We start from the raw sequence: 57,055 nt of genomic DNA on the forward strand, positions 1-57,055 counted from the left end.
CAAAACAACTAACTTTTACGATTAATCACTTGACTGGAGTAACTTGAGTTCGGAACTAAAACATTAAAAGTAGGCTATAGCTTGACGCATATCCTTACCTTGGACAAGCGTATCCAAAAGGCCTATCCAGTCGTGCGTGAAGATACCTTTAGGCAGATAAAAGCGCAGGACGGCTTGAAACACGCTCGTATTGTGAATCTGTCACACTGATATAAAAGCACATTTTCATTTATAATTTACACTGTAGAATGACCTGCAAGCCAATCGGAATCGAGTTTTAAACAATACCGTAGGCTCCATGGAATGTCACAAACATATTAGGCCACTTGCGTCACAGATTACAGTCACTGAACATGGGTTTAGTACCTATATTGGCTATATGTACAGTATATGCACATCGTATTGAATTGAGATTACATTTACTGTAATTATGTAGCCTAATCCTATGAGGATCATATGTCAAATGTCAGAATCATGGCCAGGGGCGGAAATCCCGGGGGGGACGGGGGGGACACGACCCCCCCATCCTGGGAAAAATATGATTTGTCCCCCCCAATATATCACTGAAACATAACTATGTAATTTAAATAATATTAATAATACGCAATGAAAGCAATTGTGCTGATTATAGACACTTAATAGCACGTTTTTAAGTTTCAAAAGATTGCAACCCCCCCACCCTTTGCCTCACAATGGTTTGATCCACTGCCAGTTCCTTAGCTTGCTAGGTAACAGAGAGGTTGTATCTACTGTCTGAAAGGCACTCAATGCACGTAACTGACGTGAGGTTAATCCAGTCAATCGCGCACACACACTAGCTGAATATGCAGAGCTAGCGCGCAAATATTAACTATTAAGCTAGCTAGTACCTATTCCATTTATGTGGCGTCGTCAAAGATGGAATCAGCATGCAGATGATGTAAGTTAGTGCTTCAAAGTCCCTGTGATAAGGTTAGCGATAAACTGAAATCCAAACTGAACAGAACTACACTCTCTTCTACCATTGTCTTAAATATATTTAATGGTCTCGTTGCAAAAGCTAAATTGTCGCAAGTGAACTTTTATTTATTTATTTTATTTCACCTTTATTTAACCCGGGTAGCAAAGATTATAGCAAACACCACTGAAACTGAATTGGTGCTCGCTTGCTTTGCAAATTCAGCTATTGTTGGAAGCCAGCCAATATGAAACAAACTATTAAAATTACAAAAGGTTGCAGCATATGTTGTGTAAATGGTGAACTCATACAGCTGTCAACTCTTGTCATTTTAATCCGTTTCACATTTGCTAGCTACCTTTTAGATCGAAGCACAAATAGAATGATAGAAGATGATAGAAGCCCATCTCCTACTGTAAATAACCTACACACTGTGTGTGTAGGAAGCCAGGTAGAAAAATGGCAGAAAAATAAAAGACGGACATCAGAGTATTTTTCAATACACCAAAACGCATAGTAAGAACCCTAGTAGCCTAATATCTCAAAGACTAGTTGATAAAATGTTCATAAGAAAGAAATGAAATTCTAATGGAAATGTTTGACAATGATGTCATTAGGCAGAGCAGGCAACAGATGGCACACAGACAGCAGAGTTGGGGACAGATATGCAGGGACAGACTGGCAGAGACAGGGAGTCTCAGGTAAGTTTGTTGAGTCTTTGTTTGGCAACATTATGAAAGGTTCTCAATTCTTTTGACTTGTAAAATAGGAACATAATTGGAAAATGCCATGGATACCCCCACTCTCAACTTAAACTGGTGACTGAACTAAGATTTGTTAAAGGCAATGGTATTGCTGTTGTGATTAGTTGTATAGTTTTGGGTACCGGTAGTTAGGAGTACGGCAAACACCTTATTTCTTTGGTTCCTCAATATACATTTACCATATTACAATGTAGGCTATGTTTTACAGCACTACTTTTGGTGTCCCCCTCAGGAATTGCTCTTGAGAAAATGTCATGTAATTGTCCCCTCCAAAGTTGATATCATGGCACATGAAAACATAATGAAATTGAGTGCAGATTATAAAATTCACTGTGACACAATATCCATGTAATTTCAATTACATTACGTTGAACCAACGTGGAATAAACATTGAATTGATGTATGTGCCCATTGGGAAGTGATCAATTTGAAATGATTGAATACATACAGTATTACAAAGAAAGAGATACAAAAATTGCTTCGAAAATCTCGAAAAAGTCCAATTTCCCTGGGCCACCCAAAAGTAAAATGTGTGTACGCATTACTGTAAATCGTTTTGGATGAAAGCGTCTGCTTTCAAATCTCTGACTCTCACACATATTTACAATCTCGCGATGTTTATTTCTGGCGCTTTCACGTTTGCAGGATTTTGTTAAGTAAATGATGCGCAGGAGAGCTCCATGAAATTAGCGACATTAACGGGTCCAAATCGAGCAAAAAGCTTCAAATTAAAAGTCCATCGTTTACTTGAACACATCACAAATTGTGGTATATTTCCCTGTTTCAAGATGCGTTCTGTTTCGTTTCTCTGATCTCTGAAAAGTAATTCAGGTTTTCAATATTCTTTATTAAATAATATCTGGAATAATAGTTTAATTTCCATTCTACTAGATGGCACTATCCCCTATGCTACTCCCTGTCAAGGGTCTGAGGATTCTGAAACAAAATAGTTTAGGCTCTTGAAACTCATCAGTGCGTTGGTAGATGTGCTGTACATTGTTATAAACACTTATTACACTGCTATCGATTTTTATTATCAATGCCAATCACTGTTATAAACACATATTACATTATAAATGATGATCCTGTGTAGAGCATGCTGATCCCACCACCAGGGTTGTGGGTTCGATTCCCGGGGCAACCCATACGTAAAATGTATGTGCAAATGACTGTAAGTCGCTTTGGATGAAAGCATCTGCTAAATGGCATATATTATGATTACATTGTTTAAACAACAGGCCTACAATGTGAAAGTCTATTGCTTTTTCAAATGAATATTTGTGTTGGAACTTTACATCAGTTGGAAAGGCAGCACATGTATCTGTTTAATTACTACCTGATTCAAAAGTTGTGGACAGAAATGTGGGTATACTATACATTTACATTTTAGTAATTTAGCAGACGCTCTTATCCAGAGCGACTTACAGTAGTGAATGCATACATTTCATTTCATTTCATGCATTTTTTAAATTTGTTATTATTATTATTATTATTTTATTTTTTTGTACTGGCCCCCGTGGGAATCGAACCCACAACCCTGGTGTTGCACACACCATGCTGGCGTTGCAAACACCATGCTCTACCAACCGAGCCATACAAGTTAAAATAAAATAATGACAAGCACATCTTATTCTTTTTGAATTCAGGTTTTATTAAGTCAGGGTAGCTTGGTTATCATGGCTACGTGTAACAGCATTGAGATCCCCTCTGGGACCAGAACTGAATTGAGTATTACTAAACCAATATACCCTCAACTATACAGACACACAGCAATGTAGTGCTGCTGACCTGAGTTCAGGACCCACTAGGGGAGTCACCCTACAGACCCACTAAGGGGCGGCATGTAGCCTCAAGGTTAGATCATTGGGCCAGTTACCGAAAGGTTGCTGGCTCAAATACCGGAGCCAACAAAGTGGGAAAATAAGGCACTTGTGGGTGTCTCAGAGGGAGATGGGATATGCAACAAAAAAAACATATCCATTGCACAATTGTGTGTAAGTTAAAATGCTCCATCATTCTTGTCAATGCAGGTTCGTAGTGTTGTAATACTGTTGTAATACTGTAGCTACTATTTGACTGGAGTTGGGTCTTGATAGGAGAGACTGAGTAAGAAGTAGTAAAGCCCCTGCCAACCAGGATCTCTCAACCCTCCTGTTCTAAGTCCTCTGTGAACTTCCTGACCTTGAACAAGACCTCCATGTTGACTGTGGGTTGTGTGGTGGATAGTGAGCGCAGCATGTCAGACTGGAGGGCAGAGGGACACACACAGAAGACAAACAAAATCATGAGCATGGTTCAGCAATCACACAAATGTGAGAGTCAGTTTGCAATGCCTGGATGTGTATGTTGAAACAGCATGTTCCAGTATGTTTGTGAGCAGTGAATGTGAGTATGTCTGTGCTGTGAATGTGTGTTTCTCATCATGCATATGATGGGCTCCAGCAGCTTGTCGCTAGGCACATCCATCCAGGTCAATTCTATGGCAGCCGGGTCACCTAGCGAGCACGGGGTCAGAAGGTCATCCACCATCAATTGACTGGTGGCACAGGATGGCCCTCGCACCTAGAATACCATCACAAACAACAAAATATCTTAAAATCTCCTAAATTGTTGAGAAAGAGATACACCTTTAGTGTGCTGTACATTCAACTTCAATAGTTACCATATAGTATTAGCAGAATTTTAAAAAATAAATCACAAATGACTGAAATTACAGTATAGACAGAGAGATAGCCCTATGTGTTCATCTTATTATATTTCTACAATGCCAAAACAGTGTGTATTATTTGCAACGAAACTGTCCCTGTTTGCAAATAATGAACTCTGAGACGTCAATAGGGATTCTGAGCATGGTACTTTCAAGTTAGGCCTACCTTTCCACCCCAGACCGAGTAGGCCTACTGATGCAGAAAAATGTAAGCTTCAACTGCTGGCTAATCTTCTTCCGTGGCTTAACCCACCCAGAGGTCACAAGTGTTTCCCTAAAAGCTGTCTGGGTTTAAATGTATTTCATTGTACAGAACGTGAATAGCTTAATCAATTGATAGTGACAGAATTAGATTATTTCCAAAGCAAATTAAACAACGATATCCCCATACGCATCAGAGTCACGTCTTTCCCGGGTAGCCCTATTTTACAGCTTGTTTCTAGCATTAAGTATCGCGGACCAAAGTGCTGTTATAAATAACTGCATATAATCACATCCGTTTAATTTTCTTCAAAATCTTAAACTAACAGTGTACTTTTTGCCCTTTTCTTTAAGAAAAGGTAGGCCTATGGCATACCCTCTCATACAAACTAACTTCAAGTCTTAATAGACACAGAGGTGGGCTATTTAAAGAGTGCATGGCAGGTGGAGGAATTGACTAACATATGTATGGATATAGCAGCCTATAGCCTCATTTCATTTGTCAAACAGGTAGGCTTACCTCTTATTTCTTAAATAGGAATAAATAGGCTCCAACACATATCCCTAATTAAAATGGAGATGTTTAAAATGAATAATGCTTACTCAAATTTGCATACTTTCAGCACCATGAGCTGTCCATTTCCGATTGATTGTGCCGTGGCTGCTGCTTCAAATTTCAGCACCACAATGTAAGTTACTCGAATCTGACTTCTTGTGAGGTCAATAACTCTGATAAACCTTTTTTGATATACTCAGAGGACTGTTATTAGCATGTTTTAACCACTCCTTCATTATTACTGAAACAGGATTCAAAGTGGTAAATATAACGATACAGTCCATAAACAAATTGGAGGCCCCTTACACTTCAGTGTTGTGATGCAAAAATGCTAGCAAAATGTATAGCGCATAGAATTAAAAAGGTATTGTCGGACATTATTGATTCTAATGAGACAGGTTTTTTACATGGAGAATATATTGGAGATAATATAAAGCAAGTACTGCAAACAATATAACACTATGACCAATCTGGGAAACCAGGCCTGCTATTCATAGCTGACTTTGAAAAGGCTTTTGATAAAGTACGACTGGAGTTTATATATTAATGCCTGGAACATTTCAATTTTGTACAATCTCTTATAAAATGGGTTAAAATCATGTATAGTAACCCTAGGTGTAAAATAGTTGTATGGATGTATGCTGAGAGTCGGGAAGCAAGTTTAGGGAGTGAATACATTTAATAAATAAATGAACAAAACAAGAAACACAAACAGCGCACCGACATGAGACAGCAACAATGACTAATGGGGAAGATACCAAAGGGTGTAACATATAAAGGGCAGGTAATCAAGGAGGTGATGGAGTCCAGGTGAGTCTCATTATGCGCGTAATGCTGGTGACAGGTGTGCGCCATAACGAGCAGCCTGGTGACCTAGAGGCCAGAGAGGGAGCACACGTGACAACAGTAAATAATGGCTACTTTTCAGAAAGCTTTAAACTGTCAAGAGGAGTAAAACAAGGTTGTCCACTATCGGCATATCTATTTATTACGGCCATCGAACTGTTAGCTATTAAAATCAGATCCAACAATAATAGCAAGGGATTAGAAATCCATGGCTTAAAAACAAAGGTGTCATTGTACGCTGATGATTCATGTTTTCTTTTAAATCCACAACTTGGATCCCTCCACAGCCTCATAGAGGTTCTAGATATTTTTTCTTAGCTCTCTGGATTACAACCAAATTATGATAATTGTACCATATTACTTATTGGATCACAAAAAATACAACTTTTACATTACCTTGTAGTTTACCAATAAAATGGTCTGACCGGGATGTGGACATACTCTGTATACATATCCCAAAAGAAACAAATGATCTCAAATACCTGGATGTCAAGCGACGACAGCTGTGTGCGCCCAGGTCAGCAGCCAATCCCTTATCCCTGTGGGAATGTAGATGCGCTCAGGAGGACAGGTAGTGGATGTGGGATCCCTCTCCAGAGCCTGGCGGATGTCCACATCTACGTCCCAGACCACAGGGGCTATGACTCGAGAGGGATTGTGGGTGCATTCTGGACAGGACCCTCTCCCAAATCGTAGAGACGAGACAGGGCACCAGCTATGGTATTCTTTGAACCTGGGCAAGTCAAATCTTGTAAAGAACATGGCTGTCACGTCCTGACCAGTTTAGGTATTATTTGTATTGTAGTTTGGTCAGGACGTGGCAGAGGGTATTTGTTTTATGTGGTTCGGAGGTTATGTGTATTGTAGAGGGGTGTTTTATTTATGTATTACGGGGTTTTGGTGTATGTTCTGGGTTTTGTGTTCTAGGTTGTATTTTCTACATTCTGTCTAGTTTAGTTTTTCTATGTTTAGGTTTGGGTGTGGACTCTAAATTGGAGGCAGGTGTTTCTATTGTGACGACCCTCCCACTCTGTCTGCCGTATTCTCTCTCTTTGTTCTTGTTTCCTTATTAGGATGCCGGTGGGCGGAGTTGGAAGGGTCGTCAGCTAGATGGGAAACACCTGGGCTCGGGTGTGTCCCAGGATAAAGGCACCTCTTCCACATTCATTGGGTAGACGCTCTCCACACAGACACCTTGTTGTTTTTGGTTGTGGTATCTAATAAATATATATTTTTGATACTCCTTGTCTCCATGTTGTCTCCCTTTTGTTGCGAACTCTGAGCCAGTTCGTAACACTATTTTCCTCTGATTGAGAGTCCTATATATAGGTATGTGTTTGGGGTTGTTAATTGTGGGTAGTTGTATTTCACACTGCTAGTTGTCGTAGCCTGTGAAACTGTTGTCTGTCGTTCTCTTTGTTTATTGTTTTTTCCGTGTTCACATTCACTTAATAAATAATAATGATGAACATGCAACCCGCTGCGCCTTGGTCCTCTCTCTCCTACGACAGCCGTGACAATGGCCCACCTTGCTTGGAGCGGATTCAGCCTCCTTGCTGTCCGTTTGTACTCCAGGTTTCAATGGTCGGTGAGGATGACGAATGGGTCCTTGGCGCCCTCCTGCCAGTGTTTCCACTCCTCTAATGCCAACTTCACCGCCGGGAGCTCTCGATCACGACGTCGTAATTTCTCTCTGCAGGGGATAGTTTCTTAGGGTAATGCACACATGGATACAATTTCTGTGGATTACCTTTTCGTTGAGACAGAACTGCCCCCACACCCACCTCTGACGAGTCCCCCTCCACCACAAAGGTTATCATGGAATCTGGGTGTTTGAGCAATGGGGCAGAGGGGAAACGTCCCTTTAGTAGGCAGAAGGCCTCGTCAGCTGCTGGACTCAACTCCAACCTTTGGGGACCCCCCTTGAGGAGAGAGGTGAGAGGAGTGGCGATGGAGCGGAAGTTCCTGATGAAACGGCGGTAGAAGTTGGAAAACCCCAAAAACCATTGTAACCCCTTTATGGTGGTTGGGACGCATCTAACTTCTTGACGTCCATCTTCACTCCTTGCGGGCTGATTTGCTAGCCAAGGAAGGAGACAGACTCCTGATGAAACTGACACTTCTCAGCCTTGACAAACAAGTGGTTTGCCAGGAGGCGTTCCAGGACTACCGGACGTAAGCGATGTGATCCTCCAAGGCAGCCGAGTAGACCAGGATGTCATCGATATACACGACCATATACATTTTCATCCTCGACCATGAGATGGTGGGGTTGTGGCGTTAAAGCCAAGGGTGGCGTCGGATGAATGGCACCACAATAGCCCTCAGGATCTCGTCACAGAATCGCTGTTCATTCAAATTGCCATCGATGAAGTGCAATTGTGTTTGTTGCGTAAAGCTTATGCCTGCCAATAGCATAACCCCACCGCTACCATGGAGCACTCTGTTCACAACATTGACATCAGGAAACTGCTTGCCCACACGATGCCATACACATGGTCTGCGGTTGTGAGGCCGTTTGGACATATTGCCAAATTCTCTAAAACTACGTTGGAGGCAGCTTATGGTAGAGAATTAAGAAACTATTCAACAGCCAGTGAAATAGCAGGGCGGCAAATTCAAAACAACAAAAATCTCATAATTCAAATTTTTCAAACATACAACTATTATATCCCATTTTAAAGATACACTTCTCGTTAATCCAACCACATTGTCCGATTTCAAAAAGGCTTTACAGTGAAAGCATAACATTAGATTATGTTAGGACAGCGCCTAAACAAGAAAAACCACACAGCCATTTTCCAAGCAAGGAGAGGCGTCACAAAAACAGAAATACAGCTAAAATGAATCACTAACCTTTGATGATCTTCATCAGATGACACTCCCAGGACTCAATGTTACACAATACATGTAAGTTTTGTTCGATAAAGTTCATATTTATATCCATAAACCCCATTTTACATTGGCGCGTGATGTTCAGAAAATGTTTTGCCTCCAAAACTCCCGGTGAATGAGCACATCAATTTACAAAAATACTCATCATAAACGTTGATAAAATTTACAACAGTTATTGAAAGAATTATAGATACACTTCTCCTTAATGCAACCGCTGTGTCAGATTTCAAAATAGCTTTACGGAGACAGCACATTGTTCAATATTCTGAGTACAGAGCTCAGCCATCAAAGCAAGCTATACAGTTACCCGCCAAGTTCTGGAGTCAACAAAACTCAGAAATAGTATTATAAATCTTCACTTACCTTTGCTGATCTTCGTCGGAATGCACTCCCAGGACTCCCACTTCCACAAGAAATGTTAATTTTGTTCGATAAACTCCATATTTATGTCCAAATACCTCCTTTTGTTCGCGCGTTCAGATCACTATCCAAAGGCAAAATGCGCGAGCGCAAAACCAGAGACGAAAAGTAAAAATGTTCCATTACCGTTCGTAGAAACATGTGCGTGGCCGTGCAGTAAACAACTCACTGGTCCCAGGCTTGAGACAGCTGTTATTCTCTCCCCAGTAACAGTAGAAGTATGAAACAAGGTTCTAAAGACTTTTGACATCTAGTGGAAGCCTTAGGAAGTGCAACATGACCCCACAGACACTGTAGTTTGGCTAGGCAATTACTTGAAAAACTACAAACCACTTCCGGGTTGGATTTTTCTCAGGTTTTTGCCTGCCATATGAGTTCTGTTATACTCATAGACATCATTCAAACAGTTTTAGAAACTTCATGCATATCCTACCTTCTGGGCCCGAGTAGCAGGCAGTTTAATTTGGGCACGTTATTCATCTGAATTTCCGAATACTGCCCCCTGTCACCAAGAAGTTAATTATCGGGAAACAGCTCTGGTTAACATAACTGCAGTCAGCATGCCGGTTGCACGCTCACTCAAAAGACATCTGTGGCATTGTGTTGTGTGACAAAACTGCACATTTTAGAGTGGCCTTTTATTGTCCCCAGCACAAGGTGCACCTGTGTAATGATCATGCTGTTTCAAATCAAATCAAATTTTATTTGTCAAATGCGCCGAATACAACAGGTGTAGACCTTACAATGTAATGCTTACTTACAAGCCCTTAACCAACAATGCTTTAAGAAGTTTTAAGAAAAAGTAAGTGTTTAGTAAAAAATTGATAAGTAAATTTTTTTAAATAAAAGTAACAAATAATTAAACAGCAGCAGTAAAATAACAATAGCGAGGCTATATACTGGGGGTACCGGTACAGAGTCAATGTGCGGGGGCACTGGTTTGTCGAGGTAATATGTACATGTAGGTAGAGAGAGATAATAAACAGAGTAGCAGCAGCATAAAAGAGGGGTTTGAGTAGCCCTTTCATTAGCTGTTCAGGAGTCTTATGGCTTGGGGTAGAAGCTGTTAAGAAGCCTTTTGGACCTAGACTTGGCGCTCCGGTACCTCTTGCCATGAGTCTATGACTAGGGTGGCTGGAGTCTGACAATTTTTAGGGCCTTGCTCTGACACCGCCTGCTATAGAGGTCCTGGATGGCAGGAAGCTTGGCCCCAGTGATGTTCTGGGTCGTATGCACTACCCTCTGTAGTGCCTTGCGGTCAAAGGCTGGGTAGTATCCATACCAGACAGTGATGCAACCAGTCAGGATGCTCTCAATGGTGCAGCTGTAGAACCTTTTGAGGATCTGAGGACCCATGCCAAATCTTTTTAGTCTCCTCAGAGGGAATAGGCTTTGTTGTGCCCTCTTCACGACTGTTTAATCAGCTTCTTGACATGCCACACCTGTCAGGTGGATGGATTATCTTGGCAAAGGAGAAATGCTCACTAACAAGGATGTAAACAAATTTGTGCACAAACTTTGAGAGAAATAAGCTTTTTGTGTGTATGGAACATTTCATGGATATTTTATTTCAGCTCATGAAACATGGGACCAACACTTTACATGTTGCATTTATTTTTTTGTTCAGTGTAGCATAGAATTGAATAACAATATACTCTATTCTCTCTTATCGTAATTATCCTACCTACCTCCAACAAAGACATATATTCCTCCAGCAGCTTAGAATAGAATAAATACAATCTATTCTATCATCATTATCTCCCCTACCTATCTCCAACAAAGAGGTTGATTCCTCCAGCAGCTTTGATCTTGTAGGAGGAATCACACTCGTCTGTGAGGTTGGCAGTGCTATTATTCAGAATATGGGTGTCCTCCGATTTGATGTCAATGTGGTTGAAGAAGTTATTCCAGATGAAGAAATGGTAGCTCTCTGCGTGATTCCTAGGAATACCTGCATAGCTTGTCGAGAATGTTAGCGGTGACAGTCAATTTCTGCAGGGGAAGAATATATTTTATGTGGTCAATCTCTATGGTAGGACACTGGATGTTATTAGTAAATGGCCTGAGGCTTCTAAAATACTTCCCTTGTATGTTTACAACTTGTATAGTTTAAATGGTACAGTAGAAATTAGATGTGGAGACTAATGGAATTAACTATTTTGCTATCAAGTGACAGTAGATTTCTGCAGAGAAAAGTATGTTATACGGTCAATCTCTATGGCATGACACTGAATGTTTTTAGGAGAGGGTCTGATGATTCTAAAACAGCCCCTTTTATGCTGTCAACTTCAAGAATTTTAACAGTACAGTAGAAAACAGCTGTATGGGGCTGCAATGAGGAGCTGTATTAAAAATGACAATTTCTGTCAGTGGTGATAGTAGATTTTGGCCCTAAAAAGTATTTAATGCAGTCAATCTCAATGGTATGATCTTATTAGTAGAGCTTCTGATAATTGTGATTTAAATCCTGTTCTGTTACGGGTTAAAAACCACTAATACTTCCAGCAACAGTGTTAGTATTGTGTTGTTGTTGCTGTTTTGTACAGGGGACTATAACAAAACAACTCATTATCATTATAGTATGCAAAATCAAACAGCAAATCGATCTTTTTAAATTGATTTCTATAATATCTTGTTTATATTTTCAATTGATGTTAATGTATGTTTAGTAATTTAAAAGTAATTTGGTGGTTTTAAATCATAAAAACGTCCTGTTAACATCCAAGTAACATTGATCAGGGACTTTAATTTTGAAAAAAAAATCACGCGTGATCACGTGACCTCAATGTCGCAAGTTTCACAATGCTGCGCAGTAGCTAGCTTTTCATGGAAATGGCGCCCGCGTTGAACTCTAGCTAGAAGACAGTTCTGTAGCTAGCTAGTCTAGTTCAGAAGACTTGTTAAAGACACGGTCCTTCATACTATAATATTTGTGGGTTATCGACATTTGTCTTCAAAAACAAAAGGGATTCGGAAGAAATTCGTCTTATTATGACAGGGCCGAAGAGTCGCAACCGAGAAGACATTACCGCATTTTCGTACGTCGACAACATCAGACAGGTAACGTTAACGTCTTGCTAGTTACGGTTGTTGTACAGTTACCGGTAGGTAGCCAACTAGAACAGGTTTTGCATTCTAAGTACCCTGCCAGTTGGAATAATGGGCGGATTAGCTGTCAAGCACAAGTGAGCAGTACATTTAGCTAAATCGGCTTGTACCCAACGTTAGCTAGCTATTTCAGTTAGGTAGCAAACGTTAGATGGTTAGTTGGGCGGCTAATGTTAGCATAATGCTACCTCATGCGAGGTTTTGATTCACCCGCCTCACAATCATAACGTCAACGTAACACATATAGAAAGTGTCATCAGTGACCAAGTTAGTGTGGTGTACAATTTAGTTAGATAATAACCCCCCCCCCCAGATTTTCCACCAAACAAACAATTTACCTGAACAACACTGTTTTAGTTTAGATGTGCTGCAACTAACGTGCTTTGGTAGTCTCGCGTTGCCATACCTCCAAAATATGTCGTTGTCACGCCTCCGTTTGGGAACGCCTCGATCATACCGATTATTGCATTTCAGTACACCAGAAGTACATTAATTTCCAATGTAACGCTGCTTTAGCCTTGAAGTATTGTGTTTCATGCCTCGACCACACCGATAGTGTTCTTGCGCTAAATGTGACGCAGCATCATCTGGATAAATTTACCCAAATTGGAAACCGTGAAAAGATGGCAACATTTGCAAAACTGAAGGTGCGAACGACCGCATTTAACCATGGCAAGGTGACTGGGAATATGGTTGAATACAAACAGTGTAGTTCAACGGCACAAACAAGACGTATCAAATCAAATTTCACATACACATGGTTAGCAGATGTTAATGTGAGTGTAGCGAAATGCGTGTGCTTCTAGTTCCGACCATGCAGTAATATCTAACAAGTAGTCTAACAATTTCACAACTACCTTTTACACAAGTGTAAAGGAATTAATAAGAATATGTACATATAAATATATGGATGAGCGATGGCCGAACGGCATAGGCAAAATGCAGTAGATGGTATAGAGTACAGTATATACATATGGGATGAGTAATGTAGGGTATGTAAACATTATATAAAAAGCAGTTGCCTTAAAGGCGGTGATACAGCCCGACAGGATGCTCTCAATTGTGCATCTGTAAAAGTTTGAGTGTTTAGGTGACAAGTCACATTTCTTCAGCCTCCTGAGGTTGAAGAGGCGCTGTTGCTCCTTCTTCACCACGCTGTCTGTGTGGGTGGACCATTTCAGTTTGTCCGTGATGTGTACGCCGAGGAACTTAAAACTTTCCACCTTCTCCACTACTGTCCCGTTGATATGGATATGGGGGTGCTCCCTCTACTGTTTCCTGAAGTCCACGATCATCTCCTTTGTTGACGTTGAGTGTGAGGTTATTTTCCTGACACCACACTCCGAGGGCCCTCACCTCCTCCCAGTAGGCCGTCTCGTCGTTGTTGGTAATCAAGCCTACCACTGTAGTGTCGTCTGCAAACTTGATGATTGAGTTGGTGGCGTGCATGGCCACGCAGTCATGGGTGAACAGGGAGTACAGGAGAGGGCTGAGAACGCACCCTTGTGGGGCTCCAGTGTTGAGGATCAGCGGGGTGGAGATGTTGTTTCCTACCCTTACCACCTGGGGGCATCGCGTCAAAGTCCAGGACCCAGTTGCACAGGACGGAGTCGAGACCCAGGGTCTCGAGCTTAATGACGAGTTTGGAGGGTACTATGGTGTTAAATGCTGAGCTGTAGTCGATGAACAGCATTCTTACATAGGTATTCCTCTTGTCCAGATGGGTTAGGGCAGTGCGATTGCGTCGTCTGTGGACCTATTGGGGCGGTAAGCAAATTGGAGTGCTCTAGCGTGTCAGGTAGGGTGGAGGTGATATGATCCTTGGCTAGTCTCTCAAAGCACTTCATGATGATGGAAGTGAGTGCTCAGTTACCTTAGCTTTCTTGGAAACAAGAACAATGGTGGCCCTCTTGAAGCGTTTGGGAACTGCAGACTGTGATAGGGATTGATTGAATATGGCCGTAAACACACCAGCCAGCTGGTCTGCGCATACTCTGAGGACGCGGCTGGGGATGCCGTATGTGCCGGCAGCCTTGCGAGGGTTAACACGTTTAAATGTTTTACTCACGTTGGCTGCGGTGAAGGAGAGCCCGCAGGTTTTGGTAGCGGGCCGTGTTGGTGGCACTGTATTGTCCTCAAAGCGAGCAAAGTGGCAGGGTCTACAGACAATCACGGATTACAAAGGGGAAAACCAGCCATGTCACAAACAGTCTTGCTCCAGGACAAGTTAAACACCTTTGCACGCTTTGAGGATAGCACCGTGCCACCGATGCGGCCCGCTTCCAAGGACTGTTGGCTCTTGTTCTCCGTGACCGACGTGAGTAAGACGTTTAAACGTGTTAACCCTCGCAAGGCTGCCGGCATCCCTAGCCGCGTGCTCAGCGCATGCGCAAAACCAGCTGGCTGGTGTGTTTACGGACATATTCAATCTCTCCATCTCCCAGTGTGCTTTCCCCACTTGCTTCAAGATGTCCACCATTGTTCTTGTACCCAAGAAAGCCAAGGTATCTGAACAAAATGGCTATCGCCACGTAGCACTCACTTCTGTCATCATGAAATGCTTTGAGAGGCTAGTTAACCTCTCTGGTATCATTGGGACGCTAGCGTCCCACCTCGACAACAGCCAGTGAAATTGCAGGGCGCCAAATTCAAACAGAAATCCCATAATAAATATTCCTCAAACATACAAGTATTATACACCATTTTAAAGATAAACTTCTTGTTAATCCAACCACAGTGTCCGATTTTAAAAAAGGCTTTACGGCTAAAGCACACCATGCGATTATGTTAGGACAGCGCCTAGCCACAAGAAACCATACAGACATTTTCCAGCCAAGGAGAGGACTCAGAAATGGCGATTAAATGATTCACTAACCTTTGATCTTCATCTGGTGGCACTCCCAGGACTCCATGTTACACAATAAATGTTCGATAATGTCCCTCTTTATGTCCAAAAACCTCAGTTTTGTTGGTGCGTTTAGTTCAGTAATCCAAAGGCACAAAGCGTGCTCTCAACATCCAGACAAAAAGTTTAAAAAGTACAATAAAAGTTCGTAGAAACATGTCAAACAATGTTTAAAATCAACCCTCAGGTTGTTTTTGTTATAAATAATCAATATTTCAACCGGACCAAAGCTTCGTCAATAGAAAAGGAGAAACAAGAAAGGTGCGCTCCCGATCATGCGCTTGACTCATGTCTGGAAATTTCCACTGTCCACTCATTGAAAGTGCTGTATCTCCCTAATTTTTCAGAGTAAAAGCCTGAAACAATGCCTAAAGACTGGCCACATGTAGAAGAAGCCATAGAGATCGTGAACTGGGTCTTAAGTCTTTGTATGGTGGATAGGCTTTCAATGGAAAAACAGCCTTTCAAAATAATAGTACTTTCTAGATGGATTTTCCTCAGGTTTTCGCCTGCCATATCAGTTCTGTTATACTCACAGACATTATTTTAACAGTTTTGGAAACTTTAGTTTTCTATCCAAATCTACCAATTATATGCATATCCTAGCTTCTGGGCCTGAGTAGCAGGCAGTTTAATTTGGGCACGCTTTTCATCCAAAATTCCAAATGCTGCCCCCTACCCTAGTTAAATTAAGGATCATGTCACCTCTGCCTTACCTGCCACCCTAGACCCACTTCAATTTGCATACTGCCCCAATATATCCACAGACGATGCAATCGCCATCACACTGCCCTATCCCTGGACAAGAGGAATACCTACGTAAGAATGCTGTTCATCGACTATAGCTCAGCCTTCAACACCATAGTACCCTCCAAGCTCATCATTAAGCTCGGGGCCCTGAGTCTGAACCCCGCCCTGTGCAACTGGGTCCTGGACTTTCTGACGGGCCACCCCCAGGTGGTGAAGGTGGGAAACAATGCCTCCACTTCGCTGATCCTTAACACTGGGGCCCCACAAGGGTGTGTTCTCAGCCTCCTCTACTCCCTGTTCACCCATGACTGCGTGGCAATGCACGCCTCCAACTCAATCATCAAGTTTGCAGATGACACAACAGTTGTAGGCCTGACTACCAACAATGACGAGACAGCCTACAGGAAGGAGGTGAGGGCTCTGGCGGAGTGGTGCCAGGAAAATAACCTCTCCCTCAACATCAACAAAACAAAGAAGCTAATTGTGGACTTCAGGAAACAGCAGAGAGAGGACGCCCTATCAATATAGACTGGACCGCAGTGGAGAAGGTGAAAAGCTTCACGTTCTTCGGCGTACACATCACTGACGATCTGAAATGGTCCACCCACACAGACAGTGTGGTGAAGAATGCACAACAGCGTCTCTTCAACCTCAGGAGGCTGAAGAAATTTGGCTTGGTCCCTAAAACCCTCACAAACCTTTACAGATGCACAATTGAGAGCATCCTGTCGGCTGTATCACCGCCTGGTACGGCAATTGCACTTCCCGAAATTGCAGGGCTCTCCAGAGGGTGGTGTGGTCTGTCCAACGCGTCACCGGGGGCACACTGTCTGCCCTCCAGGACACCTACAGCACCCGATATCACAGGAAGACCAACAAAATAAATGTATTACAACTAAGAAGTTGTGGTATATCGTTTAATTACATTTTGTGACTTGAGTCTTTTAACCAAAATATCACATGACCGTGCATGTCAGAGCAAAAACCAAGCCACGAGGTCGAATGAATTGTCCGTAGAGCTCCGAGACAGGATTGTGTTGAGGCACAGATCTGGGGAAGGGTACCAAAACATTTCTGCACCATTGGAGGTCCCCAAAAGCACAGTGGCCTCCATAATTCTTAAATGGAAGAAGTTTGGAACCACCAAGACTAGGGATGCATGATATATCGGTGAAGATATCGGAATCGGACGATATTAGCTGAACATGCCGACATCGGCCCGATGTCTAGTTTAACGCCGATGTGCAAAACCGATGTCAAAGCTGATGTGCATACCTATGTAATGATGCCACGTTAAATTAAGCGCTACACGTGCAACACAGCATTCCTAACCTAGCGCACAATGTCTGCTGAGTGGATCGAGCAGTCAAGTCGAGCAGTCGTTTGAAAGAGTAAGAAAATATCAGCGAGACAACGCAAAGGCGAAATCCTTTAACGCCAAGATAATGGAATTCATTGCCCTTGACAATCAACCGTTCTCTGTCGGGGGTGATGTTGGTCGAGCACCGGTACGCACTAATGTTACCAAGTGCGCTATTTTTCAGATATTGCCCTACCGGAGTTGCACAGTAATAGCGTCACTGCTATTAGCTTCATGACTGACATTTGGACCAGCGATATCAGCCACATGAGCATGCGGAGTCTGACAGCACAGTGGGTCGTTGAGGATTTCGTACTGAGGAAAGTCGTATTTCATGCTCATGAATGTGCTGGTTGTCACACCGCTGCTGCCAATTCAATGGCATTTGAGAACATGTTTGAAACTTGGAAACATGAACACACTAGCTAGCTCCATTTGAACAACTAACTCGAGAAATAAGCTCATCAACTGCGCCTGCAGCAGACGTGATACCCTCTGTCATGGCATTGAAACTCCTGCTCAACAAAAGTGGCGACACAGGCTGTGAACAAGCGATTTGGTGGTATTCTCTTTTACTGTGTCGCCACCATGCTCGATGAAATGTACAAGGACCGCAACTTCGATGCAGACAAGAAACCGGGTTTACGTGAAATGTTACATACACAGCTGGACAAGATGGAAACGGACACAGTGACAGTGCGCACCGAGGAAGACGGCTGAAAATTCACTGCTTGACATTCATGATGAAATCCTGGTTGAGAATGAAACGACCGAACAAATGAACAACGAAACAGCACAGCAAGTAAGTGAAGGGAATAGGTTTTAATTGTTTTACTGGTAATAGGGACATGCGTAAATGCCAACAATGTTTTGGTGTGTTTAACCTTTATTTAACTGGGCAAGTCGGTTAAGAACAAATTCTTATTTACAATGTCGACCTACCCCAGATGATGCTGGGCCAATTGTGCGCCGCTCTATGGGACTCCCAATCACGGCCGGATGTGATACAGCCTGGATGCGAACCAGGGACTGTAGTGATGCCTCTTGCACTGAGATGCAGTGCCTTAGACCGCTGCGTCCATGTGTGTTAACAATTTAACTGTACTAGAATGCTTAATTAAGGCTGCTAAAATTTTCAGGCCTTTATGGTAGAGTAGCCAGACTGAAGCCACTCATAAGTAAAAGGCACAGGACAGCCCGCTTGGAGTTTGCCAAAAGGCACCTAAAGGACTCTCAGACCATGAGAAACAAGATTATCTGGTCTGAGGAAGCCAACATTGAGATCTTTGGCCTGAATGCCAAGTGTCACGCTGGAGGAAACTTGGCACCATCCCCATGGTGAAGCGTGGTGGCAGCATCATGCTGTGGGGATGTTTTTCATTGGCAGGAATTGGGAGTTTGGTCAGAATTGAGGAAATGATGAACAGAGCAAAGTATGGAGATCCTTGATGAAAACCTGCTCCAGAGCACTCATGACCTCATACTGGGGTGAAGGTTCACCTTCCAACAGGACAACAACCCTAAGCCCACAGCCAAGACAACATAGGAGTGGCTTTAGGACAAGTCTCCGAATGTCCTTGAGTGGCCAAGCCACAGCCTGGACTTGAACTCAATCTAACATCTCTGGCGAGACCTGAAAATAGCTGGCCATCCAACCTGACAGCGCTTAAGAGGATCTGCAGAGAAGAATGGGCGAAACTCCCCAAATACAGGTGTGCCATGCTTCATACCCAAGAACACTCGGGCTGTAATCCCTGCCAAGGGTGCTTCAACAAAGTACTGAGTAGAGGTCGACCGATTAATCGGAATGGCCGATTACTTAGGGCTGATTTCAAGTTTTCATAACAATCGGAAATCGGTATTTTGACATCAATTTGTATCTTTTTTTTATATATATATTTTTTTACACCTTTTAACTAGGCAAGTCAGTTAACCTCTTGGGTAGGGGGCAGTATTTTGACGTCCGGATGAAGGTGCCCAGAGTAAACAGCCTGCTACTCAGGCCCAGAAGCTAAGATATGCATATTATTAGTAGATTTGGATAGAACACACTGAAGTTTCTAAAACTGTTTGAATGATGTCTGTGAGTATAACAGAACTCATATGGCAGGCAAAAACCAGAGGGAAAAAATCCAACCAGGAAGTGGGAAATCTGAGGTTTGTAGTTTTTCAAGTCTTGGCCTATCCAAGCAACTCAATACTGCCACCCAGCCATAAGAAGTTAACTGCCTTGTTCAGGGGCAGAACTACAGATTTTTACCTTGTCAGCTCGGGGATTCGTTTTTGCAACCTTCTGGTTACTAGTCCAACGCTCCAACCACCTGCCTTACATTGCACTCCACGAGGAGCCTGCGTAGCAGACTGACTGACTACCTGTTACGCGAGGGCAGCAAGAAGCCAAGGTAAGTTGCTAGCTAGCATTAAACTTATCTTACAAACAATCAATCTTAACATAATCACTAGTTAAATCACTACTTAACTACACATGGTTGATATTACTAGTTTTCGAGCGTGTCCTGCGTTGCATATAATCAATGCGGTGCCTGTTAATTTCTCATCGAATCACAGCCTACTTCACCAAATGGGTGATGATTTAGCACTGTCGTTGCACCTAACCATAAACATCAATGCCTTTCTTTAAAATCAATACACAGGTATATATTTTTAAACCTGCATATTTAGTTAATATTGCCTGCTACCATGAATTTCTTATAATTAGGGAAATTGTGTCACTTCTCTTGCGTTCCGTGCAAGCAGTCAGGGTATATGCAGCAGTTTGGGCCGCCTGGCTCGTTGCCAACTATGTGAAGTCCATTTATTCCTAACAATGACCATAATTAATTTGCCAGAATTGTACATAATTATGGCGTTAAATTGAAGGTTGTACAATGTAACAGCAATATTTAGACTTAGGGATGCCACCCGTTAGATAAAATACGGAACGGTTCCGTATTTCACTGAAATAATAAACGTTTTGTTTTCGAAATGATAGTTTCCGGATTCGACCATATTAATGACCAAAGGCTTGTTTTTCTGTGTGTTATTAAGTCTATGATTTGATATTTGAGCAGTCTGACTGAGCGATGGTAGGCAGCAGCAGGCTCGTAAGCATTCATTCAAACAGCTCTTTCGTGCGTTTGCCAGCAGCTCTTTGCTGTGCTTCAAGCATTGAGCTGTTTATGACTTCAAGCCTATCAACTCCCGAGATTAGGCTGGTTAGTTATGTGGGGTGCGCGCTAATAGCGTTTCAATCGGTGATGTCACTCGCTCTGAGACTTGGAGTAGTTGTTCCCCTTGCTCTGCAAGGGCCGCGGCTTTTGTGGAGCGATTGGTAACGATGCTTCGAGGGTAGCTGTTGTCGACGTGTTCCTGGTTCAAGCCCAGGTAGGGGTGAGGAGAGGGATGGAAGCTATACTGTTACACTGGCAATACTAAAGTGCCTATAAGAACATCAAATAGTCCTATAATTCCTATAATAACTACAACCTAAAACTTCTTACCTGGGAATATTGAAGAATCATGTTAAAAGGAACCACCAGCTTTCATATGTTCTCATGTTCTGAGCAAGGAACTTAAACGTTAGCTTTCTTACATGGCACATATTGCACTTTTACTTTCTTCTCCAACACTTTGTTTTTGCATTATTTAAACATGTTTCATTATTTATTTGAGGATAAATTGATTTTATTGATGTATTATATTAAGTTAAAATAAGTGTTCATTCAGTATTGTTGTAATTGTCATTTAAAATAAATACATTTTAAAAAATTGGGTCCTCCAATAATCGGTATCGGCGTTCAAATCATAATCGGTCGACCTCTAGTACTGAGTAAAGGGTCTGAATACTTATGTAAGTGTTTTATATATGTATTTTTATATTTATTTATAAATCTGATAAAAAATCTACACACCAAAAGTCAAGGGGTCTGAATACCTTCTGAATGCACTGTGTAAGTATTGTATTTGCTACTCCTAACAATTAACCAGTCAACTAATTGTGGTCAGCTCTAAATCTAACTCAATATGACCTTATTAATTCATCCACTTACGTAGATACCTAGCACGTTAAAGTAACGCAGAATTCTTAGTTTTTTTACGCAGGAAAAAAAGATACAACGCATAACATATCTTGGTGCGTTTTGTAAGCGCAGATCTAAAATGCTTCTTATTGTAATTTCTGCTCAGCATTAGGGTTGCAAAGGGTCGGAAACTTCCCGGTAAATTTCCGGAAATTTTCCATGTGAAGTTTAAGCCCGGATATTTTGGAAATGTTGCTTAAATTCATCAAAAAAGTTAAGCTTATAACAGTGAACCTTTTTTCTGTGGGATACACAAGGCAATTATAGGTCTTGTGGAATATTTTGGTTAAACTATCCCCAATTCAATGGAATTGCAACCCTCTGCATGCACAGTGCATTCTTCCATCACATGTACAGCTGATTCTCAAGATCTTGCACACTAATGAGATGCTATTGAGCCCACACTACTACACTGTCTGAGCCAAGGACTACATGCTTTCTGGTAAGTTTTGATTACAATACTGGGTGGGGTGAATATGTTTTATATGACCAACATGATTTTTTTGTTAACTAGTAAGTGGTAGCCAACAGCAAAGTGTTTAAATAATTATTTACTTGTTAACAATTTATGCTAGTTAGTTTTTGGAACCATGTGGGTTTTAGCTTGCTTGAGCCTGTTAACTGAGTGTTAATTCACCTGTTTCCATACATGTTTCATTTGAACACTTATCTTACAAAGGAGTTGTTTAATCTAACTGCTTAACTATTTGTCTCTACATGGAATTGTATAACTTTTTAAAACTTTTTCCCCCCCCCTCATCTTTACAGGAAAATGCCACGGGCACTATCTGATGTGTGAAGACATTTCACTGCAGCTAATGTAGAAGGAAAAGCTCTGTACATTTGCAAATACTGTGCCAAATCATATGTGAAGAATCCAACTTAGATGCAGAATCATCTGGCCAAGTGCATAAAGTTCCCTCAGCACTCACAACAAGCAACCTCTGACAAAAGTCCCTCTACTTCTAATTCGAGGTGAAAATGATGAATCGAACACCTTATCGATAGCAACAGCTCATGGTCCTCCTGGAATCAAAGTTTTTTTGACTCAATGGAGGAACATAGAGAAATGCTGATGAATGTCTTGCTCGAGCTGTGTATGCAGCTGGTTCACCTCTGATGCTCACAGGCAATGTCTATTGGAAGAGATTTCTGAATGTTCTTCGCCCAGCATACACCCCTCCAACCAGACATACTTTATCTACTCATTTGCTGGATGCAGAGTTCAACAGAGTTCAAGTGAAGGTTAAGCAAATCATAGAGAAAGCAGACTGTATTGCAATCATCTCTGATGGGTGTTCGAATGTTTGTGGGCAAGGAATAATTAACTACATCATCTCCACCCCTCAACCAGTATTCTACAAGAGCACAGACACAAGGGACAACAGACACACCGGTCTCTACATTGCAGATGAGCTGAAGGCGGTCATTGATGACCATGGACCACAGAAGGTATTTGCATTGGTGACAGACAATGCTGTGAACATGAAGGCTGCTTGGTCTAAAGTAGAGAAGTCCTGCCCTCACATCACGCCCATTGGCTGTGCTGCTCATGCATTCAATCTGCTCCTCGATGACATCATGGCACTGAAAACAATGGATACACTCTACAAGAGAGCCAAGGAAACGGTTAGGTATGTGACGGGTCATCAAGTTATAGCATCAATCTACCTCACCAAGCAAAGTGAGAAGAATAAGACCACCACATTGAAGCTTCCCAGCAACACCCATTGGGGTGGTGTTGTCATCTTGTTTGAGTCTCCTGGAGGGGAAGGAGTCTCTCCAAGAAATGGCCATATCAGAGTCTGCTGTTATGGACAGCCCCATCAAGAGGATCCTCCTGGATGATGTATTTTGGGAGACTGTGGTAAGCAGCCTGAAACTCCTGAAACCTATAGCAGTAGCCATTGCACGGATTGAGGGAGACAATGCCATCCTGTCTGATATTCAGACTTCTGCCCTGCCCACTTCACTGTTGCTCCAAGCAGAGGAAACTGCAGTTCTGAAATACATCAAACAGCCTGAAGCCCATACACACCGCAGCGTACATGTTGGATCCCAAGTACGCTGGCAAGAGCATCCTGTCTGGTGCAGAGATCAACAAGGCCTATGGTGTCATCACTACCGTGTCTCGCCACCTTGGCCTGGATGAGGGGTTATTGGCAGTCTGGCGAAGTACACTTCCAAGCAAGGGCTTTGGGATGGAGATGCAATATGGCAGTCTTGCCAACATATCTCATCAGCCACCTGGTGGAAGGGACTTAGTGGGTCTGAGGCTCCTTCCCTGTTGCCTCCATCATCCTTCAAATCCCACCAACATCAGCTGCCTTAGAGCGCAACTGGTCCTTGTTTAGGAACACGCACACCAAAGCACGCAACAGGCTGACCAATACAAGGGTTGAAAAATTGGTGGCCATCCGGGAAAATTTGAGGCTTTTTGAGCCTATGAGCCATCCTCAGCAAGGTTGGAAAGGGACCGTGAAGATGAGGCCTCAGAGTCTGATGTTCAAGAGGTGGACATTGAGGAGGTCCAGGGAGAAGACATGGAAGCCTGAGAGGAAGACAACCAAAGCTTTAGTCTAGAAACTATCATTTTACACATGTATGTTCAAAACGTTTTTGGGAGACGCTAAGGATCACCCAGTATTCCCTTTCCACTGAATATTCCCCAAAATGTGCAACCCTTCTCAGCATCAAACACATTTTGTGCTTTAGTTGCTCTTCTCCACTCAGGATGCCCGTTCGTGAATTGTCATCTATCAAAAGACAGCGCTCTGACTGCTGTGTAGCTACTATTCTCCAGTACTTTGTGTAGCCATACCTACTTTTCTCCGGTAAAATACCAGATGAACTTGAAGCTATACATCAGGAAATGCCGCTGGTTACATTCGTTCTATAATAAACATTAGAAATATGATGGCCGTGCATTGTTTTCTGCATCAAGACTGCTTTTTCATTTTAAGCTCATTTGTGGTTGCCAGCCAAACAGTGTTGCCATCTGATGAAAATTTAAGCTGTTTTCTGCCAAATGTGTTGCGCTACTGTATTTTCTGTCAAGGATCGCTATAGTTGTACGTCCCTGATCACTCTATTAAAGCAACAAAAACACTTGACTTTCAATGTAAAACGCTTCCCCTGTCAATACACAGCTGGACTCACCTGCTCCCTCTTTCTCCTGTTGTGGTATTTACAAACAAACACGTGACTGGCTCGACTGTTCTGGGGAACTACGTAAGCTCCATAATGTTAAATAATGTGACAGGTGAAATGAAGAACGCAATCTGCTTCATCTCCTAACATTGCACAAGTTGACTAAAGGTATTTACTTAAAGCAGCTACAAATATAAATATGTAGGTATTGTAAAACCATCCTGTGGCTATTTCCAAATACCCCTGTATACGGTATACCGCCGAAGCCTAGTGCTATTTGCAATGGTGCCTTGACCTTTGCATGACACATGGCATGTTATGAAATTCCGAGGCTAGTCAAGTAATTCTTTGGTGAAAAGTTTCGACACTGTTTTGCTCTAGGCCAGACTCATACTTGAATAGATTTTGGTCAAACTTTGCACTACAGTGGCACAGAAAGCTGTGCTTGCTCTCTGACAATTGTTGAATAGTTACCCTTGAATGTACATCTATCTATACAATGCTCTCTACCATAGGTCCCCAAGATAACATTTTCTATCATGGGGAATGAAGTGGGTAAACGGTTATCCATGGTGAAAAGTTAACACAGAGCAACATGCCATGTAGGAGCGTTTGAATCAGCCTCAAAGCTCAAACTTGTACATGATACTGGATGGCGATGGGCTACTAGATTCACATCTGTCAACATGTTACTCAGCACCAAGACAAGGACATGTGCACAGACACCAGTGCTGGCTGCAGCTGTTACTCCAGCAGGCCCAGAGCCCGAACCATTGACAACTGGGAACCATAACTCTGCTGAAAGACCTCTCTTGTCCCCCCTCCATCGAGTCCCCTCCAATAGCCCCAAAGATAAAACCTGGTGTAGGCTTACAGAGAATCAGTTTTCACTCTCTCATTGTCTGATTTGAGTTTAGTTGCTAAACCTTGGAGCGTGGTGCTACTGTAGAAAGCAACGAGAACCCTGTCGGTTTTGACGCCCGTATGTGCCACATCCACAAAGTTTGGACGAAACAAAGTGCTCTCTAAAGAATTGCAGAAGTAATGCAATGTTTCATGATTTGTTTGTTTGTACGTAACACTGTCATGTTTTGTGTGCAGTGAGTGAACATGCGTGACCTGGCAGCCCAGGTCACCAGCAGCCTGCTGTGTTTCCCGAGGGTGACTGTAGACGCTCTGGGGGAGGATGAGATCACCCTGGACTCTGTGCTGCGTGGGAAGTTCACCGTCGGTAAGTCGACGTGTGTCTGCACGGCGGACATCGTTCACCATCTGACCATGCTGGAGAGGATGGAAGTATGGCATAGTCACGAATTAGGCCTGTACCGTCGGCACCCTTAATTCCCAAACTTCACAACAACCAAAAAGAAGTTTGGGTTTCCTGTCTACGCTTTAGCCATCTCCTTTTGCATTCCTGCATTCTTCAGTCTTCATATCATACAAATGAAACCAAGCATGCAGTATCATGTTATAAATGGAGGGGTTCTACAATAAACTGTCAACCAGTAGGCCCTGCCTGTCTGCTTCCTCCCAACCTCACTGACGTGCCCCCCTCTCCCTGGGCGCAGGTCGCAGCGGGCTGGCCTGGCTGGCATGTGGGCCCCAGCTGGAGGTGGTCCATGCGGTGACGGGCGAGCGTCTGTCCGCCTACTGCTTTAGTGGCGAGGGGGAGCACCCCCCAGGTGTGCTGGTGGCCAGGGACTTCTCCTGGCTGAAGAGGACGGGGCTGCTGGTGTGCCTGGAGGAGGCCCAGGGTAGCATGCTGTGTCTCTACGACCTGGGCATCTCCCGAGTGGTCAAGGCCGTGGTCGTACCGGGCAGGGTGAGTGCTCTTATCTTCCTGCCGCTCTCTTTCATTTTCTCTCTCACCCTCCACTAATTTCACTTTCATCAACCGGTTTATTTGATTGATTGTGACGTCGACTGACTAACTGCTAATGTGTTGATTGGCAGATCACGGCCATCGAGCCCCTGGTGAGTTATGGCGGGGCCAGTGCCAGCACACAGCACCTCCACCAAAGCCTGCGCTGGTTCTTTGGCGTGGCAGCTGTGGTCACGGACCTGGGACACGTCCTCCTGGTGGACCTGTGTCTGGATGACCTGTCCTGCAGCCAGAGCGAGCTAGAGGCCTCAGGTCAGCCTTTGCGTGTTTAAGTGTGTGTGTGCTTCACTTTACATAGCCTAAACAGCAGTCCCTCCTGAAGATTGTGTGAGAGTGTTCAATGTGTCTTCATTGTTTTCCATCTCTGACCTCCATCCTCTCCAGACCTGGAGGTAGTGACTAAGTCCCCGGCTGAGATCCCCCGGCTGCGCGAGCAGGAGACGCGCCAGGGGAGACACCTCTGTCTGCAGCTGAGCAGCCCCACGGGCACAGGGGCCACGGCCCTGCAGTACATCCCCCGCACCAATCAGCTGGCCGTGGGCTTCTCCGATGGATACCTGCAACTCTGGAACATGAAGACGCTCAAGAAGGAGTGAGTTGACGACCCAGTGACGACGCGATGGGAAAGCCACAGACGTAGCTGTGTGGGTTGGTCTGATGGCCTCTGCTGTGTTCTCCCCCAGGTATCACTCCCAGCTGGAGGGCGGAAGGGTGCCAGTGTACGCCTTCACCTTCCAGGAGCCAGAGAACGACCCCCGTAACTGCTGCTACCTGTGGGCTGTCCAGTCTGCCCAGGACCAGTAAGTTCTCCTTCCCTCTCCACCTGCCGGTCTGCCTGCCTGCCTGCCTGCCTGGGCCGCAAAGCTTGAGGCCTCTTGGAAGGGGTCGTAGTGTCTACTGCACACACCAGATCTGCGTGCAATGTGTATTTCAAAAAACGTTTGAGGTGTGCTTGTTTTCACTTGCCCGGCACAATGGAACTGGTGGAACAGTTATTACTAGCCTGTTCAACCTTTTTCGTATCGTCTGAGATCCCCAAAGATTGGAAAGCTGCCGCGGTCATCCCCCTCTTCAAAGGGGGAGACACTCTAGACCCAAACTGTTACAGACCTATATCCATCCTGCCCTGCCTTTCTAAAGTCTTCGAAAGCCAAGTTAACAAACAGATCACCGACCATTTCAAATCCCACCGTACCTTCTCCGCTATGCAATCTGGTTTCCGAGCTGGTTCCCTCAGCCACGCTCAAGGTCCTAAACGATATCATAACCGCCATCGACAAAAGACAATACAGTGCAGCCCTATTCATCAACCTGGCCAAGGCTTTCGACTCTGTCAATCACCACATTCTTATTGGCAGACTCAACAGCCTTGGTTTCTCAAATGACTGCCTCGCCTAGTTCACCAACTACTTCTCAGAGTTCAGTGTGTCAAATCGGAGGGCCTGTTGTCTGGACCTCTGGCAGTCTCTATGGGGGTGCCACAGGGTTCAATTCTCAGGCCGACTCTTTTCTCTGTATACATCAATGATGTCGCTCTTGCTGCTGGTGATTCTCTGATCCACCTCTACGCAGACGACACCATTCTGTATACTTCTGGCACTTCTTTGGACACCTTGTTAACTAACCTCCAGACGAGCTTCAATGCCATACAATTCTCCTTCCGTGGCCTCCAACTGCTCTTAAATGCAAATAAAACTAAATGCATGCTCTTCAACCGATCGCTGCCCGCCCGTCCAGCATCACTACTCTGGACATTTCTGACTTAGAATATGTGGACAACTACAAATACCTAGGTGTCTGGTTAGACTGTAAACTCTCCTTCCAGACTCACATTAAGCATCTCCAATCCTAAATTAAATCTAGAATCGGCTTCCTATTTCGCAACAAAGCATCCTTCACTTATGCTGCCAAACGTACGTTTTACGAGGGTACTATCCTACCGATCCTTGACTTCGGCGATGTAATTTACAAAATAGCCTCCAACATTCTACTCAGCAAATTGAATGCAGTATAACAGTGCCATCCGTTTTGTCACCAAAGCCCCATATACTACCCACCACTGTGACCTGTATGCTCTCGTTGGCTGGCCCTCGCTTCATATTTGTCACCAAACCCACTGGCTCCAGGTCATCTATAAGGCGGGGCTTTACCTAGCAAAGACTTCTCAGCTCACTGGTCACCATAGCAGCACCCACTTATAGCACGTGCTCCAGCAGGTATATTTCACTGGTCACCCCCAAAGCCAATTCCTCCTTTGGCCGCCTTTCCTTCCAGTTCTCTGCTGCCAATGACTGGAACGAATTGCAAAAATCACTTAAGCTGGAGACTTATCTCCCTCACTAACTTTAACCATCAGCTGTCAGAGCAGCTTACCGATCATTGCACCTGTAGACAGCCCATCTGTAAATAGCCCATCCAACTACCTCATCCCCATGTTATTTGTTTTTGCTCCTTTGCACCCCAGCATCTCGACTTGCACATTCATCTTCTGCACATCTATCCCTCCAGTGTTAATTGCTAATTTGTAATTACTTCGCCACTACGGCCTATTTATTGCCTTACCTCCCTAATCTTACCTCATTTGCGCACACTGTAAATAGATTTTTTCCTATTGTGTTATTGACTGTACATTTGTTTATCCCATGTGTAACTCTGTGTGTCGCACTGCTTTGCTTTATCTTGGCCAGGTCACAGTTGTAAATGAGAACTTGTTCTCAACTGGCCTACCTGGTTAAATAAAGGTGAACTAAAAAGAAAAGTGGGTTCCCAGCCCCTTCCCCTAAGCTCCATACCCCTTTGGTGTTCACATGTCTGAGAGGACTAGATCAGTTGAAGCAGTATGGTGGAAGCTCCACATTTCACAGCTTGTATGCAAATGTAGCCTCGGTCCGGTAAGTGCAGTCGTGGTCGGCGGTCACATCACACTGTTCAAATCAGGATTTGCCTTTATTTTTGCATGAATACCCATGCAGTATTAACCACCTCTTGCAAATACATGACTTGGTGTATTTGCTGCCTTTTAATACACCCTCTCTCTCTCAATTTGCTTTATTGGCATTACAGAAAATGTACACTACCGTTCAAAAGGTTGGGGTCACTTAGAAATGTCCTTGTTTATGAAATAAAATTTAAAAAATGGTCCATTTTAAAATAACATCAAATTGATCAGAAATACATTGTTAATGTTGTAAGTGACTATTTCAGCTGGGAACGGCTGATATTTTAATGGAATATCTACATAGGCGTACAGAGGACCATTATCTGAGGCCCACTATGTAGATATTCCAGAAAACAATCTGCTGTTTCCAGCAACAATCATATTTTACAACATTAACAATGTCTACACTGTATTTCTGATCAATGTTGTTATTTTAATGCACCAAAAAATGTGGTTCTCTTTCAAAAACAAGGACATTTCCAAGTGACCTCAAACTTTTGAACAGTAGTGTACATATTGCCAAAGCGTACTAATTTACAATATTAACATCATTATAATATTAATAATCATCAATATTGCCAACGGGACAATAGTAACGGCAATAATCAAGGGTCAAAATAACAATGGCATAGAGGACAGATTGTTTGGTCTGTCAGACACTGTCCCTTATTTTATGGCAGGCAGCAATGTAGTGCGCTGCCAACCCACAGCACTCTACATCCTCCCCCAACAGGACGGGTCGTCTATTCTCAACCGAGGTCTTTGAAACCGTGAATAAGAGTTTCAGATTTGGGGAAATTACAGTAATTGTTTTATTAATATTTTCATTTTGTTTCTCTCTAGTGAGGGGGACGGGGTCAGCCTCCACCTGCTCCAGCTGGCCTTCAGTGAGAGGAAGTGTCTGGCCTCAGGGAAGATATTCTATGAGGTAACTGTAATATCAACCGTCTTCTAGGTTTTTACTTAGCTGCGTTCTTAGGCTGAGTTTATTCAAGCAGCCCAAGTGTTATTTTGCCCAATTACAGGGAAACGATCAGAATTGGGCTGCCTGTGTAAACACAGCCTTATTGTCTTCATCTATTCTGTGTAATTAGTAAATGGCCCATCTGTTCTGGTCTCTTTCGAGCCCCCAATGGTTACTGAATTGTTCACCTCAAGGATCTTATTCTTTCTAAATGAAATAAGGAGCTATTCCCGCGTCCAGCTGCGGATCGTGCTGGGTTCAACTTCTGTTCAATGCCCCCTTTGTTTGGGAAAGACTCAGTGTGGGCTGTCAACCGAATGCTTTGGGTCAAGTATTTGGACTGCTAACATGCTTTTAAAGCCCAAAAGCTTGACGGTTTCCAAGTTTCTCAGTCCTAAAGATTTAATTTAGTCACCTGTTATTCCCAATCACAACCATACTTCTTTCTTACTTGGACATATTAAAATGTAGTGCTTTCACTGCTTTGAGACCTTTTAAACGTCCCGTCGTTACCTCTCCCTCCCTCCCTCCTAGGGTCTGGAGTACTGTGAGGAGCGGTACAGTCAGGAGCTGAGCAGCACCGCCTTCCCCCGGAGGGCTCAGGCCACCAACACCCGCCTGCTCAGCTGCCAGACCATTGAGAAGTTCCGACACCACCCAGACCGAGACGAAAGTATGAATGAAGGTACCCCATCTCTTTCTGTTTAGGATTAGATTGGTATCTTATTTACCAGAGAATACTCTTTCTCAGTAACCTACCTGGGTGGTATTAACTTACTAGACACCAAACGGGCTCAAACGGAGACCTGAGCTTGTCCGTTGCGGAACACGGTGTACGGTGTGCACAAATTAATCTGACCCTAAGGGGAAAAAGGATGAATGTGGTTTTTGCTTTTTCATTGTGGTCTCTGCTGGTCCTAAGGCTTCCTTCTCTCCTCGTTAGTTGCATCTCCAGACACCAGCGTGTCCATCTTCAGCTGGCAGGTGAAGACCTATGGACAGGGCAACCCCTCCACCTACATCGGCGTCTTTGACATAAACCGTTGGTACCACGCACAGATGCCCGACTCTCTAAGGTAGCATTCTTCCATCTAAATATCCCATCAACAGTCCACATGTAAACGTGACCACGGTTGCCGCCTCAAATTTCGTGTTGTGCCCAATTGCCCATAATGCCAGGCGTTTATGAATCAGATTAGTTATTAGTTCTCTCACTCTTATGTTTCTGCATGTATTTTCACATATATTGTAGATTAGATTTTTACAAACAAGTCTACGTTCGGTGTCAATGTGAAGTTATTTGCAAATCAGCAATGGTTTATTTTGTGTGTGTCAGAACGGGGGAGTCTCTGCGCAGCTGTCCCTACCTTGCCGTGTGGTCTTTGGACAATGTGGTGGAGATGACGTCGCCCTGTCCCCTGCTGGACATCCTGGTGCACGAGCGCAGCTTGAGCCGTGGCCTGCCCTACACCTGCCCCCCACCAGAACAGTTCTTCAAACCCACCACATACAACTTCGGCAAGTTACACACACACACATAAATACCCACACGCTGCAAGAGCCTTTAGACCAGGGGTCGGCAACTAGATTCAGGGCTGATTTTGTTGGAGCGGATCGTCGGGGGGGGCACGGAACATAATTATAATAATGTGAACACTGCAAATTGACTAAAACTAAACCCAAAAAGAGATTGCTTTAAAAAAAAATATATTTCATACCCTGATTACATTTTTATATTGTGGGAATTCTTGTGAACAGATTTCTTAATCTGGAGGGCAAAATAAATCACTCGTTGGAAGGTTTTGGACCGCTTGTTGCCGACCCCTGCTTTAATAAACACCCTTACAGTAAAATGTTTTATGAAGGATAAGGCTTCAGTTAAGAAGAGGACTATGTTCAGAGACATTTGTTGCACTGAGTAATTGGAAATGCATGTAGGTCTTTGGAGCCATTTGAGATCAGTTTTGTAAATGTCTTTAACTTGCTAATTCGTTTTTTTCCCTTGGCACAGATGCAACCTGTTTGCTCAACACTGGCCTCGTGCACCTAACTTGCTCTGGCTATCAGAAAGAGGTGCGTTAACCCTAGTTGTCAGGTACAATGGATGTTTATCGCGTGTCACGACAAATTGGCTACACATCCTATCGTCATCCTCGTCCGTACAGTATCATTTCATCTTAGCAAAAGACAGTTAATGTGATTCCTGTCTCAGACTCTGAGCTTCCTGAAGAAGGCTGCTTCCTGCTCCAGTGACGTCATCTCAAACGGCTACTCCCGCTGCCTGATGTCCGGCCTGCTCTCCTCTCGCCTGGCCGACGTGCAGCCCTCCAGCCTCTCTCAGGTATAGACACCGCCTCTTTTCACAGGTCGCTCCTGTTTGCTCGACCAACTTTCTAGCGTCTAAAAGTTTAGGAACTATGTAATTCCGCGTGGATGCATTACGAGGTCATGGAAAAGCTCTGCGGTGAAGGTCGTTTTGCAAATGGGCCAAACTCTCTCCCTCTCTCTGCTCAGGAGGAGCAGTTGGACGCCATCTTGTCCACGGCGGTAGAGACCAGCTCCCTGGGTCTGATCACTGGCTGTATCAAACAGTGGACCGCTGAAGGTGAGACACCACAACACACACCGACACACTGTTAGTTAAATCAACCCTGGCTGCGTCTCATTACTGCACGGTGGCCTCCTTTCCTCATCTCCTCTACTACATATACACTGATCGGTAGACACGGGACAGGTGGAAGCCGGCCCAGAATTTGCTCGCCAAGCCCAGTTCACTCACATCTGTGCAGATGTAGATGAGGGTTATTTAGTTTAGGTTATTGAGATGTACCCCTAGATTGGATTTCTCTAAAGTAACATTTTTGGCCTTAACAGAGCAACCAGGCTCTGCGGTGAACCTACGCTACATTCTGGAGTGGGCCTGGGACAAGGTGGTTCACACCAAGGAAGAGCTGGATGGCATATGTGAGTTTTTTTCTTTTTCTTTCCCTGCTACAGTGATCAGTATGACACTGGTTGTCAACACAGCTCTTGTGGAACTGGTTTACATTAGATTATTTAACTCTCAGCTGCGTATTTGCTTGGTAACTGTAGCAGCTTGTGGCTGTGTTTTTAGATATTAAAAAAAATAAAAAGATTCTAGAAGCATTTATGGATTTCCAATCTTTTCTTGGCGCAGCAGATTTGGGATGTGTTTTCTGACTTCCGTCTTTCCTAACTGCGTGTCTCTGCCCAGGTGCTCCCCTGTTTGACAGCTCGTCTAACTTCACGGACCCCCAGACCCTCCAGCTGCTGCAGCACAGCCAGAGACTACTGGGGAACCTGAGCACCATCTTCCACTGTCTGCTGAGCGAGGCACAGGAACTCACTCAGAGAGGTAAAGCCCGAGGGGCACTGTTGTAGGGGGCAAATGAAATTCAATGGGAAGCTGGGCGGGTGCGTTGACGCGCTGGCCGTTGACCAAGCGGAGCAGCAACATTTCGAGAGGGAGAGACTGGGGCACACAAGTGCATGTGTCGGTGGCCTCCACTCCTCCACTCCTCAACACATTCACACGTCATGAGGTGTCAGAGTTGGGCATCATAGGGATTTTCTGTGTACAGGTTTGCTGGGACTCCTCAATAAGAACCTGGTGTCCAGCCTCATCTCCCAGTACGCACGGGTGGTCCTATGGTTCTGTCGGACCGGTCTCCTGCCTGAGGGCTCCGGTAAGACCGTGTGCTGTAGCAATTCAAACATCTGTCGTGTTGAGGTCAGACCATATTCCAGGGAACCCTTTTTGGAGACTAGTCTTCAGACCACTTTCATCATGTACACCAAAAGTAGTGGCCTTCATAGGTTAAAGGGCACCGTTTCAGATGCAGCCCTAGAGATGTCCACTGGTAAGTGGTAATTGCCCCCCCCCCCCATCCAGATGAGGACGCTGTGCAGATTTCCAGGCCGTTCTACAGCTACTCAGTTATCCAGAACTACTACACCGTCCGCAGAGAGGAGCTGCAGCAACTGGCCAAGTGAGTGCTGTTCACATCAGGCCGTTTACCTGCAAAGAGCTGGTTCAGAAGTAACAGTAAAACACCTCGACCCAAGACTGGAAAAGTTTAACTTCAGTTATTTTGTTATGTACAGTAATATTGGATATGAAGATGATTCTGTCTGTGATATTAGTGTGAACAGTCTTTGTGTTCTAAGCAATGCTGCGAATTAGACTGTTCTGGAAAGCTCTTCCGAATTAACCACCTGCGTCTGCTCAGGGGGAAGTGGTGTGCAGATTGCCTGATGATTGACGGCTTGGTCGCCCAATGCGGGGCTCGTTTGGTTGACCTGTGGAAACGAGATGAGGGTGGGACGGGACAGTATCCGCCCCCTACGCTACACGTAAGCATTTGGTACCTACACATTCTCACTCACTCACAGCCCAAAAATTATCACAATCCCACCTTGAGCCGACGCTTTGACTGATGCCATGGAATTTACATTCCGATGTGGAAATGTGACCAAAGCTAAAACAAACGCAGGTTTTGTTGATGTTCATCTTCTCTCTGCCGTCCACAGGGCCTGCTTGATATTTATCTCCTGGAAAACATTGATGAAACTGCTAAGCACGCCATCGTATCCTGATCTACTCTGTTTCCCACCGTCCATCTTATTTGACCACATATTCATATCCGGGTGTTGGTTTGATTTGTCCAGTCCTTACACTCCTAACCCACATTCTAGCACCTAGAATGTCCAGGTGGTAGAATCACCACACATGCACGCACGCACACACACCAAATAGTGAGACACAACACCCCTCCATTCTGTGTGTTTGAGCCTTAACCCCTCCCCCAGGTGATCTACCTGCTGCTGGATGTGATGTACTTCTCTAACAAGAGCGGGGCGTCTGTGGAGTCCTTCCCCAATGCCTTCGCAATCCCCATCGGCCTGGTCAAGCTGGTGCAGGGCCTCTGGCTGCTGGACCACCACGACCACCAGGTACACACACACACACACACACAACAATTAATGAGCATTGTCATACACTCCCATGTGGAATTTGTCATGTACACAGAGTAAACCAAACATTAGGAACACCTTCTGAATATTGAGTTGGACCCTCCTCCCTCCCTTTTTCACCCTCAGAACAGCCTTAATTCGTCGGGACAAGATGTCGAAAGCGTTCCACAGGGATGCTGGCTTATATTGACTCCAATGCCTCCCACAGTTGTCAAGTTTGCTGGATGTCCTTTGGGTGGTGGACCATTCTTGATACACACGGAGAAACTGTTGAGCGTGAAAAACCCAGCAGCGTTGCAGGACTTAAAACAAATCGGTGTGCCTGGCACCTACTTACCCGTCTTCTGTCTTGCCCATTCATCCTCTGAATGGCACACATACACAATCCATCTCTCAAGGCTTAACCTCACTAGGGTATGTGGGACGCTAGCGTCCCACCCGCGGGACACTCGCCAACAGCCAGTGAAATAGCAGGGCGCCAAATTCAAAACAACATATCTCATAATTCAGATTTCTCAAACATACAACTATTATACACCATTTTAAAGATAAACTTCTCATTAATCTAACCAGTGTCCGATTTCAAAAAGGCTTTATGGCGAAAGCATTGCATTAGATTGTTAGGGCAGTGCCTAAACAAGAAAAACCACACAGCCATTTTCCAAGCAAGGAGAGGCGTCACAAAAACCAGAAATACAGCTAAAATTAAGCACTAACCTTTGATCTTCATCAGATGGCACTCATAGGACTTCATGTTACACAATACATGTATGTTTTGCTCGATAATGTTCATATTTATATCCAAAAACCCCATTTTACATTGGTGTGTAATGTTCAGAAATGTTTTGCCTCAAAAAACTTCCGGTGAATGAGCACATCGATTTACAGAAATACTCATCATAAACGTTGATAAAATAAAAAACTGTTATTCAAAGAATTAAAGAAACTTCTCCTTAATGCAACCGCTGTCAGATTTCAAAAGTTTTACGGCGAAAGCACACTTTGCAATAATCTGAGTACAGCGATCAGACAACAACAACAAGCAATACAGATACCCGGCATTTTGGAGTCAACTAAAATCAGAAATGGCATTATAAATATTCACTAACCTTTGGAGATCTTCATCAGAATGCACTCCCAGGTCTACAAATGTTTGTTTTGTTCGATAAAGTCCATCATTTGTCCAAATACCTCCTTTTTGTTCTCGCGTTCAGTCCACTACTCCAAATGCAGGAAGCGCGCGCAAAATGTCATGACAAAAAGTCAAAAAGTTAGATTTACGTTTGTAGAAATGTCAAACGATGTATAGCATCAATCTTTAGAATGTTTAACATAAATCTTCCATAATATTCCAACCGGACGATTCCAATGTCTTCAAAAAAGAAAAGGAACACGGCTAACTCTCACGGGAGTGCGCGCCACTGAGCTCATGTCATTTTCTCAGTCATCTGATTCCTAGACCTCTTATTTTCGCCCCATTCACAGTAGAAGCATGAAACAGCGTTCTAAAGACTGACATCTAGTGGAAGCCTTAGGAAGTGCAAAATGAACCCTAAGTCACTGTATACTGTATAGGCAATCACTTGAAAAACTACAAACCTCAGATTTCCACACTTCCTGGTTGGATTTTTCTCAGGTTTTTGCCTGCCATATGAGTTCTGTTATACACACAGACATAATTCAAACAGTTTTAGGAACTTCAGAGTGGTTTCTATCCAAATCTACTAATAATATGGATATCCTACCTTCTGGGCCCGAGTAGCAGGCAGTTTAATTTGGGAACGCTTTTCATCCAAAATTCCAAATGCTGCCCCCTACCCTAGTGAAGTTAAAAATCCTTCTTTAACCTGTCTCCTCCCCTTCATCTAGTCTGATTTTGAAGCGGATTTAATAAGGGAGATAAATAAGGAATCGTGTCTTTCACCTGGTCAGTATTATGTCATGGAAAGGGCAGGTAGTCTTAATGCATATATTGTTATATTTCCTAGACTGATTAGTTGGTCGTGCTAAAACAGTCCTCCCTTTGACCCTTCCAGAACTCCCTGGAGCTTCTGCTGCACCCGGCCACCTCCCCGACCCTGTGGGGCTGGCAGCACGACCGCGTCCTGCAGGCTCTAATGTGCCAGGGGCAACACGGAGTCGCCCTACGCTACCTCCACGTCATGAAGCCCCCTCTCTCCTCCACTGCTCAGGCCCAACTCTGTCTCTCCGTGTTGCTACACAACAGGTGGGGGTGTGTTTCCTGGCATCCTTGCCAACAGTGACTGCGTTGTGAGTTTGGATAACATAAACGTGTGTGTGATCTCTCCTCCTCCCCTCCATGTGTGTAGGTGTCTGGTGGAGGCGTGGGCCTTGCTGAGGCAGCACTCCAACCGTCTGAACGAGGAGGTGTTGTTACGGTTCCTCTACGAGACCTGTCAGGATCTGGGTCTCATGAAGGAGCTGCTCAAACTGCCCCTGGGCCTCACTGAACAGGTACTATGCCATGTTCCCCCGGGTTTCCTTTCTGACAGGGTGACTGAAACCAGGAAGCTAAATTATACTGAACAAAAAATGTAAATGCAACAATTTCTAAGATTTTACTGAGTTACTTCATAAGGAAATCAGTCAATTGAAATAAATTCATTAGGCCCTCATCTATGGATTTCACATGACTGGGAATACAGATATGAAATAAAAAGTAGGTGCGTGGATCAGAAAACCAGTCAGTATCTGGTGTGACCACCATTTGCCTCATGCAGCGTGACACATCTCCTTCACGTTAAGTTGTTCAGGCTGTTGATTGTGGCCTGTGGAGTGTTGTCACACTCCTTTTCAATGGCTGTGCGAAGTTGCTGGATATTGACGGGAACTGGAACATGCTGTCGATCCAGAGCATCCCACACATGCTCAATGGGTGACATGTCTGGTGACTATGCAGGCCATGGAGGAACTGGGACATTTTCAGCTTCCAGGAATTATGTACAGATCCTTGCGACATGGGGCTGTGCATTATCACGCTGAAGCATGAGGTGATGGCGGCGGATGAAGGGCACAACAATGGGCCTCAAGATCAATTGTGTTCATTGTCAGTAGCTTATGACTGCCCATACCATAACCCCACCTCCACCATGGGGCACTCTGTTTACAACGGTGACATCAGCAAATCGCTCGCCCACACAACACCACACACATGGTCTGCTGTTGTAAGGATGGACATACTGCCAAATTGTTGTAAGGATGGACATACTGCCAAATTTTCTGAAACGACGTTGGAGGCAGCTTATGGTAGAGAAATGAACATGACATTTTCTGGCAGCATCTCTGGTGGACATTCCTTCAGTCAGCATGCCAATTGCATGCTCCCTAAAAACTTGAGACATCTTTGGCAGTGTGTTGTTTGACAAAACTGCACATTTTAGAGTGGGCTTTTATTGTCCCCAGCACAAGGTGCACCTGTGTAATGATCATGCCGTTTAATCAGCTTCTTGATATGCCACACCTGTCAGGTAGATGGATTATATTTTATTTCAGCTCATGAAACGGAACCAACACTTTTACATGTTGCATTTATATTTTTGTTCAGTGTATATTTCCTAAATATATAATGCAATATACACTGCTCAAAAAATTAAAGGGAACACTTAAACAACACATCCTAGATCTGAATGAAATAAATAATCTTATTAAATACTTTTTTCTTTACATAGTTGAATGTGCTGACAACAAAATCACACAAAAATAATCAATGGAAATCCAATTTATCAACCCATGGAGGTCTGGATTTGGAGTCACACTCAAAATTAAAGTGGAAAACCACACTACAGGCTGATCCAACTTTGATGTAATGTCCTTAAAACAAGTCAAAATGAGGCTCAGTAGTGTGTGTGTGGCCTCCACGTGCCTGTATGACCTCCCTACAACGCCTGGGCATGCTCCTGATGAGGTGGCGGATGGTCTCCTGAGGGATCTCCTCCCAGACCTGGACTAAAGCATCCGCCAACTCTTGGACAGTCTGTGGTGCAACGTGGCGTTGGTGGATGGAGCCAGACATGATGTCCCAGATGTGCTCAATTGGATTCAGGTCTGGGGAACGGGCGGGCCAGTCCATAGCATCAATGCCTTCCTCTTGCAGGAACTGCTGACACACTCCAGCCACATGAGGTCTAGCATTGTCTTGCATTAGGAGGAACCCAGGGCCAACTGCACCAGCATATGGTCTCACAAGGGGTCTGAGGATCTCATCTCGGTACCTAATGGCAGTCAGGCTACCTCTGGCGAGCACATGGAGGGCTGTGCAGCACCCCAAAGAAATGCCACCCCACACCATGACTGACCCACCGCCAAACCGATCATGCTGGAGGATGTTGCAGGCAGCAGAACGTTCTCCACGGCGTCTCCAGACTCTGTCACGTCTGTCACATGCTCAGTGTGAACCTGCTTTCATCTGTGAAGAGCACAGGGCGCTAGTGGGGAATTTGCCAATCTTGGTGTTCTCTGACAAATGCCAAACGTCCTGCACGGTGTTGGGCTGTAAGCACAACCCCCACCTGTGGACGTCGGGCCCTCATACCACCCTCATGGAGTCTGTTTCTGACCGTTTGAGCAGACACATGCACATTTGTGGCCTGCTGGAGGTCATTTTGCAGGGCTCTGGCAGTGCTCCTCCTGCTCCTCCTTGCACAAAGGCGGAGGTAGCGGTCCTGCTGCTGGGTTGTTGCCCTCCTACGGCCTCCTCCACGTCTCCTGATGTACTGGCCTGTCTCCTGGTAGCACCTCCATGCTCTGGACACTACGCTGACAGACACAGCAAACCTTCTTGCCACAGCTTACATTGATGTGCCATCCTGGATGAGCTGCATTACCTGAGCCACTTGTGTGGGTTGTAGACTCCGTCTCATGCTACCACTAGAGTGAAAGCACCGCCAGCATTCAAAAGTGACCAAAACATCAGCCAGGAAGCATAGGAACTGAGAAGTGGTCTGTGGTCACCACCTGCTGAACCACTCCTTTATTGGGGGTGTCTTGCTTATTGGCTATAATTTCCACCTGTTGTCTATTCCATTTGCACAACAGCATGTGAAATTTATTGTCAATTAGTGTTGCTTCCTAAGTGGACAGTTTGATTTCACAGAAGTGTGATTGACTTGGAGTTACATTGTGTTGTTTAAGTGTTCCCTTTATTTTTTTTAGCAGTATATTATGCCATTTAGTGGACGCTTGTATCCAAAGTGACTTACAACAGTGAGTGCATACATTTTGGTATTGGTGGCCTCAGTGCGACTCAAACCCAGAACCCTGGCGTTGCTCGTGGAATGCTCATCATAAAAATAAAAATAAAGACTTATTGTGTTTAGACGTTGTCCCTATCCCGTCCTTGAAGTGTGTGTGTGTGTGTGTGTGTGTGTGTGTGTATAGGAGTGCTTGGAGAGGTTCCTACAGGGTACAGGGGGTCTTCAGAACAGAGAGCTTCTGATGGTGCACTACCTGCAGCAGGCCAACTACGTCCCCGCCCTGCAGCTCAACCACACCCTCAAGATGAACATGGTGGTACGTACACATTTACATTGAATAAACTTCAAGTAAGTCTAACTCATTAATCCACTTCATCGTGCTCAAATATACAACTACAAATGCTGTAAAAAGTTGGAACGAGAACAATACAAGTGTTAGAAATAAGTAAATCAAGTAACGCCCACATGGGTTACGGTTGTGTTGAGACGACGGTTGCGTTATTGTGCGGTGTTTCTGTATGTTTCCATTCCGTTCATATATCGGTTCTCCAGAATGAGAGGGATCCCAAGTTGAAGGAGAGAACCCACACGAGGAACTCTATCCTGGACCAGTACGGGAAAGTTCTCCCTCGGGTCCAGAGGAAGCTGGCCACAGAGAGGTCTAAGCCGTACCATCACCCCTCCACCATCCTCAGACAGGGTACGGGATCTCACCCAACTTCTAGCTTCTCGTTAACTACTCTGTACACACACTTTCAGTGTTCAACAGACTAGAATACGCTTGACTTGGATGTTGGTGGTACTTTTGTTCGGATTCAACCATCAAGTGAATTGGATTGGAACACGTGTGTTTGTCACAGCGTTCTATTCTGTGGAACGAACTATGACCTTAAGCCTCTGTTTTGGATGCATTGATTCCTTTTGTATAAAATGGATGTTGCATGTTTTTGCGTGACCCTTGACTTCCTCGTGTGTTCTTCCTACAGTGTCTCGACCACAGCCGCTGTCGACCATCGCCAAGCGGTCGGCCAATGAGAACGTGCTGACCAGAGCCGCGTTCATCCACAATGTCATGTCGAAGATCGAGGAGGTGTGGGTGGGAGGGAACCCCACACCCCAGTCCTCCCCATTCAAGAGGTGAGATCGCTCGTTCTTGGACCAAACCCACCCCTATCCTTTTTACTTTGGCTCTGACTAAGATGTGAATGGTAAGTGGTGGAGATGGGGTTTTCCATCACTAGTTTTGTATCTCTGTTCATTGAATGGTTGTCCACTCTCCACACCACCCAGCCCCGGTGCAGCAGCGGTACTGTGTCCCAGCCCCCTGTTCCCCTCCCGGGATCTGCCCGAGGCCTTCGTGGGCATGCCCATCACCATGACCTCCAAGAGGAAGTCCAGGTACGACACGGGGCCAAACCCCAAACTTGAAATTTTTGCGTCTAATAAATCATACATTGATGTCAATGGGAGATGTGGGTGGAAGTTCTCGTTATGTACATGTTTCTCAAGTGTGTGCTTGTATGGAAGATGCTCTTTTCTATCGAGGGCTTTGACGTGATGGTTTTGATACATCTGACATGTTCTTAACTTCCTCTTCCTACCCCCAGGCTGCTAGAACTGGTGGTGCACCCCTCCTCTCAGACCACTCCCCCGGAGGGCTCACGGCCACTGCTGACGCCCCCCAGGTCGGCCACCTCCTGGAACCCCCCAAAAAGCATCAACAAGGCCCCCGAGCTTAGTCTGCTGCAGACCCCACAGGTGGTCAAGGTGAGACACCGACCAAGGGGAAGGGCGTCGACCGTCACCACTGTCACACGGGCTCTCACATCCATTCCAAGGTGCTGTTGAGGCTCACTGGAACGGGGGTGACCCGACACACCCTTGTTTTAGGATTTTCAAGCTAGGTTGGAAATGAACTCCAACAAGAAGTCACATGGTCTGGGATACCACTGTGCCTGAGACATGAGCTTGCCTGCTGCAGTCGGATACCATTGTAACATTTCCTCCATCTTGATTTTTTTTTTGTGTTTGAACGCCACTGTCTGCATGGTTGTGTTCTCTTTTCGTAGCGAGCGCGAGCGCTGGCGGCATCCGGCCCCGTGTTCTCGGCCTTCACCCCCCAATCCATCCTGAGGAGCAGCTTGCGCCCCATGGCCACCCCCACTGCCTCCCCTGGGCGCACTATCACCCCCCCGCCGCACCCTAAGGAGAGCCGCATCACCTTCATCAAGGAGACAGCCATGTCAGAGAAAGGCCCCCGCCGCTGGAGCAATGGGGTAAGACACCCAGACCACTGGGACTCATTTAGCAACATAAAAATAAATGATTTAACCTTTATTCAACTAGGCAAGTCAGTTAAAACTTCTTATGGATCAAATCCCGTTTGCGGGATCGATTTGACAGCATCCGGTGAAATTGCGTAGCGCGAAATTCCCCAAAAATGATTTTAAATATTTAACTTTCATACATTCACAAGTGCAATACACCAAATTAAAGCTTAACTTCTTGTTGATCTAGCCACCGTGTCAGATTTCAAAAAGGCTTTACGGCGAAAGCAAACCATGCGATTATCTGAGGACAGCACCCCATCAAACAAACACATGACAATCGTATTTCAACCCGCCAGGCGCGACACAAAATTCAGAAGTAACGTTATAATTCATGCCTTACATTTGAAGAGCTTCTTCTGTTGGCACTGCAATATGTCCCATAAACATCAGAAATGGTCCTTTTGTTCAATGAATTCCGTCGTTATATCTCAAATGTCAATTTATTTGGCGTGTTTGATTCAGAAAAACACCGGTTCCAAGTCGCCCAGCATGACTACAAAATATCTAATAAGTTACCTGTAAACTTTATCCAAACATTTCAAATAACTTTCCTAATCCAACTTTAGGTATTTTAAAACGTAAATAATCGATACAATTTAAGACCGGATAAAATGAAAGTGGAGTGAGCTTCAGGTCACCCGCCCCAAACAAAACAGTCCACCTGGCTATACACCCAGAAAGGAAATGGCTACTTCTTCATTTCTCAAAAGAAAAACATCAACCAATTTCTGAAGACTGTTGACGTCTAGTGGAAGCTATAGGAACTGCAAGCATATTTCTATTAAAACGGGCTTGCCATAGAAAACCAATGGAAAACAGATTGACCTCAAATGTTTTCCCTGGATGGATTGTGCTCGGGGTTTCGCCTGCCAAATCATTTCTGTTATACTCACAGACATTATTCAAACAGTTTTAGAAACTTCAGAGTGTTTTCTATCCAAATCTACTAATAATATGCATATCCTAGCTTCTGGGCCTGAGTAGCAGGCAGTTTACTTTGGGCACGCTTTTCATCCGGACGTGAAAATACCGCCCCCTATCCCAGAGGTTAAGAACAAAATCTTATTTACAATGACGGCCTAGGAACAGTGGGTTAACTGCCTTGTTCAGGGGTGGAATGACAGATTTTTACCTTGTCAGCTCGGGGATTCGATCTAACAACCTTTCGGTTACCGGCCCAACACTCTAACCACTAGGCTACCTGCCGCCCTTAGAATTTTGAGATTTCTTCTTGTAAACTAACATGGACCGTTCAGATACTTATCCCTTGTGTGTGTTAATGATTTCTGTTATTTTATACAGATCGCAACAGAGAATGAAATTAGTTTGCTGACCAGAGGCTCCCCACTGCCCAAGGCTGGACTGATGGCCTGGACATCACACCCTACAGCTGCTGCTGATGAGGATGATGATGGAGAGTCAGAGAAGGGTGAGGTGAAGGTGACACATGTGAAGTTCTTGCCACCACCGGTCTGCAAGCCCTCACCAGAGAAAGGAGACTCTGAGAGTGGCTCCTCTGGCCAAGAGGTCGTTGTTGTAACCACGTTGCCAGGACGACTCAGCCTGGGCCTGGAAACGAGCCAGGCCTCTGTCCTATCAATAGACACCACCCTTGAGTTCCATGATGCACCTCTCCCTGAAGACCTGGAGAGGGAGGAGGTGCTTAAACAGCCAGCCAATGAAGTCGTAGACGAAGAGGAAGTGGTGGTTAACCTCAAAACTCCAGCAGTACCAGAAGTCCAGCCCCCACAGGTGGAAGTGCAGCCTGCAACAGCCAATGAGCCAACTCTCCTCCAGTCTGTGGAGGAAGGGCAGGAAGAAGACCAGGAAGTAAAGGAAGAGGCAGTCAACAGCCAAGAGGAAGTGGCTGTAGATCAGGAGTCAGACCAGGAAGTAGAGGAGATGGAGGTTAACCCCAAACAAGAAGAACCTGAGGCTAAACAGGATGAGGAAATTGTAGTGGAACCAAGGCTCACACAGGAAGTAGAACGGACTCCAGACACGGAAGTGTTTGAGGAACTGAACCTTGACCAGAAAGAGAAGCCCAACCATGAGCCTGCGGTGGAGACTGCAGAGCAGCCAGAGGTGGTGGTGATAGTGGTAGAGGAAGAGACTCAAGAGGATGAATCACAACCCACTGCACCAATTGAACCAGTGGAAGCCATGGAACATACAGGTAAGGGTTCCCCTTGTGAGGACTCCGCTAGGAAGAACTTACAGCTGCTCCAGTGGCCAAATTTAAAAACATTGCATTCATGTCCTGCTTGGTTTCAGCTCTGTGAAAAAAAAAATATATATCTCTCAATCACACACACACACACAGTGGGGGGGAAAAGTATTTGATCCCCTGCTGATTTTGTACATTTGCCCACTTACACGGAAATGATCAGTCTATAATTTTAATGGTGGGTTTATTTGAACAGTGAGAGACAGAATAACAACAACAAAATCCAGAAAAACGCATGTCAAAAATTTTATAAAATGATTTGCATTTTAATGAGGGAAATAAGTATTTGACCCCTCTGCAAAACATGACTTAGTACTTGGTGGCAAAACCCTTGTTGGCAATCACAGAGATCAGACGTTTCTTGTAGTTGGCCACCATGTTTGCACACATCTCAGGAGGGATTTTGTCCCACTCCTCTTTGCAGATCTTCTCCAAGTCATTAAGGTTTCGAGGCTGACGTTTGGCAACTCGAACCTTCAGCTCCCTCCACAGATTTTCTATGGGATTAAGGTCTGGAGACTGGTTAGGCCACTCCAGGACCTTAATGTGCTTCTTCTTGAGCCACTCCTTTGTTGCCTTAGCCGTGTGTTTTGGGTCATTGTCATGCTGGAATACCCATCCACAACCCATTTTCAATGCCCTGGCTGAGGGAAGGATGTTCTCACCCAAGATTTGACGGTACATGGGCCCCGTCCATCGTCCCTTTGATGCGGTGAAGTTGTCCTGTCCCCTTAGCAGAAAAACACCCCCAAAGCATAAGGTTTCCACCTCCATGTTTGATGGTGGAGATGGTGTTCTTGGGGTCATAAGCAGCATTCCTCCTCCTCCAAACACGGCGAGTTGAGTTGATGCCAAAGAGCTCCATTTTGGTCTCATCTGACCACAACACTTTCACCAGTTGTCCTCTGAATCATTCAGATGTTCATTGGCAAACTTCAGACGGGCATGTATATGTGCTTTCTTGAGCAGGGGGACCTTGCGGGCGCTGCAGGATTTCAGTCCTTCACGGCGTAGTGTGTTACCAATTGTTTTCTTGGTGACTATGGTCCCAGCTGCTTTGAGATCATTGACAAGATCCTCCCGTGTAGTTCTGGGCTGATTCCTCACCGTTCTCATGATCATTGCAACCCCCCGAGGTGAGATCTTGCATAGAGCCCCAGGCCGAGGGAGATTGACAGTTCTTTTGTGTTTCTTCCATTTGCGAATAATCGCACCAACTGTTGTCACCTTCTCACCAGCTGCTTGGTGATGGTCTTGTAGCCCATTCCAGCCTTGTGTAGGTCTACAATCTTGTCCCTGACATCCTTGGGGAGCTCTTTGGTCTTGGCCATTGTGGAGAGTTTGGAATCTGATTGATTGATTGATTGCTTCTGTAGACAGGTGTCTTTCATACAGGTAACAAGCTGAGATTAGGAGCACTCCCTTTAACCTCTTGCATCTAGACGTTCCGCCAGCGGGACCCCGTTCTGCCAGCGGGACCCCTAGCCAACAGCCAATGGGATCGCATGGCGCAAAATACAAAACCAACTAAAATACCACAATTCAATTTTCTCAAATAATCAACTATTTTACACCATTTTAAAGATAAGACACTCGTTAATCTAACCACATTGTCCGATTTCAAAAAGGCTTTACAGCAAAAGCAAAACATTAGATTATGTTAGGATACAACCACAGCAAAAAACAACACAGCCATTTTCTTAGCAAGGACAGCCATTTTCAAAGCAAGGTTAGCCGTCCAAAAGCACAAAACCAGCTAAAATTATGCACTAACCTTTGACGATCTTCATCAGATGACACTCCTAGGACATTGTTAGACAATACATGCAATTTTTTGTTCCATCAAGTTCATATTTATATAAAAAAAAAACATTTTACATTGGCGCGTGACGTTCAGAAAATGTATTCACCTCAAAATGTCCGGTGAATTTACAAAAATACTCATCATAAACGTTGACAAAATACATAACCATAATTTTAAGAATTATAGATACAGTACTTTTTTATGCACCCGCTGTGTCAGATTTCAAAATAACTTTACGTAGAAAGCACATTGTTTAATATTCTGAGTACTGAGCACCATGCTATTCAGTTAGCCATCCAGCCACGGCATCCACAAAACGCTGAAATATGTTACAAATATTATCTTACCTTTGCTGATCTTCGGCTGAATGCACTCGGAAGGTCTCCCACTTCCACAATAAATGTTAATTTGTTCGATAAAGTCCATCATTTATGTCGAAATAAATCCGTTTTGATGGCGCGTCCAGATCCCCATTCCAAAATGCATCTATCCACCGTCGACGAAAAGTTATAAAGTTCCCTCAGCGTTTATAGAAACATGTCAAACCATGTTCACAATCAATCTTTAGGGTGTTATAATCGTAGAATTGCGATTAATATTCCAACCGGACAATAGCAGATTCATTACAGAAGAAAAAGAAAAATGGCTAATCCTTTGTGAGTGCGCGCGAGGTAAGGCAATGACGTCAGGTTGACCACATACTATTCCGGGTATTATTAAATCAAATTGCATTGTAGAAGCCTCAAACGAGGTTCTAATGACTGTTGACATCTAGTGGAAGCCTTAGGATGTGCAATATGACATCACAGACACAACATCATTTGAAATGACTACAACCCTCTGAGGTCCTGGTTGGATTTTTCTCGGGGTTTTGCCTGCCATATGAGTTCTGTTATACTCACAGACCTCATTCAAACAGTTTTAGAAACTTCTGAGTGTTTTCTATCCAAATCTACTAATAATATGCATATCCTACCTTCTGAGTCTGAGTAGGAGGCAGTTTAATTTGGGTACGTTTTTCATCCGGCCGTGAAAATACTGCCCCCTATAGTGAAGAGGTTAAGAGTGCGCTCCTAATCTCAGCTCGTTACCTGTATAAAAGACACCTGGGAGCCAGAAATCTTTCTGATTGAGAGGGGGTCAAATACTTATTTCCCTCAATAAAATGCAAATCAATTTATAATTTTTTTTTACATGCATTTTTCTGGATATTTTTGTTGTTATTCTGTCTCTCACTGTTCAAATAAACCTACCATTAAAATTATAGACTGATCCTTTCTTTATCAGTGGGCAAACGTACAAAATCAGCAGGGGATCAAATACTTTTTTCCCCCTCTGTGTGTGTGTGTGTGTATATATATATATATATAAATTCTTTAAATTTATATATATATAATTCTTCTCTCGGGAGTAGTCTTGAATCAAAGGGAACACCCAAATTGAGCGTGCATCCAGCACAAGGTTGAGGTTTTCAATTGAAGGGATAGGTTAAAATGACCCAAGACGATCAAAAATATTAAATGGTTTTAGGGAGTCTTGCACAGTTTAGAGCTTCCACACAGTACAAGCCAAGGGCGCAGCCATTTCAAGTGATTTTTACTTTGATAATGTGCAGAGGGCCTGTGAGTGGAGCTCAGTGCAGGGAACTCTGATATAACCACAGTGGGAAAAGCTGACAGAGCTAAACCTAACAGCATCGGATATGAAGCTGAGATGAGTTTTACACGGAGAAGACTGATCCCGATGCAGTTGATTTTAAACCTATGCATAATGATGATGACCTTGTTGAACCCCTCTCTTGTGCCTTCTCCCTCCCTACCTCTTGTAGATCTGGATGAGTTTGTAGAGTGCCATCTATTTGGCAGTGACCTGTCTCCACCCCTGATCCACTCGTGCATCCACGAGACTTCTGACAACTGGACCTCCTTCAACAGGTGAAAACGCATCCCAACAACAGCATTGGGTGTGTATGTGTTTACAACTATTCGTTGATATTAAACCTCTCTCCCCTGTGCAGTGAACCGGTGTGTGGCGTGGTAGAGGAGGAGCCTGCCCTTATAGCCGGCCCCCCGGCCTTCACCACCCAGAAGTCTGTAGCCTCGTCAGACCCCACCGGCACCGACTCTCACTGTGAGTGACCCCTTGCCCGTGACCTTTACACCTTGACCCTAGGTCATGCGATCAGAGATCTAACGCAGGCCAACTGAACAAGCTACAACCACAAAGGATTATGTGTTCTGATTGGCCGTCTGCGGAGTTGGCACCTCTCGGGCCAATACTGACCAATAATGGTGTGGTAATGTTCAGAATAGCTTGTTACTTTTTGTTGTCCTGTATCAGTGACTCTGTAATTGATGGATCTCTTCCCTCCTCCCTGTAGCTGTGGTGAGCCTGAACGACAGTGAGGAACTCTCTAGTGCTGCGTCGGAGGATGAAGAGGAGTCATCGTCAGACGCCCCTGCTGAGGACTCTGGCAGTGAGGTGGAGATCATCGAGGAGGTGCAGGGGAACGGGAGGCAGCGAGCCCCCCTGCCCCTACAGCCACACTCCCAGTTCCTGTCTGACCTATCGGAGCAGGACGCAGCAGTGCTCTCATTGGTCAATCCAGAGGCAGACCTCAAGGTAAAGCAGTCTTATGAAATTCTAACTCATGCATATAAGTGTTGTGTAGACCTAAATACTGTGGGTGACTGTTCTCTCTTGTTTTGTGATTGTTAACCTAGATTGTGCTCTATAAAAGTTCTCATGCGTCTCTCGGTGTGTTTCCCCTACAGATGGTGGAGGACGACATGGACGGGGAGGTGCTGATGATCAGGCTGGGGGCAGCAGGAGACGAGGGGGTCTGCTACACGGAGCTGAAGCCCTCCACCACCCTGCTGGTTCCTCTGGAGCTGCTGGAGGCGCAGGGGCAGGCCCTGGCAGACGGAGTCCGTCTGGGGCTAACCGAGGTGGGGGAAGGCAGTGAGCCGGAGGTACCCCTCTCTGAAGCCCACAGCAGCTTCTCTCTTATGCTGGAGGCTGAGGATGGGAATGCAGACACTGTACCACTGGAGGTACCACTAGAACCCACTGAGAATCTGACCGCAGAGGGAGGGTCTGACAACCCTGCTGCTGACCCGGAGGTCATCTGCCTGGGCACAGACAACCAGGACATCCCCCTTGCTGAGGTTGATCCCCAGGAGGAACAGGGGGCTGAGATGGACACCCTGGAGGGGATGGACACCTTGGAGGCAAACTTTAATAGCCGGACGGAGGCAGAGACTGATGGACCTGAGGCTTTGTCGGAGGAGAATGTTCCTCAAGTCACAGACGTCCTACCTGAATCCTGTGAGGCGGTGGCTGAAGATGAACTGACCGGGACTGAACCAACCAGATCAGCTGAAGATGGAGATGTAGACGATGTAGAAGAGCCTTCACCAGTCCTGGTTGAGAACGAGCAGCCCGGCAGAGCGAGGAAGGGAACAGATGAGGTGACCATGGAAGAGGAGACTGTCCCGTGTGCTCAGAGTCAAGAGGAGGAGATGAAGGCTGATGTCGTTGAGCTGGACGCCGAGAAAGAGATGGAGGAGCCTGTCACTGTCCCTGCAGACCAGCCTCTGCCTCAGGTAGAACGCAACGGACCCATCCAGTCAGACAACCATGAACCTGCCCAGGGAGAAGCCATAAACAATGTGGCTACCCCTCAAACCGCAAAGCCCATCAAGCCTCGCAACATCCAGTCTGAGTCTGTGTCTGAAACCTTGGAGGTCAGGAAAGCCCCGTCCACCCCGACGCGCAGGGCCACCATGCAGAGGAAGGCGGTGAAGTTCACCTCAGTGGAGCCAGAAAGACCTGGGTCAGAGGGTGACGAGAGGCCGGCGGGACAGACTGAGATGGAGACGGACTCTCAGGTCCCGGCCACGCCCAGACGGATCACCAGGAGTGGCCGTCACGGCCAGGACTCCAGAGTTCCCGTCACCCCTCGACGGAGCGCCCGGAAAACCGAACGGCAGCCAGAACCCGAGCCTCGGAGAGAGGAGGAGAGGAAAGGAGAGGAAGAGGTCTCGGTCCTCATCACAGAGGCTGCTGTGGTCATCTCCAAGCCCACCCCGGCCAAACGGCGCACCCAACAGAAGGCCACTCCGAGGATGGGAACCCGGCGGACCAGGAACACCCAGGTAGAGGGCGAAGAGGAACCCACAGCCATGGATGAAACAGCCAGCAAGGGGTCAGCGCTGTCGGTTACACGCAGTGCTAGGAAGAGCCGAACTGGAACCAAGACCCCAGCCACCCAGACTCAGCCAGCGGTCCCTGAGGAAGAGAAGCCAAACGATGAAGAGGACAAAAAGCAGACCAGTAGTCCAGGCAGGGTGACCCGCAAGTCGACCCGAAGGGGTGTGACCCTCGCCCTCTTCACCAAGGAAGAGGAAGTGTTCTCCGTGGACCCTCCCCGCAGCCTTAGGAAGACGAGGGGCGAAGGCACTGCTGAGAAGACAAAAGATGCCCCTGTGTCGTTCTGTCGACCAACCAGGAGCCGCCTGTGGAACCACCAGGAGGAGGACCTGCCCCTGTTGGAGACGCCCCTGGAGGTGGACTCCGGAACGCCTGTGGCCGACGCCCTCATCAAGAGACTCCACGACGAGGAGGCCAAACGGGAAGTGAGTGAGACCTTGGTCGTCACGGAGATGGTGCGAGCCAATAGGAGAGGTATCAAGTCGCAGGGTCAGCGGGCGCCCTCTCCACCCCCGATTGTGGAGGTGATGGTGTCCGAGGCCGACCAGGGAAGCCCTGTCAGGGATTCATTCATCTACTCACCACCTCGGAGAAGAACTAGAGGTAAGGAGCTCCACGTCTTCACCACAATCAAATCAAACTAATGGATTTTATAAAGCCCATTTTTACATCAGCAGTTGTAACAAAGCGCTTTACAGTAACCGGGCCTGGACCACCAGGCTGTTTCTTACGTTTGGCATGACCTTCTGTCTGTGACAGGTAGGATAGCAGAGTCGCCCGGTCAGAATGACGTGTCTGCGCCACCCATTACTCGTACCAGGCGACCGAACGCCAGCGCAGCACGCCCTGCTAACGAGGTCAGTTGATCACATCCTTTAGACTGAAACTAACCGTTAGACGAGACATAGGACTGGCCGTGTTTCATTTTCCTCCATAGCCTCCATGGTGGTGATGACGGTGGCTCCGCCTATCCCTCCAATATGATTAGTGGTGCCTTTGCCATATTTTGCTCAATTATCCCGTCCTCTCAGAGCTGTGAACACAGAAGGAGCTAGAGGTTGAAATGGAACTGGGATGTGGTCATTAGGTACACGTCAGGTTGCTGTTGGCCAAAGTCATATTCAAGCTTGGTCTCTTCTGTGTGTAACTTCCTGTTGCTCAGGACAAGAACTCGTCAGGAGAGGATGTGGAGATCGAGATGGCGGCTTCTAAAACCAGAACAACCAAGAGACGAACAACCAAGTAAGTCCTCTTGACATGCAGCCCTCTGTTTTCTCTGTCTGTCCTCAGAATAGCACACCATCTGCAATGTGAATGCTTCTACCCCACTCCCTCGGCTTTGATTGTTCCAGGAGTCACAACACGATGACTGTTTCTCTCTTATTTTCCCCCTGACTCTCCCTCAGGCCCAATGCAGCCCCGGCGTCCCCTACCCCAGCCAAGGTGGATCTGATCTCTCCCATGCCCAGCCCAGCCGAGCGTGCCACGAGTAGGAGGGTGGTGGAGGAGAACGAAGCCCCCCGGATGAACCTCCGACGTAAACGAGTGCTGGAGGCCATCTTCCCCAAACCAGTCACCCGCCGGAAGAAGCTATGATCGGATGACATTTTCACCCTGAACAAAACTACAGCATCAACTTGGGAGTCTTCCAGACTCGGTCAGAACTCATGGGGTGCGTCTTCATCTCCTTTCCTTCATCTGAACTGCTCTGAAAAATAGGATTGGGGGGTATGGTGCCTACTGGGTATTTCCAATACATGTCAATGCAGATGAAGGAAAGGAGACGGAGAGGAATCCACTTTAGACTATAGAGATGCACCCGTGGACTGGACTCGTATCTTTCCTTGAAGCTTTTACCTCTACTCCTAGGAAGCGATTTTATTCTCCTTTCTTTTAAGAACTTTTGCAGCCTGCTGTTTTATATTTAAGAAGACAAACAAACCAGTGGAGAACATTTTTTTTAATGAATAATCAGATTTCATTTGGGAGATTGATATAATAATTTTATATAAATTATTGTAATGTTTACAGGGAGGAAGACCGGTATTTGAACAACAAAAAAAGAGTGATTGGTTTTAATTTCTGGAGAATTCGTACATTTATATGATTTGATGGCTATGTTAATGGTCTCTTTTGCTATGTTATGAATAAAGTTGAATACTTGTGAATGATCTGTTGATTTTATTTGTAGTGCAGAGCCGGCCCTAGCCACTAAGAGACCGCTTAGGGCCCCGCGGCCGCTAGGGGGCCCCGACCCCAATTTTATTGATAGGGGTCTCAACTTAGTGGGGGGTCTCAACTTACTGTTAAGAGTTACAATAGAACAATACACAAGGTGTAATTTCGAAATGTGGTTGTCCCAAAAAAATTCTCTGTCACTCAACTAGCCCATTTCACACCTACATTTGTTTAGATTGTTAAATTAGACCAGCTATCTAAACTTGTAGTAATCATGGTTGAATTACTGATCGGACACACAGGGAACGTGCCCAGGGGCTGTGACCTCCAGGGGGCCCCCCTTGGATTTCGTTAGTCACTTTCATTCAGACGTCATATTAATATGGCATAAGAGCATTTGTTAAATGACTGACTCAAATGTTAATGTAATTCATACAGGGCAAAATGTGTACAATTGCAGGAAGTTAACCGGCTTGGGCCGGTTCTGTTGTAGCTTTTCAATAATGTTTGTCTCATAGTCATATTGCCGATGTCAGCCTTAAGACAATTTTGTAAAGTTAATTAGCAGGTTTTTTTTGTTTTTTTAAAGATCAATTCACACTAATTTGTGTTTGGTGTTATTTTCCTATAATGTACTGTATCACTAACATGTACATAACCTGCACAGTGATCCACTGGGGGTGATCAGGCTTGTTGGCTTTGAAGGTCATTTGACCAGCCGAATGCTATTTTCAGATGAATGTAGAATGTTTTATTTTCAGTGACTTTGACAATATGGTAAAAGCAGAAGTATTTCATTAAAAGTGGGCTGAACTTACTGATTTTTCGCCTCTGTTTCAATCGTCCTCATTAGGAAATGCAACTGAGAACGAGATTTGGGTCTTTGAGGCATGCTTTGATGTGGGTGTCTCTTGAGTGTGTTCACATGTAGGAAGCGTTTGTGCGTGCACTCTGGGGGAAAAAAACAGTACACATTAAACATGAAACCGTGTAACCTGGTATTTAAAAAAAATATATATATAATTTTGGATTGATTTCGCCAATTAGCTTCAGTGGGCCGGTGTACAACCATAGTTTGACTTTGGATAGCCTATCTGTGGGGCTAGTTGGGGACGTCAATATATTACACAATGTAAATGGGACTATTTTCATGTTGTACACTTTGTTTTCTCAAATGCTTTCAATATTTATAATTGAATTACTACAATTTATAGTTGATTTTAGGTTATTTCATTGAAATTTGGGTCTATGGAAATGTTTAAATAGTGTCCCATGTACAGTCATTTACTGCTGGTCCCTAACTAGTGCCATGGGGTCAGTGTGCTGAGCATTACAATCGTGTTGCATGCAGCTGAGTTCTGAATTGATGATTACTTTGGTGCTGTGGCTATGTGGGCAGGATTTAAATAAACCAACCCAAAGAATTTATGTACCCTTCATTCCGTGACTTCTCCTAATCTCGCAAATCTCAATTTGGGATGATTTACTTTGACCAACATTTAGCGTATTAACACTTTAGTACATTTTGACTAGAATAAATATTTCTGACTCATCGATGGGCAGTTTTCAATTTTTTTCTTTTCAGTTGCTCTTTAAGATGTTCATGTCTCTGTCCAATGTTCTGCTATTGCCAGTAAGCAGCAAGTACTAAAACTGGATCCTGGATGGCTAGAAACCTCGATTGTGTTCATCTAGTAGTCGGACACAAGTATTTGAATTGTCACACCAACCAGGTTTCCATCCAACCTTTTTATGCGAGTAAAAGTACATGTTGGATAAACATGTCATGACAGGCCTGATGGAAACACATTTGTCGATAAACTTTCCAAATGTGGACAAAACAAAATACGCTAGACCAAGGTGGGATCTTTTTGTGTCATTAAAATGTATTATGTGAGAAATGTTTTAGTGCTTTTATGCGCAAATATTGATTATAATAATCATACCAAATGAAACGGAGTCACGCACGCGATGACGTGTGGTCCAACTGCAACTCGTCGGGAAAGCATGCTGTTTATTAGGATACTAATGAAATAAACGCTAAACAGGGTGGTAAAAGTGCAAGGTGATGAGCTTGATGCTCCTTTCCAAAAAATATCGAGGTTTTTATTCTAGTGACATGATAATCGATGCTTGGCTGTCGTTTGAAAAATATACTTGCTCTTTTGTCCATAATCTCATGTAGGGTGTATATTTGTATTTCTTATTCAATACATGGTAATTTAACAGCAAAAGGTATTTTTATGTGCACTACGTCATCACGCACATCGTCAACAAGTCAATTTGATATAAACTTATCTGGTGAGCAAATGCGCATGTTGATTTTATGCAGCTTTTTGAATATTCGCCTGAAAATCTGTCACCAATTGGATGGAGTCCTAGCTACTGACTCATGAACAATTAAGATCAGGGTCAGGTCGAGCTAAAGGTTTTACATGAGAGTAACAGGGGCGGTTCTGGGGGGGGGGCACAAGTAACCCTTGTGGCCCCCCTAAATGTGGAGTATGAAACAATTTTTGCTATCGCTCTTTTTTACATCCGTTATTAGACAGTGGCAACGCGGAACACTAATGATTATGAACATGGTCTTTTGCCTGCTAATGCCTGCAATGCAGTGAAGAAAACGACATGACAACAATAACGTCTAATGTAACTGGCCCCTCTAACAGTACAACTGGCCCCAGCTTGACCCCCCCAGTTGAAATGGTCTAGAACCGCCACTGGAGAGTAAAGGGGTCAATCATGAGTAGGAAATTGGTCGTAAATGCTGAGAATAGATACATTTTACTCCTACTTTTATGGGTAAAAATAAAAGCTATTCATAAAGCCTCTTTAGTCATAAGATTCCCACCTAGTTTACAGATATTTAGGTGACCTCATGAGCAGGGGCAGACTTAGTGATTTGGAAGTCCCGCCCTCCTATTTTTTTATGGGTTTTATAGTTACGACTAATTTAACTGTAACAATGTATTACCTTGTAATGTGCCATGAACACAACCAGTCATTATGTTTTTGATCTGATTGTCACTTCAAAAAGTAGGTTACCTTCGCACGTTCATCCAAAATAATTCCAGCATCCGAATAGAGCACCTGCCTACTTTCTTTCAATTCGCAAGTTGCTGAAAGCATCCGAGTGGGTGAAACATGATGCTGTCAGCCCCTCTGTCTTACTGTATGTAGCCTGAGTATGACATGCCATACTCTTTTTGTCCAGACAGCATCAGCTACATGGTCTACGCATACATGTCCTCTGCCTTGATGACAATGGCAGTATTATCAGCAGTACTTGTATTTTTACTAATAGTCTAGACTTACTGAACATGTAACAGTATCTCTTGCGCTTTTGACAATGATTTCACGTGAGGTCTATTTTACAATTATATGCCTAAATACTTCTAACCACTAGGCTAATCAATAAACATGTTTTTCCTTTGATTATTTAATTACCTTCATCGTGTTATTTCATGTTATCCATTTGGAGCATAACATCACGTTGTTAAAAAAAGTCTAAATTGGCAATGCCTATAAATTGGGCAATTGAAGGCATCTAGGGCACGGTTTCCCAAACTTTGGTCAATTTAAAAAAAAAAAGATGCAATATTAGGTAATAATTAAATGTAGGCAAATTAATTGA

The 57,055-nt window shown here is 44.7% G+C and overlaps 1 protein-coding gene across 1 annotated transcript; it reads left to right on the top strand.

Moving 5' to 3' along the window:
• Positions 1-12,120: 12,120 nt before the first annotated feature.
• LOC106610733 (protein ELYS) lies at positions 12,121-54,238 on the top strand. Its single transcript, XM_014210254.2, has 36 exons — positions 12,121-12,386; positions 25,780-25,909; positions 26,247-26,500; positions 26,632-26,812; positions 26,945-27,152; positions 27,244-27,360; positions 30,342-30,426; positions 30,997-31,147; positions 31,406-31,538; positions 31,799-31,980; positions 32,474-32,535; positions 32,675-32,803; positions 32,977-33,067; positions 33,337-33,426; positions 33,698-33,838; positions 34,065-34,169; positions 34,376-34,472; positions 34,713-34,836; positions 35,014-35,070; positions 35,293-35,436; positions 37,494-37,684; positions 37,788-37,932; positions 40,855-40,986; positions 41,223-41,370; positions 41,657-41,807; positions 41,961-42,068; positions 42,278-42,437; positions 42,740-42,946; positions 44,303-45,176; positions 48,860-48,965; positions 49,049-49,161; positions 49,412-49,653; positions 49,806-51,846; positions 52,003-52,100; positions 52,406-52,485; positions 52,650-54,238. The coding sequence occupies exons 2-36, from the start codon at positions 25,789-25,791 to the stop codon at positions 52,837-52,839; spliced, it is 7,458 nt and encodes a 2,485-aa protein (XP_014065729.2). The 5' UTR covers positions 12,121-12,386; positions 25,780-25,788; the 3' UTR covers positions 52,840-54,238.
• Positions 54,239-57,055: the final 2,817 nt, after the last annotated feature.

Source organism: Salmo salar, chromosome ssa09, assembly GCF_905237065.1.
Source record: "Salmo salar chromosome ssa09, Ssal_v3.1, whole genome shotgun sequence".
Lineage (NCBI taxonomy): Eukaryota > Metazoa > Chordata > Actinopteri > Salmoniformes > Salmonidae > Salmo > Salmo salar.

Bases quoted from the DNA above. Each gene is read 5' to 3' on its own strand.
- LOC106610733 (XM_014210254.2), top strand. From the start codon at position 25,789: ATGCGTGACCTGGCAGCCCAGGTCACCAGCAGCCTGCTGTGTTTCCCG. The intron at 35,437-37,493 runs GTACACACACAC...TGACCCTTCCAG, and splicing joins TGGACCACCACGACCACCAG to AACTCCCTGGAGCTTCTGCT. The intron at 52,101-52,405 runs GTCAGTTGATCA...CCTGTTGCTCAG, and splicing joins CAGCACGCCCTGCTAACGAG to GACAAGAACTCGTCAGGAGA.